We start from the raw sequence: 72089 nt of genomic DNA, 5'->3' as shown, positions 1-72089 counted from the left end.
GTTTGTCAGTGTCTTAGGGTCCCATTACGACATTTGGCGGAAGGCCATGCGACAGCTCGTTAGTGGTGATTTGCCCAACATCTGAGTCATCAGTCCGACTGATGCCTGCGGGGGGAGGATTACTTTAGACAATCTGTTACTATACCTTCACTTTTGATCTATTTACAAACTCTTAAATGAAGGAGCCAAGATTGGAAGAAGTTTGCTGATCTAAGAGCAGGATTAATGGTCTCCAGGAAATTGTACAACATTCAGGGTTAATGGTGTCCAGGAAATTGTACAACATTCATGCTCTCAGCTATTTCCTGAATCTCCACAGATATTAAGTCTAGTATCTAAAGAGGGGATGGTTCTAGGGGAGCAGCATTGGCAAAACTACTTTTGAACAATAGAAAATTAGCTGGGGCCTCTTACTCCTTACTTTCATGTCTTACAACCTTTTCTTTTTCTGTGAATATATTCTGTGTCAGTCTACAGGTGGTGGAGAATTCATTAAACAGTATAGCACTTGTCACCTACTTTAAAATGGGAACAAGTTACTTAGTATGATTACAAGCGTGCTACTCTCATGCACTGTACATTTTTTCCATGTTTTGAGGTCAGGTAAATTTTGCAATCACTGCTTCAGACGAGTGAAAGTTGCCTCAGTGAAGTTGGTTGCCTTACAAGATGTTGTCAATAGTTACTGAGACTCTTCCCACCATCTTTTTCTGAAGAACTAGAAAGTTAACATCAGGATGGATCAAACTGATCTCAATCATGGTGGCACCATTCTACACCTTTTCACAAACCCTTAATGCAGCTAACTCAATACACTCAGTCTCAGTCTTTTGTCAGGATGGCAAGACATTCAGAAAGGTAAAATAAAGAGTCAACATACAATACACACTGTCCTCTCAACAATGTTTGCTTCTTTCAAATTATCAGGGATTTCACACAACAGGAATTGGAAAACCTGTAAAATAAAAGACTCAAAGAAAAGGCTGGCAGTTTAGAAGGTACTTAAAGCAGATTTCTCTGTATCTCTCTCCTGTCACTGTCCCTTGGCATTTGTGTTTCAAATGAATACCTCACTGAAATTTAGCTCAAAGATGTGAGACTTTCAGTTGACACTCAAGCGTTAATGCATTCACATATTTGTGGGTAACATCACCAGTATAGAGACAATATCTTTAGTACAGAAAGCACACGAATGGCAGAAAATGCTATCAATACTTACTGTTTAAGAAAAGGAGGGGTTTGGCCCTATGGGAAAGAGGGTAGGTTGGGCCTTTAAGTGATACGAAAAGGGGAATTTTACCTATGCCTCTACTAGTGATTGAAGAAACAATTAATGCATGAAGAAGGGTAAACCACCATTTATTAGTTCACCAAGACACTTGATTTATGTCATTTATTTTTTGTTGAGTTATAAAACATTAAACATTTCAAGTCAGGGAGAGATCATCATCAACTTCACATTATACCATACATCATTGTTGAAGAAGAAAAAACAATATATACAATTAATGTGTGAGGAATAAACATACAATACAAATGTGCTCTCAAAAAACAAATCAAATTGAACATATCATTAAACAGTTGCCAAAGATCAGTACATAAGAACTGCGATTGACCCATAAATTGATTTCCAGGGGGTAAACCTTATTTAATACCACCCAACATTCCTGTACCAATGTTGCTAAAGTTCGATATTGTTTGACACCAGGAATGTGACGAATGCAGATGGCAAAATTTGCACAAGTAATAAATAACTAAATGCCGACGCGTTTCGAGTCCCACTGTGTTAATCACAGGACTCTCTTCAGGGCAGGATAAGTCCTATCCACAGGAACTTGCAAGACCAGGGATTTACTGGTCTTTTTAGAATGTCATCAGTTAGCGTGGGCAACCTTGAATTTATGTCGGTACATCCAAATAAAACTCGATGAGCGAGTTAAATAAACTCCCAATGCCGAATGCTCTTTGTGTATTTGTTTCAAGACGTCAGTTAGGTGGGAGGTAGTTACTTCTATCAAATGGCCAGAGACTGTATCCGTTAGTTGTAGAACTTGACGCGGCGATAGAAATTGACATCTCGTCAAGTTCCACAACTAACGGATACAGTCTCTGGCCATTCAATAGAAGTAACTACCTCCCGCCTAACTGACGTCTTGAAACAAGTATAGAAATTGACACCGCGTCAAGTTCTACAACTAACGGATACAGTCTCTGGCCATTTGATAGAAGTAACTACCTCCCACCTAACTGACGTCTTGAAACAAATACACAAAGAGCATTCGACATTGGGATTTTATTTAACTCGCTCTTCGAGTTTTATTTGGATGTACCAACATAAATTCAAGGTTGATACCCACGCTAACTGATGACATTCTAAATAGACCAGTAAATCTCTGGTCTTGCAAGTTCCTGTGGATAGGACTTATCCTGCCCTGAAGAGAGTCCTGTGATTAACACAGTGGGACTCGAAACGCATCGGCATTTAGTTATTTATTACTTGCGCAAATTTTGCCATCGGCATTCGTCACATTCCTGGCGTCAAACAATATCGAACTTTAGCAACATTGGAACAGGAATGTTGGGTGGTATATAAGGTTTACCCCCTGGAAATCAATTTATGGGTCAATTGCAGTTCTTATGTACTGTTCTTTGGCAACTGTTTAATGATATGTTCAATTTGATTTGTTTTTTGAGAGCACATTTGTATTGTATGTTTATTCCTCACACATTAATTGTATATATTGTTTTTTCTTTTTCAACAATGATGTATGGTATAATGTGAAGTTGATGAGGATCTCTCCCTGGCTTGAAATGTTTAATGTTTTATAACTCAACAAAAAGTAAATGACATAAATCAAGTGTCTGGGTGAACTAATAAATGGTGGTTTACCCTTCTTTATGCATTAATTGTTTCTTCAATCACTAGTAGAGGCATAGGTCAAATTCCCCTTTTCGTATCAATATTTACTGTGGCACTGCATGTGAATGAGGCCTTCAGATGTCCAGGAGGCGGAATAAACATTATGCGACACACTGGAGTAGGTGTACATGCAAAAACCCTGAGCAGTCTTATGCCTCTTTGATGTATACCCTTGGCTGGGCCTGACCTTGAGGGCGCGATGCATAGTGGCTCAATACATTTAATATGGCAAGATTTACATTTGTGATTAGCATAATGTCAACAACACTAGCTTGGATCATAGCCATAGGCTGATTCCTGGTATAGGCAGCCAGGGAAGACTGTGACCCTCTCATGCTCACTGCTCGTGTCCTTCAGGCTTGGGTCAAGAAGGTCTCACAGGGCCTTCTTACTTGCCTTCTGCTGCCTGCACAGCCTTCATTGTTCACCCACAGAGAGCAGAAACCAGTATGGCTCGTTCACAAACACGGTACGCGAGTGGAAGTGGCATGCGCTATCGGAATAAATGCTACCACTTTCCAACCATGAAATAAGACTATTTGCTAACAAACAAAATCATACTGTTGATTGTGTGTGTTTGCAGGTTCAGGTGACCACACATACCCACACATATGCATGTTTCTCACATGATGTCACCACCACTGTGCTCTCTGTGCCACAGCACAGAACATGCATGATCTCAGGGATATTGAATGGCAGGCACCTGCTAGGCTGCCCCAGAATGTCCTGCTGACTGGACACAATGGCATGGTTCCAAATCCATCATGACTGCATCCCCTGCATCAGGGAGATCGATGCACCCGCGTTGAGTTTGGGTGAATTGTTTGATTTATTTTATCTAGGACTGCTTGCACTTGTGAGACTTTTAAATTTCTTTTAAAATACATCTTACTGGGTACTGGAAAGGGTGCCGGAGTCTTCTTTTACCGCGCAGCAAGGACGGCTCTCCGGTCCACCGCAAACAGTACTTCAATTGTTTGATGCGGAGAGGGCCCACCCATTAGCCTTCTCAGGAGCCATTAGCGCTCTAGTAGCTGGCCTCCCAGCTATAAATCTCCTGCATTCCCAGCTGCGCAGGGGAGACAGATGCACCCGTGTTGAGTTTGGGTGAATTGTTTGATTTGTTCTATCTAGGACTGCTTGCTCTTTTGAGATTTTTTTATTTCTTTTAAAATACATAATCTTACTGGCTACTCGGAAGGGAGCCGGAGTCTTCTTTTACCGCGCAGCAAGGGCGGCTCTCCGGTCCACCCCAATCGGTACTCCGATTGTTTGATGTGGAGAGAGTCCACCCATTAGCCTTCTCAGGAGCAGTTAGAGCTCTAGTAGCCGGCCTCCCAGCTACAAATTTCCTGCATTCCCGGCCTCGCAGCAGACAGACACGTGCATCTGGCGCACCGCTGGCGTGCCGAAGGTGTGCCTAAGACAAGCATATCTGCGCCTGGATGCTGCTGGCTGCCAGGGAATGCTGCCCGCTTATACACACAGATCTCTGCTGCCCAGGCGGATCTACTCTCATGAGAGGTTGGTGGAGCTCGGGCATTTTGCACCTTGTGCAGGAGGGTTAACGAACCTCCAAGCAGCGAATGCCTTCCCGGTAGGGAGGTGTCCAGGGTGTGGGTGGGCAAGGGAAGAATGTACACCTATTTACCTTAACATCCATCATACCCCCTTCAAACCTTTGTGAAATGGGCAGGAGATGGGGAATAAGAGGGACATTGGGGATGGGTTCGAAGTGCCCTTTAAAGGGCTCTATCTCAATGTAAGATCTATCCCAAAGCATGTGGCTGAAATCTGGGACCTACTAGATGAGGCCAGGCCTGACATCTGTCTCTTCACCAAAACTTGGTTGAACAATGAAGCGACTCCTGCACTGGCAATAGCATTTCCAACTGACTATGCAGTTGTCTGTTTGGACAGATCTGGAAGGCGGGGTGGAGGTTTGGCTATCGCAACGCGTTCCCCTTATCATATAAATGCCCTAGGTTCCGTCTCCACCCCCAACCTAGAGCTATTGTTATTTAGGGTACTGCGGGGCCAAGCCATAGAGTGGTTGGGTGCCCTAGTGTACAACCCTCCTGGAGGAAACAAGAGAGAGTTTTGCTCCACCTTGCTAGAAATGCTGGCCCCGTACACGCTCCAAACTGACAGGTTCCTACTGGTTGGGGACTTTAACCATCACCTGAAAGCTCTCTCCAGAGTAGAATCTGAATGTTTGGTGGCAGCGATGGAATCTTTATATCTTTCCCCCAGAATCACTAGTCCTACACACTTGGCTGGTCATATGCTGGACACTGTCTTTACCAACATCAGTGAGGTGGTGGTAGAACCCCAGCAGAAGATGGGCTAGACAGATCACTCAGGACTCAGCTTCTCGTGGGCATGTGCGAAACCATCTTGCCCCCCACCCAGTTATAAGGACCTCCGTAGACCCTGAAAAAGGTGACTCCGGTTGCTTTTGGCCCTAGACTCTATTTTTCCATTTAAGAGGGTCAAGATTCAGGATAGGGCCACACCCGCCCCTTGGTATTCAGACAGTCTCAGAAGAGAGAAAGCCTCTTGTAGGGCCAAGGAGAGAAGATGGAGAAAATCCAAGTTGGAGCAGGATGAATCGCTCTATCGAGCGTACTTATGTAGCTGTAACTTAGCCAGGAGATCTTATTTAGGCTCCTGTATCATGGAAGCTAAAAACTTTTCCCAGGAACTTTTCACAATTTCAAAGGAGTTCACTAATCCCAGGGCTAATAATCCGCTCCCACCGCCTACTCAGACACTATGTGAAAACCTAGGGAGCCATTTTACCAACAAAATGGATGTGGTCTATTGTGCCATTGGCCCTGGAAAGGGTGCTCATGGCAAAGCTCCCCCTCAGGAAGTTCAAAGTCCATCAAGCATAGAACTCTTTCCTAATGTCACAGGGGAAGAAGTCAGTTCCCTACTAACTTGAGTGAAATCTGGCTTCCCATCAGATCTGGGGCCTCCTGCTGTTATGTCAGCGCTATCCCCTGTCCTTGCTGAGGTTCTTGCGGAAGTCTGTAACATCTCGCCTGCCACTTTCACTGTTCCTCGTAAATGGAAAAGCGTGCATAAAACCATTGATCAGAAAGCCTCTGGCTGACCCCACCGATCTTCAGAATTTTAGAACCATCTCTCTTCTCCCTTGTTGCGCAAAAATCATGGAGGCATTAGTCAGTCGGCATCTCTCCCATTATCTGGAACAGAACACCATACTGGATACCTCACAGTCGGGATTCCGTGCCTCTCACAGCACGGAGGCCACACTGTTGGAGGTTACGGATACTTTAAGGATGTCCCTGGATAGGGACATCCCCGTCATGTTGTTTCTGTTGGATCTGTTGGCGGCCTTTGACACCATCTCTCACCAGATCCTTTTGGATCAGTTGCGAGAGATTGGAGTCAGAGGTGGGCCTTCAATTGGATCCAGAGCTTTCTGGCGGGTAGAACACAATGTGTCCGGTTGGGGTCATTCGTCTCTCAAACCACCAGTGTGGATAAGGGGGTACCAAGGGGGCCGGTCTTGAACCCCACTTTAACATATACGTGTCCCCCCTAGCCTCAATCATTAGGAACTGTGGGTTTGAAACCATATCTTATGCGGATGACACCCAGGTGATAGTCCCCATTGAGAAGAGCCCTGCAGTCACCAAGCTTAAATTTAGGCACTGTATGACCAGCATAGCGAGCTGGATAAAGCAGAACTTTCTCCAGCTCAACTCGTTTAAGACAGAGATAGTGCTATTTGGTAAAGCGGAGGAGATGTGGACCCCAGATAGGTGGCCACCTGATCTAGGAGTCGCGCCCGCCCCTAGAGGATGAGCTTAGAACTTAGGCATAACAATTGATAACATTTTATCAATGGAAGAGCCGGTAAAATCGGTGGCAGGAACCTGTTTTGGAACCATGCGAATGCTCAGAAGGATCTTTCCGTGTATTCCGTTTACGGCCAGACGGACTCTTATCCGGTCGCTCTTGGTTAGTCGACTGGATTATGGCAATTCCCTGCTGGTTGGGATGAGGGAGGTTTTGGCTTCTAAACTACAAGTAGTCCAAAACACGGCAGCCCGTCTTGCCCTAAACAAGCTGGTATGGACCCCCTCTTCACCCCTCCAAAGCTAATTGCATTGGCTCCCTATCAGAAAGAGGTCCATCTTTAAACTGTTATGTCTGGTTTTTAAATGCCTTCATGGGATGGGGCCAGCCTACCTGATGAAGAAGATCAAACTGTACCATCCCACACGACTGCTGAGATCCACCAGCCGTAACCTGCTCTGTGTACAGAGAATCAGGAAGGCGAGGATGAGTGGATGGGCATTTTCGTACTTAACCCCCACTCATTGGAACAACCTGCCGGATGAGATCCGTGCTTGTACTAACTTCCGTCATTTTAACCTCCTTGGCTGCAGCGGTAATTCCGCCGCAGCGCTAGGGGGGAGGGGGGCCACGCGGCGCTGCCATGCTCGTGACGGAACCACTCCATCATGAGCTTCGGGAGCGCTGTGCTTGTGACGGAGTGGTTCCGTCACGGCCCCGCCCGCTCAATAGAACGCTCAGCGCAGGTGAGTAATTGCTGCCGCGCAGGCATGCCGGCCGGGACGTGACTGAACCACTCCATCATTAGCACAGTTCGTCTGTGGCTGGTGATGGAGTGGTTCCGTCACCAGCACAGAAGGGGTTAAAAACTACTTAAGGCCTGGCTATTCCAATGATTCCTCTGCAACAGTGTACTCCTCGCCAAGAGATCCCCCTGGGGATGATTTGTAGCGCCCTATAAATGAGTAAAAAAAATAATCAGACGTCCATCAACACTGTTCACTAAGTCACCCTCCAGTGGCTCCTCACTCTCCACTCACCAGAGTCTCGCTGACCCTCCTGTCGCCTCCATGTGCACTGTGTTGGGATGAAGGGGATGCTGCTCTTCTGGAATATTAGCTCAGCTGTGGTATCACTGGAGGAAGTATAAGGGCTCACCAGTGCCATGGGCATGGGTGACCACCCTTCTCTTGAATCAGAGGAAAGATGGCAAATCACTCATTAGCTATTGAGGGCAGAGCAATACAAAGAGGTCACATACCAGAGTAGCGAGAATCAGGCAACTAGTCCACCTAGGTGTTCAAAACAAAAACCAGCATGATCATCCCACGTCCGACTACAGTGAAGAGACCGAATGGCAGTATAACATCCAGCCATCTTTGAGTGCTTGCACTCATCCTCACTCAAGCATTTAACTGTGCATAGGATATTAAAATGCAAACATGCACCAGCTACCATTGCTGCACCATGTAATTGTGTTTCAGTGTAGCGGTCACCCTATGGGAGGGGAGTATTATATCATGATGGAGTGTTTTTCCTGTGCACACTACAGCATTATTACTTTTAAATGTGACAGTCATGCTAGGTTAGGGAAAATCTCTCAGGAAACTTAGGAATGAAAGAAGTACAAGCACCCAACTTCTATCTAATAAATTGACATAGGAGACTGCACCCAGACTTCATATACTTGAGCATAAACATATAATCATTCAGTCTCCTTATTCCTGTAAGGGCTGCCATTCTCATTTTCAAACTGTAGTGTAGTTCCTAGTTTCCCACTAGGCCCTGCGCATTGGAATAACATAAACAGTAGTATCGACGTGGAACTGCTTATATTCCAGGCCTCCACTGACTATGCTAAACTTAATTGGGTTGTGTTACCAACTAGCTCAGAGGTCACTGGAAACTTTCTTCTCTGCATAGGGAGTGATCAGCTTCCTTGGCACAGACAAGAAGGGATTCAGTTTTCCAACAACCGTGCAACATGACAACTTTGCTCCTCAGATCAAGAGTCGATCTCTAGGGTCGTGTGAAACAATAGACATAGATTTCACTCAGTCAGTCTGGTGCAGTTTACTTTCACTAGATGTAGAGAATAGAGAGACGGGCGTGTATCAATAAAGGGTTAACATTTATTGAACAGTCTTTCTTCTCGTACAAGAGAAATGTATTGCCACAATTGCAATAATTGTTATTATAAAAAGTACGTACAGTAAGATAAGTATTGCGAAATAGAACTGTAAAAGCATTGATATGGTTTCTTAGCCATACAGTGGTTTAAAAGTAATAAAACATATATACAGTCATATATACATTAGGCTAACATACTCAACTGGTGCTTCTAACTAAGCCTACCCCAGTGTGCCTGACCTAAGCCTAACACGTGAAAGGGGAGTAAGTAAGTAGCTTTAAGTTAAGTTGGTTTTGCCAAGGTTTGTTTCAAGAATTCTCATCTAAGGGTTTAGTCAACACCATACCTCTGAATAGAATGATGGAGGATTGGTATCTCCTTCAGGGGTCTCTCTCGATATCCCAGTCACCCGCGAGGGTAAACCGGAAGCGCCGTGGCTGGATTTCTCTGCACGAGAAAGGCAGCGGCTTCTCTTCAGCGCGTCGAGGAAGGAGGGGTGACAGCGTCCGCGGGCAGCTGGAATCTGCTGGATGTCTTCGCAGAGGACGGCTGTTCAGCTCCTTAAGCGTACTGCACCATAGGTCGCGCTTTAGCGGCGATAATGGTAATCAGCAGCTTCACCACCACAGGATAGCAGGCTGCAGCGACAGAGTGCTAGATTTACCAACACAGGGTCATGCAGGCAGCTGGCATCAGCAACAGGCAACGAACTCACATTGCTTAAGGCAACGTTGGTAATATTTATACCTGACAGGTGCAGGGTTTGACGCAAGTTTGCTGGACATAAGACGTCAATTAAAGATGTCACTAGGAAGTGACAGTTATGAGTTGCTCATTAGAGTTCCATTACTAATCAAAACATAGCAAGCGGGGATTTCCAGGTTTGCTAAGTTTTTATCTTGTTGAAGAACTCGGAGTGTTATCTAGGAATATCAGATAGTGACTGCTGCTCTGTCATTGCACTAATTGGTCGCAAAGGAAGTAGCAGAGAGTCATGCTGGAATGTGGCTCTGTTCGTGTGAGGCCAGAGATGACTTTTCAGAAAATCGCACTTGAACGGTTATGCCAATATAGGGAATAAATGGATTTATAGCCGAATAGGGGCATAAGGTCACAGTATCGATCAGGAACCTAGATAAGCACGCAACACCCACTCCACGTTTTCATGTCCATCAAAATTACTAAAACTAAGCAATTAGATGCATGTGTAACATTGCCCACCCCAAAATACATAAATGCATTCGAAATAGGCGTACTTGTAATACATGGAATATAGGTACTGTACGTTTTTTTTAAAGCATAGTAATCATTCAAAAAAATTATTGCATATGAAATCAATGAACGATTATGCAAAAGGAATTACACATGAAGTATCTCTGACAGAAGAAAAGCGAGATAAACCATCACATAAAAATGCATTGTAATAACATGTGTGCTAGAGGCTGGTGTTATGTTGTTATGTCTCTAGATGTGTTTAGAAATAGAAGTGTGAAGCTTCTGTTCTCTAAGAATAGTTTTTACGTTAAGCAAAGAATTGTTCGTGCCAAAAAGGGTGAATTATTAAAAATGTCCAATTTAAGAAAAAAATTTTTTTTTTTTTTTTAATGCTTGAACGGGGAAACATAGAGTTCCAAAGCTTATTGCAGTCTTTGTTGATCAAAACTGAAGGCCGAATTCAGAGTTCATGGGAACGCTGTGTGTCGGAAAGCTTCTCAAAAAGTTATTGTTTCTCTATGGGTGAGAACATCGTATCAGACAGGCTCTCAAAGAATTGGTCTACAAAATCAGGTGATAGTTCAACCAAATTAGATAGCGCTGTAACTTGGCAGGTGTGAGAATGATTGCTGTCATCGAAGGCAGGACCAGCAATGCTCACAGAACGTTGTACCTGGATGATGTTGCTTTTGTCACTCGCTCCACTGTTACCACTTGGCTGTAGTACAGGAGTCTCCACAAATGCCGTCATCAGGATTGGTAGCCGCTGGGGACAACACAATGCGTGAGCCGTTATTGGACTGAGCAAAGTATCGACGTCCATTGGTACTGCTGATGGAAGTGAAAGACAGATGTCCAACACGCATTCATCGCCGCAAAGCATACACCGTAGCACAGGTAAAATGCAATTTTGCCATATCGGTCTGAATGAAAGGAACCAGGTCATGTTTAGATCTCTCAGCCTGGCCAATCCGAGGACGTTAGTTATCCTGTCCCTGTAGCGCATTGCTAGGATTGTCTCTTCCATTCCCATGGGAGCTATGTCTGAGCCGAGGCTTGCCATAACGTAGCAGGAGGGTCAAAAATAGAATCCCTGCGACGAGTCCCAAAAATAGTGGTATGCCGCCAAAAATGGAGTGTACAAATTTAGGAAAGATTCCCAAAATTGCCTGGAAGGGTGTTAGCAGTCCCGTAAAGACTGTCTTAAATATGCCTGGGATGCTTGTAGCACTAGACATGTTAAGGAGTTGGCTGAACATTTCTACGAAATGCACGGGGCAATTTGTTGATAAAAGGTCATGGACTTCAGTAGCCGTCCTTGCGACTAGAAGATCATACGTCTCTTTAGATGACGTTATAGGCACTGTTGTCTGTAAAAGCACAGATTTCATTTTGCTTAATGTATCAATTCGTATAGAATAGAGATTCAGACGAGGCCAGAGGGGAGTCACTATGTCTGGAGGCCCGCTCGGGAACAATGCTTGCATACAACATTTGACCATGGCCACAACATCTTTGATCCGTTCTAAGAATGTAACTCCCGTTTGCGAGTTGCATAAAGAAGGGCTCTATCTGAGTTGCAGGTGTGACTAGCTGGTGGCATGAAAGGTTGTTTGAATTTCCATCACATGCTCCGTGTAAATTAATACCCTGACACAAAAGTATACCGCTTAGTGAATGTTTACAGTTGTTACCACTAAGAAATACATTTTTGTCACTGTCACTATAGCAAGAATGAGTGTATGGTAATTTCCATTCGGATTTAACATATCCCTTACCCAATTGTTCATATTGGCCAGCAGGTATGTACTCAAGGCACTTTTTAAATCGGAAAGTTGTAATCGGAATTGTGATAATTCCGTGTATTATCCATTCAATGACAGGACTCTCTGACATTGTCAATGGTAATCTCTTGAGTTTTTCGATGCTCAGGATTGTATAGTCTGCTTCTTTCTGTGCCAAACTGATCTGTTTATCAGTAAGGTTGAAACTGGAAAATAATGACGTTGTGTTGATTAAACGCCAAGGCACATAGCCTGAACGAAGATTTTGCAGCGTCCAGCCTAGTTCTATAATAGAGCGTAATTGAGACTGGCCATGTTGTAACATTAGCAAATCTCTGTCTATCACATCAAAGGCAGAGGATACAATATTGTCCAAAGAATATATTCTGGAAGACAGAGTCATTAACCCATTGTCTACTACAGAAAGTGATTTCTCCAAATTAATACGATCAATTTCTCGTATTTTTTCAGCAGTTTCAATTTGCTTTACTTTCCAAGCCTCGTTGTAAGCAGCATAGATACTGGTCGCTATGAAACGCTTTTGACGCTGTTTGCGTGGTCCAAGAATGAAATCGCGCAAATCAGCACCATCTTTTAATAAAGACAAGTGTTGCTTAATTTCAGCCAGTGTGGATGTAGTTAGCCATTCTAGGCAGAGTTTCCCTACACTGTATGTTGTTATAATCCCTGGATGTTGTCTCTGGGAATATCTAGGGTCTAATCTGGTCATTTTTAACCCCTGTGTTTTATTCAGGAACCTATCTTGACAGCTATTTGTGTCTGTAGGCCAGATCAACCACTTTTTCCAATCAGGATGTGTTCTGTTGAAATGTAAAATGTTTGACACGTCTAACTCAATATCTGCAGTTATATTTTCTGGTATTGGCTTTGGTATAGACGGTGTTTTAAGGTCTTTGATCTTAGCAAGGCCAAGACAAGATGTTTGGTGTATTGTGTCATTTAAAAACAACATTTGTTCAGGTATCATGCAGGTTCTAAATAGTGCTTCAATGCCTTGCACCTGCCAATCTTTTGTACCCCAAATTGTTTTCGTTTCAATATTATTTTTCCAATAATCAAAACCAAATGTCATCATTTTGTCATAAAATGCTTCTGAATATATCAATTTAGAATTTGTCAGCATTGTTTTCATTCCTGTTTTATCTAACAGTTTGTAATAAAACGTAATAAAACGTTTCTGCATTACTGGTGTTAAACCCTGAGAAGTATTTGAATTTTTCAAAAAATGCTTTAGAACTGCTTTTAGGTGGTGTAGCACAATGTTCCCATTGATTATACATAAAAACATTTCTAGGCTGTGCAGATTTATGCAAGTAATGATCCCCATAGTGGGTGTAACAGAATAACTGCTCATAACTAGATGAACCTTGTAAATAATCATGATCTGTGAATCTAGCTGACATTACTAAATCAGACATCATGTCATTAATACTGTTAAAGTCCCAATCATCAGAGAATGTACTAGGAGTCACAAAGTCACTTAAGGAAACCTTTAGTTGATGAGGATACTTCAGGATTTCGACCGGACCATAGATCTCATAGTCTGTTTTCTCCCATACTACCCCACCAGGTATTGGAATTGCTGTGACATTTACTGTTGACAGTTCTCTTTTCTTCACATGGGATGATCTGTGTGGTTTCAGGACTAGGTTGATGTTCTGACTTGCTGTGTCCATTGTAATATATTTTCCTTCAATGAATTTTCCCAAACACAGTACCATGATGAGCCAAAGCAGGAGGAAAAATACACCTAGACCAAACCAGAACTCTAGCCAAGGGGAAACAAGGTAGATTTCCTTCAGTTGATGAAAGAGTTCCGTTGCTTTTTCTTTAAAAGACTTTTTTGTTTCTGGCATCACTTTGGGGTCATTTAAATCTTCAGAGAAGTTGTCGAAGTTGATGAAATAACCAGAGGCAGTTCTGTCAATTGATGGGATTGTTCTTTCAACCTGTCTCTCGGTAGCACTTTCTGATGCCACATCATTGTAGACTGGTGTTGTTTCTTGACGAACTGTTTCAATCTGTGTTTCAAGAGGCACGAGTTCCATGGCATTATTGCATAGTCCTTCATTGTGCACTGCAGGCTGATCGAATGTGATTAGTCTTTCAGTTTGAACCTCTTGGATTGTTGCAAGTTTGGGTATTCTGTTGTTTCTTGGGAGCCCACTGGGCCTACTGCTGATTATAGGCCACATGCTTGTGGTTTTACCAGATCGATAGACACGACTCTGTTCTCCTTTTTACCAGCAAGGGGCGGTAGCACAACTGATCTTGTTCCGGTGACTGCCAAGACAGGTACTGCTTTTCTGTAAGAAGGCCCAAATTCCTTCTTCACCGCGATCTTTTCTCTCACTAGATCCCCAATCTTTGGAATCCAGACAGGCCTTGCTGGGGCTGTTGCGGGTGGTGCCTCGTCAGTGGTACTTGGCTGTTGCTTTAACTTTATGTTGCTTAATGATTTTCTTGTTTCATTCAGTTCTTGTAAAACAGCCAAACGGTCTTTTACATCAAAGTGCTTTGTTTCTTCTTGTACCACTGACATCTGACTATCGAGGTCCTGAACGCTCATTCTAATTCCGAACAATAGTTCGTATGGGCTGAAACCTTTTAGAGAATTTCTTGGCATGTTGTTAAGACTAGTCTGGACACTTATTAAATGTTTGACCCACCCAGCGCCTGAACCTAATACCTTCGCTGTTATAGATTGCTTTATGTCACGGTTTTTTCTTTCTACCACACTATTCCCTTCGGGGTGCGACGGACAAGAATACCGCAACCCAATTCCCATGCTGGCCATGGCCTCCTTATAGGCTCGAGAGCTGAAAGCAGGACCCTGGTCAGAATGGAACGTGGTAATTGCTTATGTGCCGATATTGACCGCAAATCTTTTATAACCGTTCTAGCGTCAGCCGAGCGCTGGAGGCCTCATTTTTAAGTGCTTTTCGTCTTAACTGTTAATAGGACGCAGGACGGGGTGTAGGCAGCGTTACGCTCTTTCTGACTGGTAGCCGGTAGCAAGGTTCGCTACTGCGATCCCTATTACAGTTTTCACAGTTGTTTGCATATATTTGGTGTTCTACACTCATTCCCGGCCACCAGAATACTGATTGTAATTCAGTCAGTGATTCCATGATCTCTCTGTGCCTTAGACCCAAACCCATGTGTGCGTCTGCTATTAAAAATATTCTCCTGTTCATGTTTGGAATTACTCTGTCCCCCACTCCAGGGATTTGAGCAAAAGGAACGGAGTTTGCATCGATTATGTATGCATAATTGAGTGGATAGTTTACGGGTAGTGCTGCACAGTCGCCTTTTACGGTCGTTTTTACTGCCAGCATTGTTTCCCCGTCTATGTACTTATCTGTACGCTTTTTTGTGGCTACGGAAGCCGGGTTAGTTGCTTCCGCTTTGGCTGTATTAGCCAATGAATTCCCTGCAACGTGAACGCCATCACGTTGAAGACTCTGTGCGTGAATCACGTGAGTCTTTTGTAGTTCTTTGTGTAAAAGAGCTACCTGTTTCCAGAGCAATTTATGCTTTATTGTGGTACCTGTGTCATCTTTGTAGTCGTTTTCGATCCAACTCTGCAGTTTATTGTTGTAAGAGTTGACGCAAAAATGAGAATCGCACACTATAAGTGCCGGGAATTCGCGTTCTGCATTTTCGAGCGCCATCTTTAAAGATCTGATTTCAGTTCTTTGAACCGAACAGTACTTTACTGATTCAGTTTTTGTTACTTTCGGTCTGAATTTACCGCACAGCCAACGACCTTTAATGATCGCACACGCTGCATTGTAGGATTTACTCTCTACGTTGAAATGCTGTACAAAGCTATCTGTATAGATTATACAGGCATATTGTGGGAGAGGCAGGATTCCGATTGGCAGAGGATATTCTTCTTCATATTCTAAATCATTCAGTTCTTCGAATTGCGGGGCGAAATAGTATTTCACGTCTTCCGCTCCTAGAGAATCTATGCACTGTATCCATTTCGGGTCCAGTGACACTGTAGGCAGGTTTACTGGGCTGAATAGCGCCTCGAAGGCGGATTCCGCTGTAAGGATATTAATCCGTTTGCCGTGTGCTAGTTCTCGTTCATTTGCTAATGCGATTTGCACTGCGTTCACAGTTCTTTCTGTGTGACTGAATGTTTTTTCTGCTTGTGTGTACAAGTGAGATTTAATTGAAATAGGTACCTTTTCTCCCTCATTAGAGGTTAGGTATGTGAATCCGCATCTTCCTGGGATGACTCGGATTACAAGATTGATCGTGTTGTCACGTGTATCTAATTTTGTTTTTGCTAACATGTCTGTTTGCAGTGATCTCAAAATTTCTGTGTGTTTTTGAGTCCAATTGATTTGTTTTAAATCAGGTTTTATTAGTTCGTAGAGAGGTTTAACCCTCTCTGCGTAATTTAGGATGTAAGTTCTTCCGAAATTCAGAAAACCTAGTATTGATTGTAAATTCTTCAGCGTTTTTGGAACTTGGAGTACAGCGCACTTCTCTAAGAAGTTGTCTGCTAGGCTTTTCCCTTCACTTGATAATTCGTACCCTAAAAATAGTACTGTCAGATGGGCAATTCGGGACTTTTTAAAGTTGAATTTGTAACCCTCTGCTGCGAACCCAAGTATAATGGTGTTCACTCTTTTCAAGTGAGTATCCAAGTCGTCGTCTGTGAGATAAATATCATCTACGTAAGATAATGCTTCATCATCATAGATTTGTAGCAACTCTGTTACCCTAGCTGAGAATAGTCCTGGGCTGTTCTTGAACCCCTGTGGGAGTCGACAGAATTTTTTCTGCGACCCAAATGCAGAGAAAGCGGTCAAATATCTGCTTTCTGGTGCAATGTTTTGACAAAAGAAACCATTAGAAATGTCTAATGTCGTTTTATATTTTTTCCTAACTATGTTATTCATTAGGGCTGCACTATGCGAGTTTTGTACTGCAAAAGTTTTGCAACATGTATTAAGATGTCTGTAGTCCAAAACTAGACGATATGAATTGTCTGGCTTGGAGACAGGAAACAAAGGATTGTTCATTTGAGAGGTGCATGTTTCAATCACCCCCTGGTACTCAAGTTGATCTAAGATCTCCCTAACTTGTTTTTTAGCTTCTTGCTTTATGGGATACTGCCGTTGGGCAGTTGGTTCACTTTTTAGTTGGATTTTGTGAGGCGGTGAATCCTCATCCCATCCTACATGATTTTTATATAATGCAGGTGCCTGGGCTACTGCCCATTTCCTTGCATATGTATATTTTTGGTGAATCGGAATGTGATTCGAGAAGGCAGGCATAATCACTTCTTCGCCACGAGGGCACTCCCTGACAAACTCTGGGGGCCAATCTTTTTCAGCTAACAGAATATCATAGCCTTTTGAGAGCTTATCCCAAAACAGACCCTTAATTTTCCTAGTCTTATCACCCTCTATACGCAATGTTATTTCGTATATTTTATGGGGCTCGCTAAGCCTGGTGTCGGCAGTTTCAACCTGAATGTATTCATTCGTGTCCACTGTCTCCAGATGACTCATCAAGATCTTGCGCGCTATACTGATTTCTGCTGCACTGTCCAACATTGTCAATGCCCACTCCCCGTTTTTCAACTGTGTCCTCAGTATTCTCGGCATGGTTGATTACTCTAATACTGGCTACCTTCTTTTTCTGAAATTGAGATTTCTTATTTTGAGCAGGTTCCTTGTCTTTGGACTTGGTGTGCTCTCCTGGGTCTGACCGTCCTCTTCTTTCCGAATTCTGTGGAAGAGATCGAGAGGGACGTGTATCAATACTTTGATATCTATCAGGTTTTTTCAGATTATCCCTATTTCTAAGGTTATATCTTTTCTCAGAGGACTCCCTCTGGGGAGACTGGCGTTCTCGAGTCGGAGTTCTTTCCCTCCGTCGAGGAGACCTTCCTCTGGACTGGAAAACTTTTTCCTTGGGAGTGGATTGTTTATTTCCATCCCAGCTCTTTTTAGGAGTATTTAAATTATTTTTAATAAATAATTTTTCAGGATTTTCGAGCAGTTGGGGCTTAACTGGTTTTCCACCCAAGCTGTCTCTACCTAATTCTTCATAGCATTTTTCTATGATTTTTGCAAGCTCAACAGGATCTTTAATATCTGTTTCCCTCAACTTCTGGCGGATCGCCACAGATGCTGCTTCTCCCTTTATGTTGGCTAATAATATAGCCGTGACCTGCTTGAAATCTTTCAGTAATTTCATACCTAGATTTAAAGCGGGCTCTGGACCGAATTCATTTTGAATCTGTTTTAGCACTTCTGGTATTACCGCCAACATCGTGTGTTTTTGTGTAAATGGAAGCAAAGACTGTACCCCAAGTGTCACAGTCCTCCACGTGTGGTGCGATTCCCATAGGAAGGCAGATGGTCAAGATTCTGTGTTTCTCAATAGGGGTAGTATCAGGAAATACTGCCTCTATTTGAGTGATTTTCTGGGCTAACCAGAAAGGAATTTGTTCCCGTTTTACGGGTGTTTTACCAAGACATGACTGTATGTTCTGTGGTGTAATTTTATTTGTGTTCCCCTGATGAGGGGTCAGCTGTGGTGTATTAACAGCTGGCTGGACTGTTGCAGTCCGCATTACATATTGGACTAATTGCCTATGTATTTTTATTAATGTGTTGAGCTGTGCTAACAGCTCTTCTCTAGACATTTTTGCAATGTCAGGATGTTGTGTGTAGCTGGCTAGAACCGGCCACGTGGCTCCTGGTCTACCTAGTGGACCGAGCCTAGTTATGTGATCATTGTGTTTTAGGGCGCCATTAAACCAGAGCAGGTGCTCTTGAAATTTAAGTGGAATTTCAATCTCCTCGAAAGGAGCGTACTCTTCCGGAGGTTTCTCTATTTTGTAATAGTGAAACTCTTGTGTTATAGCGTTTACCGCTGGAAAGTTTATCCATGAATAGAATACCTCTGTCTGCCGATATTCGTGAGCCTCTATCACGAAAATTACTGTACCACCTAGAGGTGTCAGTCCGTTTTCTATAAGTTTTAACGTTATAGATCTTCTTAACTGGACCGGGATGATAATAGCATCCGGGTCTGTGTCTAGGAGACTCGTGTCTTCCTCTATTAGTTGGGCTGCCAGTCTAACTGCTTCCCTTTCTTCTTCACTGTCTGTCATTTTAAAAATGCAGGCTTTGCAGAGTAGGTCTCCAAGGAGACAAAGATTAGGTGCACAATATTTTGGAACACTGTATCCTTCAACGTTGAATAAACCAGAGCTTTACATAGGAATCTCTTCCTACTAAGGTCGGGCGGATTTTAACCTTTCACCCACTCCAGACGTCTATTGGAGTATTTACGGGAGAAAGGGGTGTGAAATATGCACGACTGAGTTACTCTATAAGTCTTGCGTTAGTTTATCGCCTTACCAAACGTTTGGGCGCCATGTAGTGTAGTTCCTAGTTTCCCACTAGGCCCTGCGCATTGGAATAACATAAACAGTAGTATCGACGTGGAACTGCTTATATTCCAGGCCTCCACTGACTATGCTAAACTTAATTGGGTTGTGTTACCAACTAGCTCAGAGGTCACTGGAAACTTTCTTCTCTGCATAGGGAGTGATCAGCTTCCTTGGCACAGACAAGAAGGGATTCAGTTTTCCAACAACCGTGCAACATGACAACTTTGCTCCTCAGATCAAGAGTCGATCTCTAGGGTCGTGTGAAACAATAGACATAGATTTCACTCAGTCAGTCTGGTGCAGTTTACTTTCACGAGATGTAGAGAATAGAGAGACGGGCGTGTATCAATAAAGGGTTAACATTTATTGAACAGTCTTTCTTCTCGTACAAGAGAAATGTATTGCCACAATTGCAATAATTGTTATTATAAAAAGTACGTACAGTAAGATAAGTATTGCGAAATAGAACTGTAAAAGCATTGATATGGTTTCTTAGCCATACAATGGTTTAAAAGTAATAAAACATATATACAGTCATATATACATTAGGCTAACATACTCAACTGGTGCTTCTAACTAAGCCTACCCCAGTGTGCCTGACCTAAGCCTAACACGTGAAAGGGGAGTAAGTAAGTAGCTTTAAGTTAAGTTGGTTTTGTCAAGGTTTGTTTCAAGAATTCTCGTCTAAGGGTTTAGTCAACACCATACCTCTGAATAGAATGATGGAGGATTGGTATCTCCTTCAGGGGTCTCTCTCGATATCCCAGTCACCCGCGAGGGTAAACCGGAAGCGCCGTGGCTGGATTTCTCTGCACGAGAAAGGCAGCGGCTTCTCTTCAGCGCGTCGAGGAAGGAGGGGTGACAGCGTCCACGGGCAGCTGGATTCTGCTGGATGTCTTCGCAGAGGACGGCTGTTCAGCTCCTTAAGCGTACTGCACCATAGGTCGCGCTTTAGCGGCGATAATGGTAATCAGCAGCTTCACCACCACAGGATAGCAGGCTGCAGCGACAGAGTGCTAGATTTACCAACACAGGGTCATGCAGGCAGCTGGCATCAGCAACAGGCAACGAACTCACATTGCTTAAGGCAACGTTGGTAATATTTATACCTGACAGGTGCCGGGTTTGACGCAAGTTTGCTGGACATAAGACGTCAATTAAAGATGTCACTAGGAAGTGACAGTTATCAGTTGCTCATTAGAGTTCCATTACTAATCAAAACATAGCAAGCGGGGATTTCCAGGTTTGCTAAGTTTTTATCTTGTTGAAGAACTCGGAGTGTTATCTAGGAATATCAGATAGTGACTGCTGCTCTGTCATTGCACTAATTGGTCGCAAAGGAAGTAGCAGAGAGTCATGCTGGAATGTGGCTCTGTTCGTGTGAGGCCAGAGATGACTTTTCAGAAAATCGCACTTGAACGGTTATGCCAATATAGGGAATAAATGGATTTATAGCCGAATAGGGGCATAAGGTCACAGTATCGATCAGGAACCTAGATAAGCACGCAACAAAACCATTGGGCATATATCATATATATACATAAAGACCTGCATGTGTTCATAATTAATATGCAATATATCACATATCAACTTGAGAATTCAAAGATAACCAGGTAGGCACTTACCTCGATCTCGTCACCCAAAATAGTAGTGAAGTTAATACTTAGAGTTTGCCAGAAAGACCGGAGAGCTGTGTAATTCAAAAATATATGTATGTCAAAGGGACATTTTATACTGCTCTTGGACATACTGTCTATCAGTCATCTGGGAACGTTGCTAAAGTCTCTGATGTCAAATATAATCTGTGAATGGTAAAAAAGTGATTTCTTCCAAGTGGCGCAGCTTCAACTCTTTGATGTACACAGTTCATAGATATTTCTGTTGGATCTAGCTATGGAAAGCATCCCTCCCAAATCGTTTCTATTGACTTACAATTTTCCTCAACAATTTCTTTCAACATATTACACCACTTAGCCATGTCTCTCTCTAAATGGCTGGAGTTGGAGACTGTTTTCTCGAATAGTAAAGCATTTCCTTAATCATAGTCTACATTAGTTGTGGATGCTTATAACAGCAGTTGCACATATTTCTATAAGGAGAGTCTGTTTCCTCATTATTTTCCACAAAATTGTCTCAAATTGAACATCCTGCCAACGTAATTGGTATGCAAAGACATAAAACAGGACTTCGATCCATGGTCAAGCATCAGCTCAAAATATTCCAATTACTCAATGCTGAATCCCCCGATTGTTCTGCTTGTTTTAACCGAAACATAGTGAACTGATGAATCCGTCATGGATTTTTTGGCTGCAGTTACAGAAGGATACTACATTCTCCAAAGTAAAATACCCAAAGGCAAAATATGTGGAGGCGTGGAGCAATAATTAAGTAACATCTTAGTGTTACTAAACATACCTAATTTAATCTCTCAGCTGTTTACAGATCCCTAGGACATATACTCCCACAACTGCTTGCTGAGACAATCTCCCTGTTAGTTATCGACCATGCTAAAATATTGTTAATAGGTGACTTCAACTACTGGGCTAACAAGCAAACCAGAGGACAACCATGTACAGATTTAACTGAATTTCTCAGCAGCCTTAATCTTGAACAACATGTGTTTTCACGCACCCATATCAAAGCCCACACACTAGACCAGGTCTGATCCATTAATCTAGCCCTGTCTAATTTTACGGTCTCCCTGTGCATGTGGTCTGACCACTATTTTATCACATTCTTATTAATTGGCCTAGCTCGCCCTGAACCCCACCCAAGTCCTGGAATTATATCCAGAAGCTGGTCCTGAGTAGATCTTAACTCCTTTTAAGATTCACTGGCCAGAATCCTTTCCAACCATACCAAAAGTATAGACAGGCATGTTGAAGCAATCACAAAATTACTAAGAGTAGATACGCATGCCCCCCTCCATGAAGCTAACCAGGCCGGATGACATGACTCATCCAAATGTTTCTCTGAATAGTTGAAGTCCGCCAAACTTGAACTTCACCAGGCTGAATGTAAACGGAGAAATAATTTTATTGCCTGACAAAAATGACGTTTTTACAAATTGCCTCAAGGAATAGAAGAAACTTATTAAGCAAACTAAATCCACCTTTCTTCTAATGAAATACTAAACTCTGTGAACAAATCCAAGGAGATCTTTGGAATTGTTTACAAGTTGCCAAACCCAGACAAAGTGACCTTGCCCATACTACCTACTCAGAATTCATGAAACGCCCTAAACACCTTCTTCATTAATAAAATCAGGTAGATGAAAGACAGTATACCTTCTAACCTATCTCTCAATGCAACTTCTTCAGAAGATAGATACCCTATTACACTCTCCGATTTCCCCTCTATCAACAAGGATTGCCTTGTGGACCTGCTGACCAAAGTGATGTCGGGAACTTCAAATGTGTAAATGTGTGTGTGTGTGTGTAGGCATTTATATAGCGCACTGCTACCCGTAGGCGTCCTGGCGATACTTGTCCCTCTAGAACACTAAAAACAGTATTTTCTACATTCTCATATCCAGATATAGCCCTCCTTAACTCATCCATCAGCCAAAGCATTGTCCTCAGCCCCTTCAAAGAGGCCATTATGTTCCAAAAGAAATCTTGGAAGATCCACTTGTCTTAAAAAAACTACTGCCCTATTTCCTTGCTACCTTATGTAGTGATGATGCTAGAGGCACATGTTGCACGTCACCTCTGCTCCTTCCTAGTGGAATCCAATTTCCTTGACCCTCATCTGAGGGCTCACGGCAAGCCCATTCCACTGAAGTTGTCATCCTCTCTGCACTGGATGGAAAACATGCATGAAGAAGTCGACAGGGTTATTACCCAGGCGCTGGTCCTCCTTGACCTATCGGCGGCTTTCAACACAATTGAGCATGACCTCTTGGTTGATCATGTTAAAGTTGTGAGGTTACAGGGCAAAGCTCTTACGTGGTTTCTCTCCATCCTAAAAGACCACTCCCAGTTTGTTTAGTTGTCTCCCTTAAGCTCTTCCAAGGTTCAGCTGAACTGCAAAATAGCTCATGGATCCTCCCTGTCCCCTCACTGCTTCATCTGTACATCTGCCTTCTAGTACACACTCTAAAAACATGAATGTCAGAATATGCAACTACACAGACGCGATGCCGCTACGCTTCACTATCAACAACTCATCTGAATCACAGGAAGACTTTCAAAACACTAGGCAATTCAACCAGGGTTAGAGTAGCAGCAATCATCTAAAGTTAAATTCTGAAAAAATGGAGTTTGTCATAACCAGAAACAAGTGCGATTTTTTGAGTTCCTCTTTTGGGCTGCCAGCAATGGCCATTCTCCCACATCCCAAGAAATCATTAAAAAGTCTTGGGGTCCTCACTGATAAGGATCTCTCTATGAAGCCCAGCTAGGAGCAGTCACGTTTTTCTGTTTCCTGTAACTCTGAAGAATCAGGAAAATCAGTAAATTCCTTACCTTTGAGGCCTGTGTCAAAGTAGTTATTGCCCTGGTCATCTCTAGGATAGAATATGCCAACTCTTTCTACCTGGGCCTCCCAAAAGACCTCAATTGCAGACTCCAATTTGCCCAGAACCAAGCAGCCAGGTTAATCTTCCATCACCTCAGACACTGAAACATGACCCCTCTGATCAATCAATAAAACTGTACTTATAGGGCACAACTTATCACCCAATTAGATATTCAGGAGCCAGGCTGAGGGTCCCAGTAGAAGAGCCAGGCCTTGAGACTCTTCCTGAAGTCTGCCAATGAGGGTGCTGTTTGAAGGTGGAGGGGAAGAGTGTTCCAGGATTTTGAGGCGAAGTGGGAGAAGGATCAACCTCCAGGGCAGATGCGGGCAATGTACAGTGTCTGATGAGAAAATTACAAAATCTTCCTGTAGAACAAAAGACCATCTTCAAGATGGGCTGCATCAGTTTTAAATCCCTTTGCTGTAGAAACCCAGCTTTCATATCAGCCCAAATCAAAAACACATTCCTAACAATAACCTGAGATCCATCCATATGAACATTCTCACAATTTCTAAATTTAAAAAGAAGAAAATGTGAGGTTCCAGATTTTCAATTATGGCCCCCGCATCTTGAACTCTCTGCCTCCTGTGCTAAAAGCCACCTCTACCTACATGAGTTTTAGGCAATTAGAAAAAAATGGCTTTTTAAACAAGCATATGACTAAACCTGGTAAGTGGTGTGCAGAACATCTGTTATCTATGCACTAAGACACCGTCCCAGTGTACCTGCACTCAGCAAATACTATTAACATAACATAACATAGGTCTCCAGTGTTAGTACCTCATATGATAACTTGTTATAGCAAAGTCGGTCTTCAATCTTAGTATCTTATATTATTTGAGTGGCGAGTATGTGAACATTAAACCATTTGCCTTACTACAAAGCAGTCATAGCTGATTTCATTCTTTATGGTTATCTTGCTAAAAAAGTCCCATTCTTAATCTAATGTTTTTAACTGCCCAGCAGTGTAATCACAGATCAGGTAGTGCTAGTATTTAAGATTTACTCATCTTCTTCCAACACAAGCATACAGAGTGTGATGCTAATACAAAACTATTGATCTTTCCCAGAATGTTTTCGTTAGCTTCCTTACTGACGTAGAGAGGAATAGTACCAAATAGAAAGTTAAGCTCTAGGACAATTGACATGTTCAACATATTCATATTCCTTAGATAGAGAGTAGAAGGTGTACCCAAAAGTTTGATGAGAAATTAAGCTTCCTGCTTGTTGAAACCAAAGTGTTTACATCCTGAGTAGTCTGAACCCTTCAGTGTCTAATATCCCCGCATTTTTAACAGAAAGAAGTAATGTGTCCTATTTTCATTCAAACTTTATCCAGGAATTTGGCCAACCTTTTCCGTGAATTAATTAAGGCATGGAAAGGTCTGTACTGAATCTGCAGTAAATAATATTTGATTGTCTGTGAGGAGTATATTTTGTTCTCAAAGCCCATAATTCTGAAATTAATTACTTTAGGATCTACATCTAATTACTGAGCAGGGGGGGCTCAATTTACATCCAAAGAGGATTGGATAGAGTGAGCAGCCTTGTTGTTTCTCTCTTGCTATAGGTAATGTATTTGATCAATGGTAACATAAACACATATTGGAGTATGGAGTTTTATAGAAAGCTTAGATATCTGTAATTATTCTTTCTCCAAAGCCAAAATATCTAAGGGTTCCCCACTGAACGGCCAGTTTACATGGTCAATGCTTTGGCGGCATAAACGGTGTACATTGTCAAAGAGGCTTTATGACATAATGGCACTATTGTACACATTGATGTATATGTTAGGTCTCCCATTCTTCTCAATGATATAAACCCCTTTTGATTGTCATGTATTAAACACACTAAATATGTATTTAATCTCCTACCTAAAATGCTTTTAAAACTCTTGCAGTTGCTATTAGCACCTTTTTTAGCTTGTCAAATCTTTTTCTAGCATTAAGATTAGCAATTCTGCTGACTGTGCCAAGGTATCTGAAGAACACAACTGAACACTTTTGACATACTTGAAATTAAATGCTTGTGTGAGAAACTGGATTATTGTTTGACAGGGGTAAAATCCTTCTCAAGCAACAACTACAATCCTCATCAGAGTGAATCTCAAAAAGTCACTAAATGTATATGTGCTAACCATCTGGTAGTTTGGAACAAAAGCAGACAGGCTTAACTTGGAGGCAATGTGTAAAATATTTATGCAGCAATATAGTGGTAAAAAGTGTAAACACAACACAAGAAAACTACCACACCATCTAGAAAAATAGAATAAATGTAATAAGTAAAATGATATCACAACAAAAATCCAATCAGTAGAGCTGTGTATGAGCTTTGGCAAAAGTAGTGCAAAGAAGAGCAAAGCAGTGACTACTGCTCATCTCACTGGATTATCGCACACCATTTTGAATAAACAAAGTATGTGATTAAATTGCAATTTCCAAAAAAAGGGGTTTTTGTTGGTTTTCTTATACCTTTGAGCTGTGCAAAGTTTATCACACATCTAGAATACTTGAATAACTCTTTGTATTTTTACACATTAGGGAGATGCTCCAAAAATGGGCAGAATTAAAAGGACATATGCTAATAATGTTGGCGATTTGATTAACCTACATGAATTCTGGCAGTCTTTTGATATCTTACACCCATTACTAAGATCTTAAGTTTCATTAAGGGCAGAACAATTAATGGTGGAGCAAAATAGCTTTTATTTGTTAATAATCAGGCTCCATTTGATGGATCTGCACACAAGTGAAGACTTCAGAAGTGGCCTCAATGTCAGACAAGTCTGCCAAGTCACATGCATATTTAACAAACAGCACTCTGCACTCACAGCTTACAAGATGTTGAGTCCAGAGTTTACTGTGCATGGCTCAGGGCTGAGCACAAACTATTTAGTGGCTAGGAGCAGAGCCAGGCCATAGTCCAGACCCTGAGTTCTGTGCCCACTGCACATTGCAAAAGGTCATGTACTAACTGGCCTATTACCACACAACTTAGAATTGGATCAATGTTAAGCGCATGCATAACTGGCTCTTTTTGAGTTTGGTGTTGCATTAACACACCCATCAGTGAATGATTATTGTACCATTTTATGGGCAGAAGGTATGTGTTACAGCACAGAGTACTTTTAGGGATGATATGTATATAGTTGGATGTCAACAACTATTTATACAGGCACTGGTGTTTTTCCCACTCTCTGAGGAGCGAACCATGAATGGAGGATTATTGTTATCTTTGAGGATTGCGTTATAAAGGCATTTGAGATACAGAGGGTGATGTAGGAGCGAGTTTCGATAGTTTATCAGGGCTGGGATTTTTTAGTAGCGGCATCCAACATTGTAGTAGGGCGATTCGGAGTTGGCAGGGTATGCAGCTGGGTGGGGAGGTTTCTAACTGCTAATAAGTTACTTTCTGGGAGCAACCAAATAATTGTAGCAACAAAATAATTAAGACGGTGCTTTTATATTGTGTTCTTTGTTGTTTTTTGCCTGGGCTGTATTATCAGTAGTCATCAATTCTTTAGCTTAAAATTCAACAGGATCCTCCATAGTTAGAAAATTTGAGTAGCAGAGGAGTAGAGGCAATACGGTGAATTGTAGCTATGGTTAGTAACACAGTTATATACTTTTTAATCTTGTTCCTTTAGATGCTAAGTTTCAGGCAACCTCATACATAAATATACATATTGCTTGTCTTCAGCTGTGAAAAGGATATGACTGAAACCAAAATGTGACCCATAAATTTTGATATGAAAAATACCCTTCTCTAAAAGGTTTGTGGAGGTTACTTTCAGACCTTTAATTCAGGTGACATTCCTATTTGCAGAAGGAGTTGGTAACTTACAAGGTCTAATTTACCCTCTGTGGCTGAGAGGGATGTGAATACTATTCATAAAGTGTGGAAACAACGATCAGTTAATGATGTATATTTGGTACAGGAATTATAGTGTTTGATAACCTGTAAGTTTTCATTGATATAATATGTGTGGTAGGTGTGATCCACCATAAAGCGCATGGAGAATAGTTATTGCTGATCTATTGTTGGATATTCAACACACTGGTGTATCTAGGGAAATGCTTTTTTAATCACATGACATAGATCTATGGTGGTCAGTGTACTGGGGAGTATCTGCTGGCATCCTGTATCTCATTGGTTCTTCTTAGAAATCAAATACTTTGCATGATTATTTACTAACCCACATAGACAATAAAAAAATATTCCTTTTTTTATGTTTAGAACAAACTCCATATATATTTTCATATAAAAAAGGCACCGAAAGAGAGGCCCCGAAGAAGGTAGTTACGATTCTTCTAGGCCACCGAAACATGCATTGACCATTCACTGAACCCCTTGGCTAAGACAGGTGGAAGACTGACGAGGGGTCTCCTCTCTATGTCAGAATACATACAGGCAGAGAGTTAGGAGTGTCTTGAGAATGTGTGACTCTGTACGTCTCATACAAATGTGAGAATGTATTAGGGTGTGTTTTATTTAGTTTTAATCATTGCCTTTGTTCCTGACGAAAATGCCATTTTGATATACTGTGTTTTTATGCATTTTTCGAAGAAGAAATAATTCTGTATGCATGGATCAATGATGTTTCTCATCTTATTAATATGAAATAAAAATACATTTCAAAGTAACGCTGGGCTAGTAATGATGAAAGATTTATTATTTGTAAATCAAAGAAACTAACTGGTATCTTTCTTGTGTAGTTTGATGTGTTGTCTCCCATTCCCGAGCCTTAAAAGTAAACTGGGAGTACCCTTCGTGAAGTAATTCTATAATCCAGTGGTGACCTGTCTGCAGGCCTGGCCCTGCAACCATAGGTTGCTGCTCATAGCTGAGGGCCATGTATAGTTCAGTCAATGAAGCTGGGGCTAGTGCTGGGCCGTGCCTGCAAGAGGAGGGACTGGCATTACTTGAACCTACCATCCTTGGTAGGTTTGTCAAACAAGATCATTGCACTAAGAGTTTTTAAGGCTTAAGTAGTACTTTCCTTTAATTCAGCATATCCAATGCACTGCCCTATTTCTCACCATATACCTTTCTCAGCATATCTGCTACCACAACTCTCTGATTCATCTCAAACTTCTTTCTACTACTCTTTCCAATGCATTACCCTATTTCTCACCCTATACCTCTATCCATATATCCTCTACATCCACTCTCTCATTTATCCCAAGCCCTACACCACTACTATGATTCCACTATGTTATCTTGAACATTTTTGTGCTAATTTCTCACAATTATATGATTTTCATGAATAGCCAAATAAAACATATTTACAGTATAACAGATAATTGTGGTTGACTATTCAGCTGTCTGCCAGCATGCATGAAAACAATCAACAAGCTATCCTCATTGGTGAACATGACACTAAAGGAACTCTCACAGCCCAGTATCTGCCCTCCTTGCCATCTAAAATGACCTGAAGAACACAGTTGACCGCAACGGGGTTGCTGTGCTACTCCTCTTTGACCTCTCGGCTGCCTTTGACACGGTTGACCATGACACTCTGAACCAAAGACTCTACGAAGCCGACATAGAGGCGACTGCTCTAGACTGAATTGCATCCTACCTTTGAAACAGAACTAATGTCATCCATACCCCACCTTCTCCTCCAAACCGTACTCCACAAAAGAAGGGGTGCCTCAAGGCTCTATCATCTCGCCCATTCTTTTCAACATCTACATGAAGTACTGATGCTGATCAATCAGTTTCACCTCACATGCTTTAATTATGCATATGACACACAAATACTCCTTCAACTGGAATGCCCCAAAGACATTGGAAACTCTCCAATTTTCAGTTGTCTCAGAGCTGTGGATCAATGGATGACTTGGAGCCATCCCAAATTGAATGCTTCCAAAACAGAAATACTCATGTGTGGTATTGGAAACATTATGACCCACTTGCCACCTGACCTGATGAACATGGATCACCATCGAAAGTATTGAGGGAAGTAAGAAACCTCAGAATGACCATGAACTCAAAGCTATCGATGAATGTCCAAGTGGACAAACTAGCAAAATCAATATAAAAACTCTGCAATAAATCTTCCCCCATTTGGAATTTCCACACAAGGTTCAAGCTACCATCTTCCTTGTTCTGTCCAAACTCAATTACGCCAGTAGCCCTACCACAGATCACCTTTAACGACCATGAAAAGACTACAACAGATTCAGAACTCTCTGTCAGATTACTCTTGCATATCAAATCTCATACTTCAGTATATTAATTCACCACTAATCCGTTATGGGTTCCAGCGTAACACTTCAACACCTCATCAGGGGTAGCAAGCACTATATAAATTCAAACCTTTTTCCCTCTTCTATCCCTTCGCTACCCTTCTCTATCGTAATAACTGAATGACATATTCACCACTGAAATTACTTTCATATTTCACTATACTAATTTTCAACACTAATACTTTTTGGGTTCCGGAGTAGCGTGCTACTCGTCAAAAAAGTGATTCAACACCCCATCATGGGTAAAAAGCGCTATATAAATACAAACTTTTCCCCCCTCTTCTATCCTTCCCCTACCCTTCTCAATCCAAATAACTGGCTAGCATATCCACCACTCAAAATTACTTTCATATTTCAGTATAATAATTCAACACTAATCCTTTATGAGTTCTGGAGTAGCATGCTACTCACCAAAAAAGCGCTTTTACGCCTCGTCTGGGGTAGTAAGCGCTATTTAAATGCAATTACAATACAATACAATGCAATACTCATTCTAGTTATCTCTGAATAAAGGAAGCGGCGCCAGTTACCCTTGCACTTCTCCGTCGGCCTAATGTAATCCAATTGCCTCACTTGTTCTAAAGTATGTTGTTATACTCAGTTCAAGGCTGGTAGCACTTATCAGCTCTGCCAGAACGATACACTTGGGTGACATTCCTAGGTAAACACTAAACACACCAGGCAATGCTGTTTTGCCGATCCATGCTTCACTTGCAAGCATGTGAGCATAGTGGCTGCCTTACATCATTTTTATGAACGTTTAATATAGACATAACACTGTCAGCATGAGAGGTCGCACAGCTTCTACAGTTTCATGGACAACAATATTCCAGTGATTAAAGAAGTGTATGCGGCATACATTATTTATTTAGTTCAAAAGATTATTATGGAAAAGTAGAAAAGTTAAATGCTGTGATACAATCCTTAAATAGTTGAAGTATGATGGTGCATACATTTATTTAATATTTAATAAAGCGAATGAGACTTCGAATGAAAATAGCCTAGCATAAGACAAGTAAAAAGGTAAAAATAAGTAGTCAGAAAGCAATTAGGCAAAACTCCAGTGTAATGAAAAGAAAGGTGCACAGAGGTTAAAAACCAAATTACATGTTTTAAATTAGAGCCCTAGGGAGGTGGTGGTCCCGGAGCATAAAAATGCAATAGCAGGGGGGCCTGTGCGCCCCCTCCTTTATTTCTAAAATGTGTGTACCTGCCCCCGTTAACTTGCCCACCTGAGAGCTTTAGTATAAACAAGCACGGGAGACCCCTTGTATTTTGTTTTTTAATTTTTGCCATTAATTCATTGTAATTTTATGACAAAATGTTATTTTAAAAGTGCTTTTTTTGCCCAGGGCGGGTACCTCTGGGACCCCAAGACTAAGGTTTGGGGGTCGGAGTATTTCTACCCTGTCCCCTTTTATTTTTTTCAGTGTTTTCTTTAGTCCCAAGATGGCTGCCAACACTTCCTCAAGCCACCCTCTGTGTTGACTCAAAGATTGAGAAGCAAGGATCACACATGTAGAAAACTGGAATGGCTTGAAGTAGATCATAGAGTGCAGTTTAAATGCCTTTCTATGGATATAGAACATCTTAAGGATTTTGCTTGCTGTTAAAGATATATTTTCAGCACCCCCTACTTAGTGTAAATTCATAGGGCAACTTCAAACAATATTAGTGACACAAATGAATGAATTATTAGGAGAGACACAAACAAAAGTGATGAAAGCGTACAAAAAGTATTTATTGATATTAAAATATTCCTTATTCTAACAAAATTAAACAAACCACATGCACACCACATCCATTTCATCATTCAGACTAAACAATCCCAAAAATGTATATACATATATGGATATAATCAACAATTGAAGAATTCATCCAGCAAAATATTCTATGTATTTTCTGATGTTTTTATATTTTTATGACAAATATAGTTGTCTAAAACATTTTCTGTGGATATGCCTTGTATATAGGCCTTTAGAATACAGGTATGTATCTCTGTCGTGATGCGACTTCTGATTCCGGGTTGGCTTCTTTTCTCTTTTCTACGTGCGTTTCGGCATAAAAAAGCCTTCCTCAGGAAAAAAGTCACCTCAGATACAGGTACTATCAAATGAAATTGTAGCCTTTCAGGCACAACCAAATTGTATAGAACCATAAAACAGGTGTCCAGGTGAAGCGTTACTGTATATTCAAAACCTAGGTTTCAGGAGGGTTCATATATGGAAAGGTGCTGTATGGGTAGTTTTGCGATTTTCTTTTTAATTTCTCTTTTATTTTTCCAGGTTCAAAAGAATCATAGGTCGAAGATGTCAGTTCTACGGCTGTTTTACAATTCTGGTAATGGCTCCACCATGGCACGCCAAGGGCCTGGAAATACCTCGCATGCAGGATGCACAATGCGTGTGGCATCCAGTCCGGATTATTTCCAGCACCAACTTCCGTCAGAAAATTAATTAAAACTTTGCATCTCTCGGGCGACAGAGGTGTGCTCTGGAGGACATTAATTTTACCATTTTGCCCCAAAACTGGGGAACAATGTGTCCCTTGAACCAGGGTGATTGAGAACTTCTATCAGTAAGTGTTGTCTGTAGTCTGGGTTTTGTGTTCACAGTATTTGCAATAAGAACACTATAAGGCAATCATACACTATAGAAAAAAAATAAAATCACATAATTGCATCAACGTAACCAAACCTACATAGTTAAAGATGTGAAAAAGAACAAAATGATCAAATAAAATATAGTACTTTTTTCATCAACATGATCTGTGATAATGTACGCCATAATGATATGGAGGGAGGGTATAGGAAGTGAAGAGTGAGGGAGAGAGAGAAAAGTAGGAAGAAGGGAGAGGTAGGAGAGCGGGAGGGAGGCAGAGAAGAAGGAGAGACGGATGGAAAGAGGTTGAAATTATCTTAAGCCTGGGCAAAAGCCTTCATAATTCAGGCGTTTTTACCCGCCTTAGGAAAGCCTTAAGACTCTATTACATAAGCAAAATTAGACCCTTAACTTTTGTTTTAAACTTTAAATACGCTTTTGCTCATAATGTGGAAAATAATGCTTCTTTTCAGGACAGTTATGCCACCACCTACCAGTCTACCAGAGCTTCAAAGGGTGCCTCACTGTATGGTCTTCAGCTAGGACTTCAATAACCTACTTAACATTGGCTTAGTACTTTATAATATCGCTGCTTACTTTACTTACAAACAATGAAAAGGGACATTAGCCCTTCTTGCCAAACAAAAAGTCATAACACTTGAACCAGTAGGTTTCATATCTCACATTTACAACTTTTTGATATTCACCAAACCTTTTCATTGTTCCACCTGTACAGCTACATCAGATACAGGTTTCCAAACGTACTTCAGGAACTGTTTTGACAATTTGTGAATGTGTTTATGTTGGCATTTTTGATGATGTGATTATGCAAAAGTATATAATTTCACTTGCCCGGATGTCAATGCCTATTGCCAAAGGCAAAATTTAAAACACAGTTCTCCACGGGGAAAATAGCTTCTACTTCTCTCCAAAAAGTCTGGTGATGTTCTGTTCAGCTATCCACCCTGTGAAAGCGTTTATTTCTTTTACTGACAGACAAAGATCTATGGTAATTTCCAGGGTGAAGGTGTTGAACTGTTAAAGTAAAGTTTGTATATACGCTCAAATTCACAATGTTGTCGAGGTTGACATTCTTTCAAGGTGAAACACGCCTTGGAATCCCGTTCCCCTTCTCTTGCCTATGGTTTGCTCACCCATAATGTCAATATTGCACAAGATCAAAAGGATAAAAACTGCACAATCACCTTTTGTGAATCTCCTGCATTTTTAAATCCAACCACTTGTGCTTGTAAGTGATAGTTTTTCAATGTAGTCGAACGGTAGGGTGCATATAAGAGTTTAAAAGTGACTTCTCTATCAATAGCAGACGTGGCAAATGCTTGGACTCCAATGTCAATGTAAGCTTTTAAGAAACTGTGACTATAGATCATGTTGTTTCCTGAAGATTTTATGTGTAAAGGTGTGATTTTTTTTAAAGTTGTGCATTTTTATATGTGTACATGTTTTTAATTAAACAGTACACATTCTCTGAAATGCATGCCAAGAAATATGCACATTTTCAAACACAAAGAATGCCACGGTCACTATGGGTGTCAGGTAAAGCATCCTGCAGTATATATTAGCTAATGTGTTTTTCCCTTATTGTATAATATATCCAAGGACGTAATTGATTGTTCATTGACAGTAGTTGTAGGAGAGATAATAAACTGTTAAAATAACATTCTGGAGTTGATGTGGCAAATTAAAATAAAACATTCCACTAAAGAAATTGCCACAATAGTTGTTATAAAGATAACATTTCTATTTATTTGGTATGATATTTATTTATTTGTTTATTTAGAGTTTTATAGAGCGCGAACCAGACCCATGAGGGTATCAGAGCACTTTACTGGATTAACAGGTGGTATGCAAAAGACTTAGGAGGGGTGGATACAATTGGGATAAAAACAGGTAGATACATTATTCCAAAAAACAAGCAGCTTCAATCCTAGGATAGATGTGGTATAAAAACAGGTAGATACATTATACAAAAAAAAATGAAGAAGCAGTCTCAAAGTGCCGGGTAGGTATCATCCGTAAAGACTATGGATAATGCCTTAATAGTGGGTGGAACAAAGTCACTGAGGTGAATGTAATGCCAGCGTTAGGAGAGGAATTTTCCCATTGGGAAAGTTTTGGCCTCTTTTTTGAAGCGTGCCAGAGAGGGAAGTCTTCTGATGGCGGGCGGGAGTGAGTTCCAAATTCTTGGAGCCTACCTCTAATGGAGCAAAATTCTAATATGCCAACCATGACATTTCTGTCCCTTTGAAATATCAAGCCTACACTTGAATTCCGGATTCTTGTTTCAAGTCAGTGTGTGCATGGTGCTAAGAACCTGAAAACTGATGAAGTGACGTGGCTATGTTTGTTGAAGTTGAGGTTTACTCTTGCTGTTTGATTTTGAATTTGGGGTAACCCGCCAAGACGTGTTTTGGGCAGGCCACATATATCCAATCAAAGTATCCCTACAAGCCAGCACTATAAACCTGGTTAGCTCCACGCTGTTGTCGGATTCCGAGCAGTGGAACCTTGGTGAACAATGATATCTGGGGACTAGATTGATTTGACAGTATAAATCATGTGAGAAAGAGGGGGCAAATGATAGGTCTGAAATAAAAATGACACCTCGGTTCCTCACATTTGGGCTGGGTGGCCTAGTTTCTAGTTCAGAAGTTTCACGTATGAATGGTAATTCATTGTGCTCTTTTCCATTTTGCATAAATGTTATTATTGGTGATATTAAGTCAAAGAATGTTTTCTCTCATCAAGTCACAGATGTGATTCAAATTTTGTGTGATGCAGGTTTGGTATCTGGGCATGCAAGTGTTGATGTATGTACCATCCACATACGTGGACATTTTGAAGAGTAATAGAGATATGGCTGAACTTAAAGGAACGCCACCATTAAGGTTTCCTATCTGTGGACCTTATTCTGTTTCTTTTTCTGATACTACAGATAAACAATTGGCTTAATTATGAGGTGGTGCTAGTGATGTTATTCCACTTTTATAGACTTACACATTACACGCCACATATAAGTGACAGAACATTCGTGCTGCTTGGTGGTCTACATTTATGGGGACAGAAGGATCCTGTCTGAGGGTAGCTAACATTGTTTTTATTCCTGTCAGTGGTCAGAAGAATATTGAGTAACAATTGTTGCTGCATGCATCATGCTAAGTATTAGTTGTGAAGGTTATATTTGTAGGTAAAAACTGATCCCAATATAATAGGTTATAAAACATTGTCCTGAAAATTATTCCTCTTAGGTAATTTCACTTCCATGAATGAGCATCGCCCCTAATCATTCGTATTCATCACCCAATTATTTTGAGCACTGTTTTTTTTTTTGTATTCCTCATATACCAATAGTGGGTATTCTAGATAGGGAACCACCTCCTCTCCTTTAGACTCAACATTACGATGTTCCAACGTCAAGAATTTGGTTCCAAATAAGAGAAGAGAAAGGAAACCCCTCTAGACTTAGCTGTTTGCTTTATCCACTCCAAACCATTTAAACTGGGAAGCCCTTGGTTAGGTTGGACCAACAGTACCAAGCACCAACAGTACCCAGGTGAAATCATCGGAATACTCTCATCTGTTCCTCCAAGCCACTAGGGCCACCCAGATCTTATCTTGGCTAAAGCTATCACAGGCTATATCAGACTCACTAGTATGTATAATATATTTCAGGCAATCAAGAAAGGAAGGGGCATTTTCTGACTTCCAAGCCTTGCATATTTCCCGCCTAGTTAAGATCATTACGTAAAAAATGAATATGGTCCTCAGATGATGCTCTATATCCAAGCCAAAAAGAATCATCCTCGATGTAATCATAAGATGTATACCAAAACTTCTACTATAAATTCTTTATTTTAGACCAAAAGGGTATCAGTCTAGGGCACTCTACAAACATGTGCAAATCATCGGCGCCGGGAAATTTGCAACGTGGGCAACAATATTCAGGGCCCGTGATCTTTACCAATTTTTTCGGAGATATATAAACCCTATTCAAAGTGAACTAATGGTTCAGTTTTAGGGGAGCAGACTTCACTACTGTATTTAGCATATTAAAGGAATCTCCCCATAGGACCGATAAATTGTTACAATGCAGACATTCTGATCCCCCCACAGCTTATTGAGTTCTAATTCTGTAACTTCATCATTCTCATTTAAGGCCTCATACCAAAAGGAGATCTCTTTTTTTCCAGCTCCCCTTTCTCTTTATCAAGTCGAACTTAGGGTTGGATTAAGTCCCATGATATGGTGGTCCACCAGCCAGATAGCTGGTAGTATTTAAACCTGGTGAGAGTTCTATATGTCAGCCTAAAAAGGGAATCTCACCATAATAGCTGTGAGTTATCAAGCAAATCCTGCCACTGCATAATACCAGCTGTTTTAAGGGGAAGCGACAATTGATCCTTGAGACATTCTGGTGTCCCCGGGGAATCCCATATAGGGGCCTGAAGTGTGTAATACGGGATTCCTAGCTTTTTTCTTACAAATACCCATTTTCTCAGAGCCGCACCTAACACCTTTAATCTAACCTTCTTTTAAAATCTAGGGTCCCCGAATTTAAATAAGAAGAATTCATGCCCTTGGGGGATACCATGTAATAATTCCTGAAATAGACGGCCCAAAGAAGTCGTATCAGCTTTATCAGCCATTAGTCTGAAATTTTTAAAATGAAAAGAGTGGCAATAGTGAAGTATGACTGGCATAGCAAGTCCTCCTCTTTTCAGTTTTCTCCTCGGTTTTCTCAAGGAGATTCTGGGCGATTTTGAGTTCCAGATGAAAGATCCAATTTTTCCCTGTAGTTTGGCTATGTCTTTTGGATTTAATATCAGGGGTATTGAATTAAACAAGGAAGTGACTTTCGGCAAAATAACACGGACCAATGATGCAGGAGCCCACAGATGTCCTTGTAGAATCTATCCAGATTTACTTTAGATGTCTCTAAGATGTTCTGAACCAGATGTATTCCGAGGTACGCCATCCGGGGCTTCGTTTCAGGGAATAAAACCTCCTGATTCCACTGCATGATCTCCATTTTTTTCTTTATTAATTCTATATCCCGAAATCTCCCGAATGCTTCTGCTTGGTCAAAATGTCGAGGAATTGCAACCTCAGGATTGGAAATGAACATTAAAAGATCGTCCGCGTATAAAGCAAATTTTAAATCTAATTCAGTTATAGAAAAAGGTTTAATTAAAATATCAGATCTCAACTGGGTAACTAAGGGTTTTATGTATAAATTAAACAATAAGGGGGAGAGGGGGCACCCCTGCCTAGTGCCGCGTGATATTCGAACCCAATCTGTGAGTAAGCCATTAACAAGAATCTTAGCCTTAGGATTAAAGTAGAGTGCTTTTATAGATGATATAAAATTTGTTGGAATACCGAATCTAGATAATGCTTCCCACAGATACAACCAATTAACTTGGTCAAAGGCCTTGGCGGCGTCGATTGCTACAATAGTCAAAGGGAGTTTCCTATCTGTAGCAAAATCGATTGCAGCAATGGCCTGGAAAGTCAGCTCGTTCAACTGCCTACCTGGCATGAACCCCCTCTGATCCTCGTGAACTACAGACTTATTTACTTTGGCCAATCTCGCTGCCAGAACTCCTGCAAAGATTTTATAATCAGTATTCAGCAGAGAGATTGGCCTATAGGACTCAACGATCAGGGGGTCCTTATTGGGCTTAAAGACCAGTGTGACTGTGGCCTCCAACCAGGTTTGTGGAATAGGCTCCCCTGCCTGATGTATTTTGTTAAATAGGGACATAAGAACAGGAACAACAATATCCGAGCCTATTTGGTATACTTCTGCAGGGAGCCCGTCTGGGCCGGCTGCCTTTCCTTTAGCCATTCTTTTCAACTGGTTGTGGACCTCCCCTTCTTTAATGGCAGAACCCAAAAACAAACCATCCACCTCAGTTAACTGTGGAAGGCAGAGTCCCTCTAGCCAATTAGCTGCACCACCGGTTGTCTTATCATTATTCCCAGTATATAGATTCTGCATATATAATTTGACTTCTTCAGAGATCTCATCATTATCATATGATATATCCCCAGTACTCTGTACCTTTAATCCACTGATTTGATTTCTTGTTTTATCAGATCTAGCCTTCCATGCAAGAAGGCGTCCACATTTTTCTCAGTAGGAGAAATTCTGTAGTTTACTTGCATCCCACCTGTCTTTAATGATTTTATCCAGGTTGGCCTGATATTTGGCTTTTAGGCTCTCTAACTCTTTCTGTACGGCAACCAAATTAGCCTGCTTTTCTAATGAAGCCTTCTGTCATTGTTGCTCTTTTTCTTTTATCTTGAGTAAGGAATCTTCCTCTATTTTCCTCCTGGATTTATCTCTCTTTATCATTATGGTGGTAAATACTCCCCTTAAATAAGACTTGAATGCTTCCCATATAGTTTGGTCAGATGCAGTAGCACAATTATACTTAAAATACTCCACCATTTGCTTCAGCAGGTCATCTTTTACCTCTTCTTGAAGGAGTATAGATCTATCTAATCTCCACCGTCTAACTTGTGCACCCTGTGAGAGTTTGACCGTTAGTTCTACCATTGAATGGTCCGATAGTATGGCTGGAATATAAGAAGTGGACATGGTCGCAGAGAGTAGGCCTTGATCAATAAGGAAGAAATCGATACGCGAGTGATGCCTGTGTCTATGGCTATAAAATGAATAATCTCTATCTTTATGATTCTTAACCCTCCAGACATCCAATAAATTGAAATATCTCATTATATTTTTAAGCTCTCTCTTTGATTTATATAATGGCGAGGAAACAACCCTGGAGGTGCGATCCAGGCTTACATCAAATACTAAATTAAAATCGCCACCTAGAATAACATGTGTATTCAAGTAAAAAAAACTAGTTTTTAGGCTTATCAGGGCCTCTGAAGAATCTTGATTTGGCCCATAATATGTTGCACATGTCAGCAGCGTATTATTTATGACTAAAGATGCAGTCAGCCATCTGCCTGTGTGGTCAGTTTCATACTTCTCGACTCTTATCCAACTATTGACTCGAATAATTATAGCCACTCCTCTGGTGCTGCCGCTTTGTTTAGAGCAAAGGAGATCCTGTATCCACTTTTGGTTCTTAAAAGCAGCCTTTCATTCTTGCTGCTCAAGGTGGGTTTCTTCCAAAAGTAAAATATGGGCCCCTGATTTATTCAAAATTTAACAGATTCTATTAAGCTTCCTACCCTCCCTCAATCCATTAACGTTCCAACTTATTATTTTATTAGCAATATTGGTCATAATGGGAGAGAAAGGTATCTAATGAGCAATTCAACCCTAACCCTTGTATTTTCTCTATAAATAACCTGCTTCATAACTATTTCAGACTTTATGGATACATGAGGAAAAAATTGTTCTAAACCAGCTCCACCCCCCTCCACCTCCCTCCGCCCCCCTTGAGGAACCCCCTCTTTTGAACCTTGGCGATCGTATCGCCATTTGAGAGTCCTATTCCAAATCTGGATTCTGCTCCCAACAAATGTCAGCTATATAGTGCACCGCACCCCTGTTTCATAGTTATATATTTTTTTATTTTTTTTGTATATACATAGTTATCCACACACATACATACATATATATACATATGTATACACACTATTATTTATTTCCTTTTTTTTCCCCTTTATATGGTAATAGGTATTTTGAGCACTGTTAATGGAAGAGAGCTGTGGAGAAGCATTGGTCTGCCATGCACAGTTCAGAACAAGTTTGCCAATACACCTCCCAATTAATCCTCACCCCTCTTCTTCATTACTTCCAGCTGGAGTTAGCAACATAGCCTGAGCTTAGGGTATGCTAATTGGTAGAGGATAGTAATCGTTTATTGAGGGGGAGTAATTGTATTTTCATCACTAGAGCTTTGCTGGAAGGTATATTCTTTGTCTATACATTATACCTTTTTAGGTCTTGCCTGCGACAGAGCATGTGCTCCCGCTTCCCAGACATATTGTATACAACAAGGGCCATGCAGCTCAACCATTGCTTAATATTCATTGGCTTCAATATCACTTGTATTTGCTGTCTTCTAATTGCCCAACGCATACTGGCTTCACTCACTCTTCTTTTAGCTGGAGCATGGACCAAGTACTGATTGCTTCAGCTTGATTTCTGCCCATGTGCTGGTCATGCTGTGATGGAGTTACTGCATTTATTTTGCCTTCTTCCCTGTCCTCCTTGTTGAACCTTGTGCCAAATATAGCTGTGTGTTACTGTGCCACACACACACATCAAAGAAGCTCTTTTCTCCTTTGAAATGAATATTTATTGTGACAAAAGATGTTATCTGCTTTTATTGTATCAACATATGCTATCTGTGTCCAAATGTATTGTAGTGTAGTTCCTATAGTACCCTCATGCAGGACCTGCACTTTTGGATAACATACACTGTGGGTCAATTGGTAGACTGATTCTGTGCACCCCCACTGCGTATGTTAGCCGTGTTTTGCATTAACTTGCTCACAGTGCTACTAGAATCTCTTTTTATCAGAGAGATTAGTTTTTGGTTACCTCAGAACACAACAAACCCTGATTCCTCAGATTCGTGGAAACAACATACTACTTTTCACCCAGTCACTCGTGCGTGCTCATATTCTCTCAGAGAGACACACGGAAGAAACAGTAGAGCATGTTTACAATAAGAATTTATGGTACCATTGTTCTTCTCGTGTAAAATATATGCGCTGCTACAACTGTTACACAGTTGCAGAGATATAGGATCAGCAGTACAGTGAATAAAAAGGAATAGTACAGTTCTACCATTTTGCAATTGTCATCAACATTTACATGAATATAAAATGCATTTATAAAAGCTAGTGCGATGTCTGTCTAGATGTACCTAAGTGTATATAGCATGTGAGTATGTGCAAAAGAGCCTTAGCCTAAGTGCCAAGAATCCCTCTAGGATTTAATCGAACCCCATCACCTGAAATAGTGAGGGTGTGGGACTTCGTACTGGACTCGAATTGGACACCACGCAAGGGATAGTCACACCACTGTCAGCTGAAGCGATTGCATGTCGGAGCCGCAGCATCTCTGGTCAGAGTGTCGGCGTGAAGTCTCGGTCCCGCCTCCTTACTGATACCAAGAGTCCATGTGTTTTTGTTAGCTATTGTTTAGTATGAGTATGACTGTGCGGGTTGAACCTTGTGTGTGGATAGGAGAGGTGAAGTATAACCAAGGGTATCGTTCTCATAAACTATTCATATGCGCTAAGGATGAGAGGTCTTAGCAATATCGATTGGGAAGAACCCTCCCTCAGCATGGAAGTAGGTGAAAGGTTTAGTCCAAAAAAGGAGTCAGTCCTTATAAGGTGTTCAGTCCCTATGGACTTATTAGGAGTTAGAACCTTATAAGGCTCGTTCATATGAAACGAAGGGGAGATGATGAAGGGAAGGTGTACGATTTCATATTGGTACCCTAATGTAGATTAGGTGACCGATATGAAATATATCAGTATTATCATTAAGCATTAAGACATGAACATGAGCACAATTGCTTTCTTTATGTATTAGGATGGTTTGCCAAGTGTCCTATTTATATTATTTTTCCACACATGGAGAGCTTAACTGATTTGGTTAGAAACACAAGTGTGCTGTGTGGAGCCACACCAATAGGTCGCAACTTTGATACTATTGGCTTTGTTAATGCCTTATGTACATTCTGTACAGCATGGAATTGCAGACTTTGGCAATGGCTTGTAGCCATGCTGTATTGTTTATTAATTGCAGCGCAACTGCTGTGCCACATCGCTAAAAAATTATAATTTAAAAAACACTGTGATGTATCCAGGGCTAATGCACTCTTTAAAAAAGCCCATTAGCCCTAGTGGCATCATAGTGCTTCCTTAAATTAGTTTTAGCCACACTGCTGTACAGTATGGCTACAAAACATTGCCAAAGCCAATAGCTCTCATAGGTGAGACCTATTCCCTTTGCCAATGCTTGTTCTTAAATATGCTCAGCGAATTTCGAGGAACTTCTGAATGTTCTCCTGACATTTTTACTTACACCTTAATGCCATATTTTGTTTGAGCATAACCTTTACTTTCACTGATCTTATTTCGGTGGTGGCAAGACAATAATGTATGAAATAAAATATTTTTTACGAATAGTTCATTAAATAAACGCTCTTAATAAAAAATAATGTTCTGTGTTCGAATGAGAACCATTACTTTCAGTTTAAAGCACCAACATTCTGTTGCCAAGTGAAACCATTTTAATATAGTAAGGTGTTTCTGCAGAAGTTATGTTCTTATATTGCTCTACAAAAAGAACCCCTGATGTTAAAGAAAGAAATAATATTTTCTCCGAGTTCCAATGCTTTTGCTATTTGCACACCGAGACACTGTTATGAAATACCAACAAATAATAATTTATGGCGCTCTGAAAACCTACATCATTGCTATGTTTGGTCTATTGCTGCTTTTTTAATAGGAACATTAAGTGCTTCTGTTCAGGGACACAGATTGCCAGATTTCGCAGCAATTGTTCAGTGACCCAGAAGTGAATTTACAGGTTTTTTGCCTTCACTCATTTAGTCTCTCCATCGCCATCTCTCTCCCTCTCTCTCTCTTTCTCTCTCTGGCATGAATATATTTTCCAAAGCCACAGGTACCCGTTTACCTTGCTGAAGGGTTGTTAAAGGCCACACTGGAGAGCTGCACACAGCTGGGCCTGTCAGGCCTGGTCATAACAGGCAGGACACGATGTTTACACAGATCACTGTCTTCCGCTATGTTATTCCAATTATGTACTTTCTTCAGGTCTATGAAAAGGAATCTCTGCAGAATGAAAAATTGCCTTCCTGACTAATTTTTTGTGTGCGAATGTATTTTTAGATTGAGCCAGTGTTTCGAAAAGAAAAATACACAATTGTAGGTCTGGTCTGCACCTGGGAAGCAGTCTATTGTTTTCACTCATTTACAGCGCAGAAATTGGTAAATAAGCAATCATGTTTTGCCTCGGGTCAGTGACAGACCCGGGACTAACCTACCAATCCGCGCCCTGCTTTCCATTCCCGCAAAGTTTTAATTCATGTGGTGTATGTGTGTTTCGTAGGTGTAACTGTAAGTGTGTTTTGTATGTGGAGCTGAGAGGCATGGCTTCATTTAATGTCATTCAGATATTGCATTATGGATTTGGAGAACTAAATTTAAAGCTCCTACTTGATATGAAATGAATTGACAAGTCCAGTATCTGGGAATTCTGTCCAACTGGCATTAAGAGTGACTTCTGATGATTGGAACTTACCTGGTATTAAATTGATTACTTTCTCATTAATTAACAATTCGTTTAAAAAATCAGTGGCTTCCTTCATTCTACATGTACACCGATCTCGTTTCTGAAGCAATATGCAATAGCATTTAAACTTTAGAATGTGAGTTTGCTTTGATACATATGTACAGAAATCGAAAATAGGTAAGCACAGAATATGAGATGACCCAACGGTGTAGTCATACCAGTTTATTCATTTCAATTGGAATTCATTGTATTAAAATTAGGTCCCCATTACTTAAACATTAGAATTTCATGTAAATTAATAAAGTGCACAGCACTTCCAAGATGCACGTGGTGCTCTGCTGCTCCTACGCTATAACCCAGCTGAGCTGAAGAACCTTTTGTGTGCTTTGTAATGACAACTTGTATTTTTGTACTATATTTGAGTCAGTTTGCGGGAAGTAACTTACTTTCTGCAGTCAATATTTAATGGAGGATGCATATTACATGACATATTTTAGTTTGTGTGGTACATTTTAGATTAACAATCGCTTGAAAATTACACATCTTTAAAGAAAGACAAAATATACCATGTCATATGAACACATTGTTGGATGGAGTCATGCCCACAATACATTAAGCCCACTGCAACAATTACTTTTCACTTGCCTCGTTCAGTATACACTCACTTTCCCATCCGTATGTATTACTCGTTAAATGTCAGTTTATTAGCAAATTCGGAGAAATCCAACTAACTGGAGGTATCTGATCTTTGATAGGCCCAAAAGTGGTATACGTACTTTGCGCTTATTTATTCTTTACAATTACCTGTTGAAAGGTGTGCACTATTATCTTTGCTGTGGTGTTCCTGAGGCTTTTTGATATTTTAAGTCACTCACTTATCCAGTCAGAGGGAAAATTGACTCAACCAGCCTTCTCTGAGACCCCTGCTGCCTAGGCAACAACGAAACAAATCTGAGTTACCAGGCACATCCTATTCAGAAGAAGTGAAAAGGGTTCTCAGGTATGAATAGCTGCACCAAAGCTACCAGTAGTAAAGCACACGAACAGGTGTCAGGAATAACGCAGGTAGTGCACCAATAAACAAAAAGAGCTCATATGTGTTGGATTATCTACCTTAAATACTTGCTGTTGCAACTAAAAACCAGAGATCTTCATTTGTGCAAACATGCCAAGAGAGAGAGACAGAGGCAATAGAAAGAACTAGGAACAACAGATCGTCATCAAAGTGAGTGCCAAAGAAAGAATGCATCGAAGAGTAGAAGAGACTGAATAAGAGTTCTGAGAGGGTTAGAAAAAGGGGGAAACGGAGAGAGAGGAAGGTAAAAACAGCAGGGAAGACCAAGACAGCCAGATGAGAGACTACAGAGAAGGTAAGGGTTTCAGAGAGAGAACGAGAGAGGAGAGAGCAGAAAGATGAAAAAGCGGCAAAACGAGTAAAAGAGAAAAAAGACACTGCAAATAAAGAAAGAGGAAGAAAGGAGTGGACAGTAAAGAGATTCAGGGAGAAGGACAACCAGCGGCAGAAAACAGAGTCAGTTTTATTAGGAGTCAACTACATAGGACCAATCTAGGAAAATGTCTGGATAAGGTAAAAAAAAAAATAGAAGGCAGTAAAAGAAAAGGTAGGTAACCTGAAATAGACTGTGCAGGAATTCTTATTTTAAATTAGACCTGTTCTTTTATTGAATCGGGGATGATCTGCTGTGCTACTGGCTTTTCCCACATTATGCACTCTCCGATTATGTTTTGATACATCAAAGTTCATAAGTCTTGACCGCTGTAGATTGAAATTGAAGGCCCTGAGCCCAACTCTCCTTCACTGACTATTGGCGAAGGTCACTGAGACGCGTTCCATAGCATTAATACAAATTGGCAATATGTCAGCTGCCTGAGGCCCTATTGACAGTCTTTTTAAATTAAATTACACTGTTATTTAAACGGCGTATGAATGTTGGGGTCTTTAAAGGACTTTCTGAGACAATCAGTCCATATTGTGTTAAGCTTTTCAGCACAGATTCGAACAAATCTCACTCACTTTGCAGTGAACTGACATGTGATGCTAACAGCGCCTCGTCTCATTTCCTCAGAAAGAACGATGATACCCAAGAAACTGCCAAACTACAGTATGAGGCAAAGTGCTCAAAATGTGTTATTTCCCCAAAGAATGGGCATTGATACAAGAACCTCAGCATTCCACCCCATGCCGGGTATGCTTCACTGTGCACACAGACCCTTCCCGGTGACCCTTTCATGACACTCACACGATCCTATCTTCGTAATATTGACTATAGCTTATATGCATATTTCACCTGTAACCTCTTTCTGAAATACCTTTCAGCTCAGGTGACTTCATCTTACACAGATCACAAATAGTTGGACCACTGCAGCACAATTTCCGCCATCCGGCATCTTCCTTCTTCATATTGGGGATTCATTTAGAGTTTGGAAGGAACCGAAAGTATTCAATTTCCAGAGGGAACTAAATGTGAAGCAGAGTACTCTGGCAGAATTTTTTCAAGAAACTCTCAATGGTGGAGGAAATTCAAACTCTAAATGCAGAGCCTATACTCTGCATTTAGAGTTTCCTTCAGAAGTTGGAGGGTTTTTAATTAACCTCAAAACTCTAAATGAGCAGGATTCAATCTTGCGGGAAGGGGAATTGATTGCATTTGTCCTGACAGGAAGAATCATAACTATTTTAACAGTTTGGCATACAAGCAGGCAGACTTTCTAATAGGATAGTATCTATTGAACACTGCTGAGAGTTCGAGGAGGATGAGGATGGCTGATTTACCCTCATCCAATGCAATCCTAAAATTGTCTCTTACTGCTAATAAAGTTTTTTCTGTACTGTGACTTGTTCGGCACCCTGCCACATGTAGGGAAGCAAACTCAAATTACATAGTGCTATAGCTACTATTTTGGGTATCAAAGAATAGTGCAAAGATTCTCCATGGAAGGAGATTCAACACTTAACTGAGGAAACAAGAAGTTAAAGTAGGTTATTCCAAAGTGCCTTTACTCAGGCTACCCAATAAACCAAAAGAAAATAGATAAGTAAAGATAGCTTGTTTGTTTGTTTCAACTTTATTTCGGCTAATATAGCCATAAAAGCGGGAAGTACAAGAAAAAAAATACATTTACAAACAAGTATATACAATACCCTATACCAACAATAGTCACATGATCAGGATACAATAAATAGAGTGGGGCAAACAAACAATTGATCCATATCAATGATTTTACAAGTACCGCATTAAAATCAAGATCTGGCTTTATAATTTAAATAGAAGAGTTATTTTTCATGATATAAAAACCAGAATTTAAAACCTTTAAAAACCACAATTAAAAGATGAAATCAATGCATTCTATGGTAACTATGCAGGGTGGAGAAGACTACCTACCCCGTTATTACATTACAGCTTGTGGCCAAGCTGTTTTCTAATGAGGTACACGTTAAATAAAAACCTACCTATGCAAAACACTACCAGTTGTGAGGTGTTAGACTTAGTTATACGCTCTGCCTCTTTGTAGGACCTAACACCCATATTTTTACAGAGGGGTCTAATCCAACGGTTCCTAGCTGACTTATAGAGCGGACAAAAAAACATTAGATGAACATCGTCTTCTTTTGCCTTTAGAGACCAGAGGATACAAAGGCCACTATCATTTTTACCCCCCCCCACCTACAGGTATTTGCATTTGTCTGGAGCACCCCATATCTAAATTGCAAGTATAACGTTTTTGCTAATGGTGGTCCTATCTCGTCGCATTATCCTTTACAATCAGAAATTTCTGAGTCAATATGCCAATGGATGAACTATGGAGTAGCTCACCATTGACATAAGACCAGAAAGTTGATTTTAGGAGTTTTTTACACAGGGGTGTCATATTCTGAGGCTAAATATAGCACTTTTAAGACGTTCAAAATAGTTCACTCCATAGGAAACTATGGATGCATCACTTTTAGCAGAAAGTATCTGGGATGCATCAAAATTAAAGAATATACCAGGTGCAGGAGAGGTGAGGCACCGGAAAAGCAAAGCAATGAACCTGTTTCTTACTCCCAGGGGAAGTGATGTGTTGGTTCGTTACTGCCATGGGAGGTGATGCCTTGGTTCCTTACTGTCAGGAGAGGTGATGCATTGGTTCGTTACTGTGAGGAAAGGTGATGCATCGATCTCCAGACACGTGGCCTTGATTTCTCACTACTGATCAACCTCGATGAAGAACTTGGTGCCAAACTCACAATGTTGATGCGGCAGAACAGGCACTGCATTGGTTTCACAACCGCGAAGCAGGTGATGCATCAATTTTTTCAGCCGCACAGCAGGGCCCCCGTCGGAGTGTACATCACAGATGTTGGCGACCCAGTGCTTGGGACTTGGGTTGCAGCCATATGTAAGCCACATGGCAGTTGCTGTGTTGATTCTTCGGCTGCACAGCGGCGATGGATTGGTTTTTCAACTGCATCTGAGTACTCCATCGGAAAAACGAGCACTGAGAGTCGATGCATGAATTTTCATCTCAAATTTACCAGATTCCACTTCCATAGGCCCAAGAACTGGATTTTGCACCACTTGGCAAAGCAGGGCCCCCAGCAGAAGAGCCAAGTCATTGGTAGGTGAGACCTTTGATAGCCCTGAGACTTTTGAACAGGAGGCAAGCATGCACAAGCACTAAGAGAACCTGGGAAAACAGGACGCAGAAAGCAAAGTCCAGTCCTTTGACTCCCAGAACAGAAGCAGCAAGCAGCAGGCTAGCACAACAAAGCAACAAGCAGAGTTTCAGTCCCTCCTACAGCATCCATCTCTTCTTTATGGCAGAATGTCCTCTTAGTCCAGAAGTGCTCTGAAGTTATGGTATCACAGCTCCAGCACTTATACCAGTTTCTGCCTTTGACATAGGGAAACCTCAGAGGAAAGTCTTTGTAGTGCACACAACACTGCCTTTCTCTGACATGTCTCCAGACACACTACAGGGATGTGGAGACAGCTTTGTGTGAGGACAGACACAGTCCTATTCAGGTGTCAGTGACAACTCATTCCACAACTCTAGCTCAGGAAGACCCATACGTCTGGTGGTGGCCCATCAGGTTATGCAGGGAATACCTCAGCTCCCTTTGTGACTGTCTAGAGTGAATGTACAAAGACTTCTGATCCCTTCCACATTTTCCAGTTATCAATAAACGTACATGTGTCATCACACCCTATCTTCCCACCAGACAGCTGCGCTCTACCTCTGCAAATCTAGCCATTGTTCCGCAAATAAAGAAATCAAGGTCTGGAGGCCGCTCCTTCTCTTATAATATAGCCAAGAGGTGGAACGCCCTTACTCAGCATCTAAGATCTAACCCCGACATCCTCTCCTTCCGTAAACAGCTGAAAACGCTCTTGTTCACCACATAAATGGTGGAGCTGACACTTCCTTTTCCTGATCTTAACCTCAGTTGGTATTCTTAGCGCTTGGACGCCTCAGGGCAGCTATGTGCGCTCTAGAAATCCCAAAAAAAATGTGTGAGGATCTCCCCATAGAAAACATAGGATAGATGATGGTGGAGACTTACACTTGTAGATTTGTGAATTGCATTCTGCAATAAGTAAGCATGTAGTACTACTTTATGCACTGCAACATGCAGTTTGTGCATTGGCCCTAATGTGTTTAATTTTATTCTGAACATGCATGGGGAATGCTTTCATTAGAAGGGAGAGCTAATACTGGGTGCCCTCGAGGCATCATGTTGCATGGAATCATTACTGAATTTCTAAATCAATTCTGTTTACTTCAAGGGATGACCTTGTTCATCTCATATGCATCCTTTGAAGGATTAAGGGACAGCAGGTCAGTGCAGACACCAGTAAGTGATGTTGAAGCAACATCAATGCTCAGTGAAAATAGAGGGTGGCACAGAGCAATTAACCTGGAAAACATGCATGCTAGTCCTGTATTTGAGGCAAACGAATGTAAATGTGAGCATAAGTGAAGTAAGTGACTTTACTGGGATTACTCAGCACTGGCAGGAAATTTGGATGACAATGGTACTTTCTATGTGAAATTAATCGAGAAAAAACACCAGTGAAGTGGTCATGATCTGAAGGCTAGGGGCCTGCGATTAAGGATCTCTAGCTCAGAATTCTTTCAGGTACATGTAGACATTGGAGCAGGCCATGGAACTGGTGGGACCGTGGCCCATAAAATGCTAGTTTGCTAAAATGTTCATAGGTAGTGATAAAGGTGACTTCATATTCGCGGACTCAGTTGTGGTGCATGATTTTAAGCCTAATCAGTTACAGAGAAGAAGAACTGAATAATTGTTGTAAGTTTCAGATGACAGAAATAATTTGCATGATCTGCAGTAATTCCCTGTTAGGGAATTTAGTAAGGTGCACCACAAAGTGTCTAACAAAACAAAGATAATTGGTTTTGTGATGGATATAAAAGGACAGCCTTTTTGTATTGAATGAAGGATGTAATACCTTGCCTCACTAGACTGTTATTCTCATTTTATGGACATCACTGTCTTGTAGCATCTCATCCTAGGCATTCAAGTCTCTTTGAATTTTTATGACAATAGAATACCCCTCCTCAAAGTCACTTCATATGAAGATGATTCCTTACCCTTGTCCATTATCAAAGCTCTCTCAATGGAAGCTATCTCTCACCCCTACTCCACAACGTCATTGCCTCCTTCAGTCAAGGCATCTTTGCGGCTCATGCAAGAGAGAAAACCAGCACTTGTTAAAATTGTCGAAGAGGTATTTGGTCAATGGTATGATCTGTCCTTCCATGTAGTCAGAATCATCCACTCCATTAGTTGTACCTGAAATACGGGGGAAATTACAGATGTGTGTTAATTACTGAACACTAAACTGCATAAATATCAAGAATATATAACAACAGCCCTTCATTGTGGTACTCCTAGATCAGATTTGAAATGCTGCTATGCTTACTGCTGCAAATTGGTTAATCAGTTGTAAAACAAGTTAAGACCTAACCATGTCAATTCTCTATATCTTCCTTCAAGGGTTCTTTTATCGCAAAATTCAGCACCTTAGCTTATTCTTGGTGGACCATAATGATCATCTGTCTCTACTTGTCTTCAGGTCCCGCCCTGGCTCCCTACCAGGAAGCAATGTACCTTTAAACAATTGTGTTTTGCAAAAGAGCCTCAATTGGTCAAGAAAAACTTAACAGACATCTCATACTTTTTGATCTTCCACAGGAAGGCTGTTATGCATTTTCAAGATTTCCAAGTGTCGCACTAGAAACAGTCCTTTCTCTGTTTTTTACTAATAAATGCTGGAATCAGTTTCCTCTTTCATTGCTCTTTCATTGCTGGTTTAGCTCAATCACGCCGTGTGTCAAAAACAGTTGAAAATGCTCCTTCAGAGGCTCATTTGATTGTAACTCTGGGCACTGCTTCTCACATTGGTGCCAAAACACATTTAGGAGTAGCAGTGCATTCTATAAATGTATGCCATCTTCTTTTATGAAACATAAACATTAAGACCTAGCTTTTTAATTCTTAAAATGTGTGCTCAATCCTTTTCAGCTTAGCTTACCTTTTGTTTGCTCATTAGCGCCGGGAAACCTCCGGGTAGCTGCGCGCTCAATAAATGCAATTATAATAATAATAATAATAATGATCTAAAAGGAGCAATTATTATGCTCTGTATCTAGAAGGGGATCAGCAGTAAAAGTCAGCCTTTTCAAATACAGAATACTTTCTAATGGTCTAGTGACCTTTCAATGCATTTTAATGACATCATACAGGAGCATTCTTGACTACCTGAAAAATACTAGTTTCCTATCATAATAATGGAGTTCCTGGAGGTAATCATTTCCCAGCATGGCCTGTAGATGGAACAGGGGTGGGCTAGAATGGCCCTTGTAGGCTATAAGCCGAGTTTTCTATAGTGTTGCACACTTTTATTTCTAGTGCATTCTTGACTTCTCAAAGCATGTGAACCTCATTAATGGAAGATGTAAACTTTCAAATGAACCACAGCAGGAATTTCACATCAGTGCTGATTCTTTATTAACCAGATATGAGGTAGCTGTTTTTTTTAAAGATGATGATTCCCATGAAGAAATGGGTGTCGCAATATCCCTAAGAGAACCTGACAGAGGTCAATGAACTCAGAAGCATTTTTCTCATGAAAACTGAGTGCAGCTGAAAGGAAATTCACAATTTTTGACAAGGAACTGTCAATAAAGGTAGCATTTCAGGATTGGTGATGGTAGCTTTTAGGTGCTGGTCAACAAGTGATGTTTTTACTGATCACAAGAAACTAATGATTCTGAAGATAGCAATTCCTCAAGGTCACACAACCTTGAAGCAACAACTCTTTAGCTGCTATGGTTTATGTCAGAATATCATTCACAGACATATTGTCTAACAGAAATACTGTGTCCTCAATATCATTTTCAAAAATAGTGTCCCATTGGTTGTAGATTTTCTGTTATCTACCCCAATACGGGAATGTTTTTGTACATGGTATTTAGGACACAATATCAATTTCATCTGAAATTCTGACAACGATATTCTTGTACCATCCACCCGCCATCATGTGCAGCCAAGGGTCAACACAATCTAATATTAGTACTCCAACTACTGTAAAGAAGTCAGAGTAATTACAGAGACCAGCTACAACAATTGACAGACTAAGAACAGTGGAACCTTGATCACTAGCTATAGCATAGACTGCACAGCAGAGAAGCATAAAACAGTGGTAGATTTAACATTGAAACTCTACAATGAAACATATTTATTACTTGCAATTGTTAATTCTAAAGACACACATCAAAGATTTCTTGTTTGCAAGGATTGTCAGCCAAGTGCATATGTGAAACCACTGATAATGTAGAACTCTCCCTCAGCTTATCAGATTATCTGTCATATTGTGGAAATGCCGCCTTATGTGCCCAATGGGATTTAACTGAATATGTGTCTTGCTAGACTGCCTTGCAGGTTAGGTTTTGTGAAAGTACATCTCTTTTGAAGTCAGAAGTCAGAAGCTGTGGACTTGGAGATTATGCCAAGCAAGGTGTTGGACCTGTCATCCTTATGGTGGTCTTCCCTCAAACGTTTTGCCTGCTTACCTTCTCTGCTTACTGATTCCTTCTTGGCCTTAGGTCTCTGAGCACTGTACCACTGCTGACCAGTGCTAGAGTGCATATGCTTCTCCCATGAAAAATGGTCACATTGGTGTATACACAATTGACAAATGTAATTTACTTGTATGTCCCTTGTAAACTGGTATAACATATACCCATGCCCTATAAGTTAAATTCTACTAGTGGGTCTGCAGCACTGATTGTACCACCAACAGAAGTAGCCTTTCAAACCTGTCTCAGGCCTGCCACTGCAGGGTCTGTCTGTGCACTTTACTGCCACTTCAACTTGGCATTGAAACCCCTTTTTCAAGACTTCAGCTCCCCTTTTATTACATCTATATCACTCCTAAGCTGTAATTCCTAATTAGAAAGGAGAAGTGGTGTCATGCTTTATATCATTGAGATTGTAATGATAAATCTTCTTGACTAGAAAAATTGAATTTAACTCTACTATTTCAGAATGTCACTTTCAGAAAGTGCAAAAAGAAAAGATAAGAGGTGGAATGCTGAACAAATAAAACATTCACCTCCAGTCACAAATCTGGGTAAATTTCATTGTTGTTTTGCTCACCATAACATTCCAGTATGGACCCAGCCATATGCAAATTAGTCTTGACCATGCTCCCCATGGAAATAGTTCAGTCCAAACTACCAGGTCAGCTCCTCCCTGGACCAGAAACATGCACCCTGGGATTGGTTTCAGGGTATGATCGCTTATCAGTGATGCTAGCTGGAATCCTGTGGCATAGCGAGCATGGAACCCACATCTGGGCATACCCTTCCCACTCAGGAAGACAAATGTAAAAAAGAACAAATGATGGACAGAATGCTAAACAAATCAAACATTCACCTTGTCACAGATTTGGATAAAATGCATCGTTCTTTTGGTCGTCATGCCATTCCAGTTTGGACCCAGCCATATGCAAATTAGACATGTCCCTGCTCCTCATGAGAACAGTGCAGTCTGATCTGCCAGGCCGGGTCCTCCCTGGTCCTGTGCTCATCTGCCACTGGAGTCTAGCTAGCCTGGTTGAAATGGGGTTATATCCAAAAACCCGTCCCACAAATCTTGTTTCCAGTCCAGGCCAGGGTCAAGACTGATTTGCATATGGCTGGGTCCAAACTGGTGTGGCATGGTGAGCAAAAGAACAATAGATTTACCCAGATCTCCTGACTAGGGATAAGTGTTTGAAATGTTGCAGCACTCCGTCCTTCAGCCTCTTGTGTTTGCTATGTTTGCTGAAAGTGACAAAGGGTACGCCCACATGTAGGCCCTGGCTTGCTGTGCCACTGGGTTGAAGCTAGCCTGGCTAATGAGAGGTGATACCCGAAACCGGTCCGAGGATGTTTGTTTCTGGATCAGGGAGGACCTGGCTTGGCAATTCGGGCTGGACTGTTCCAATGGGGAGTAGGATCAAGACTGATTTGCTTATGGCAATCCACTCTCCCCATTCAAAATCATGTAAGTAAAATTCCCATCACAGGTTGTTTGTACCAGCCGGGTGAACTGGATTGGAAAATACTGATTCTCCATAGCTGAGAAAAGGAAGACAAATTTAAATATGTCAGGCAGGACTTAAACAAAACATAAAATAGCCACTTGGTGATTAAGGTTTATGTAACAGTCAACAGCATCTGTGGTGTGCTGCAGTGGTGCTGTACTGAGTGGTGGAGTTTTTTAGCTATGAGTTTAGCCATCATTCCAACATTCCTGTGATGGTGCTGCCTCTGTTTTAAATCAAGGTTCACCTGTCTCATGCGGGGAGGCGACATCTAAGCACCTAAGTATTCTGTACACAAAACTGTCTCTTATTCATTTTTATTGATGGTCAGAAGGTAACCTTCTCTTTTAATACCAACTCATTTTTGCACTGGTATTTTTTTACAACTAATTACTGGTGACAGATCCTACTCTTTTAATTTATCCTCCTATTTTATTTGACTATAACTAAAGAAAATGAAGTATGTTAAAAGGACATCTTTTTGGGATGAGCATTTAGACCTCCCTCTTATCTGAGCCGAAGAATGATAAACTCTCAATGAAGTCTCCTACTCTTTATGGTTTATGTCAGATGCATTTGCAGTTATTATACCTAAGATGCTGGCTTCCTCTTCAAGTAATATTTAGAAGTATAATTCAACTTTAACACTTATTAAAAAACAAAACAAAGATCCTCCCTCTGAAACAAAGTCATGCACTTCATTGTCACTGGATGTTTTTAGAGCTTCTGGAGATAACATCTCTTAAGCTCATCACTGAAGAAACGAACACATTTTTTTTATGAATGGCAGACACTTGGTTACACATTAACAAGAGGATGTCTGAAACAATCCTGAAGATGGTTTGTCAAAAATTAAGAAGTTAAGCTTACAAAACTACAATTGAAAGATCTTGAAAACAGAAACAGGACAGTTTAACTTATTTCAGAATATAGCGAAGGAGACATCATAATTTGGTTTATGGAGAAATGCCTCAAAGGATTTCTGTCTCTTAATGGTGCTAAGCTCAACCTTTGGAGAGTGTATAATTTGAAAGGAAACCTCAACAGGGTCAAATAAGTCGTAAGCCAAGAGGAATAATTGTACTTTTCGTGGACTGCACTGACTTGATGAAAGTGAGTTCATCTTCAGAAAGTATTAATCTCAAAGAGTGATGTAAAATCAGTGTTAATAGATGGAAATAGTTTTTGGACTTGAGAACTTCCCTGAAGCAAATTCATGATTCACCCTTTGCCTATTCAAGACTACTCATAATATTAACAGTGACCAAGGAAAACTGAAGGAGTATATCATACATGTTAAGAGGACATTATGAATACTTAGGGCATGATTAGGATGGCGGTAAGACCACCACCGACAGCCCTTCGGAGGCGGTCTTACTGCTGCGCTAAGCAAGTTTCCCGCCAGTCACATTAGGATGGCGGGCGGTTTGTTGGCGGTCGGAAAGACCAAACGCTGCACATCTGACGGGCTCCTGACAATCTTCGTCAGTATAATATGTGCATATGATTCTACTAATTGTTAGGTTATTTGGAAGTAAAATATAAACAGTTTATTTCAGGAATAAATGAATGATAATTTGGTATTGGGGTGATTGCAATTAGGTGTGGGCTCAGCCATTGTAGATAGGAAGCTGAGGTTTATGTTTAGGCTAAATACAATGCAGGAAATATTCTCCAAAATCCTTTTACAGAGAGGTTTGGTGGATACATAGAGGCTATGTAACCCTGATGTAAGCAAATTCTACTTTTTCTCTGGAGTTCCCAAATCGAGTTCGGGAATAGATTATTATTCTTGTTAGCACTCAGTTATGAAATAATTGTATCCATTTGGAAAAGGAACTATTGTTATATCTGGTAAAGCTCCAATTAGTTCAGTGTTTGACCTTCAGCTGATTAGAAATAAACATAATAGATACATATTCAACTCACTTTTGTTAGAAGATTTATCAAAGAATGTACTGATTTAATTAGTGAATTCTTTGGGTTTAATTATACATCAGACATTTATACTCAAATTACTTGAGATGCTTTTAACCCCTTTGCCGCGACCGCGATTTTGCGGCAGTGCGGCACCTCCGCAAAATGGGCAGGGCTGCGTCGGCCGTTGGCCGATGGTAGCACTAGCGAGGTAGTGCTCCCATCGGCCGATGGCCGACGGCAGCACACAAGGGGTAAAGCCTCTTCTAGAGATGTTATTATGAAGTTTGACTGAACAATGAAAAAAAATTAAAATAGTTACATCTATTTTTTTAAATGTTAAAAGGTTGGTGAAAAGTTTTTATTCTTCTAAATCATAAGACCCAATGAAGCTCTATTCCAGAATAAAATAAAATGTAAAAGATTTACTACAGAGAATGTAACCTTCTATTTAAAGGGAAAATAAAATAGTATGGTGGATGCAATAAAATAGAAATACTACTGTCACACTTTATGAAAGGCTGCATATTAGTTCTATTCCAGAGACTTGGGATAAAACCCATTCATTCAAACTCAGAGATTATGCCAAGTTTTAGAAATTTCTATGAACACCTGTATAACTCTGATGCTAAACCCTCTCCAAACGACTCCACAGGATTATTTTCAAGTATACAAAAAAGTTTCAATCTGGAAAGTGATTTTTCCTATCTCAAGAAATATTTGTCTATGGCAGACATTGTATGTGCCATTTCGTCCTTCAAAAATAAATTCTCTTGTCCTGGTGATTTTACCTAAGAATCCTACTCTTGTTTTCAATCTCAATTAATTTCCCTAATATTTTATTTTGTATATTAACTTTGTTAACAGTAGGAAACACAAGGGAACTTGCTTAGGAGTCATGATTTGTCTCACTTCCAAGGAGGCTGTTTGTGTGTACCAGTGAATTAATTATAGACCAATGTTTCTTCAGCTATATTAGAACCTTTTTAGAAATTAATTAGTAGAGAACAATCTGCTTTAATCAAGGGTAGGCTTTTTTATGATGATACTAGGGTTTTTTATAATATGACAAGTAAGGCTAACTTTTCAACAGCACCTATGGAGGCGGTTGATCTGCATGCAGAGAGAGCTTTTACGTGAGTAAAATGAAATTTATGTTGAAAACTCTAGAAGGGTTTCATTTTGTTCAAAGGTTTTTAGTTTTCTGTTCTATATTAAATGACTCTATGTAGAATTCCAGTATAAGAATCTTGACGTGAGCATTATATAGACTGCGAAACATTGGACATTTTGTGGAAGTTGTGCTGGTTGAGAGCTGAAGAGGTGACATTTGATCTGTGGCAGCTCTACATGAAATAAACTTCACCAGTTGTACTACACTTGTGTGTACTGATTCTACTTGAATGAGGATGCTACAGTCTACGTCCGCTAATGGCATGCCATCGACTTTTCCTTAGCTGCCTTTAGTCACAATTTTTGTTTCCTTGGCACCTCTATTATTAAGAATTAAACAGAAGTCATTATTAAGGCATTTCTAACTGGGGTTGCCTATTTGAAACTAGTAGCTTAGGCTGATCGTATTCTTTTATACATCTCTGACTCTAGTGGTTCTATTCCTGCACTATTCATGGAGTGGGCTGTTTTTTAAACTTTTCTGGGCATAAAGTGAGCATTGACAAAACTATTTTAATGCCTTTTAATATATTTTGCTTAAAAGATGTTTCTGCATTATAATCTGATTTGAGTGGTTTTCTAGTGATGCTATGGAGACCATTATGTTACATTTGGATAAAATCAAATCTAACATATAACTTTTAATAGCAAAATGATGTCCAAAATGTCTACATGTTGGGGAAGACCTTATACCATAAAGATGATATTGTCTACTGGTGTTCTTTATACCCTACCTTCATTGACATTTCAGTTTATCATGTTATTAATGGAACCTTTGAAAGCTGGTTTCTAGAGCCTCATAGGGAAATAAGAGCTAAATCATCTCTTTATGAATTGTTGTAACCAAAAAGGTGGGATTTTTTCTTCTTTGTTACTAATAGATTTGGCCCAATATAAGACTAGTGTTATGAAGCATTGGGAATGATATATGCACATTATTTGACATATTCAATTTTGTAAAAAGATCTACTTTAAAATTCACTCTGTTTCTAGGGCTACAGATACCAAAGAGATTTTGGGCCACAAGTACAAAGCATTTTTACAGTCGTAAATGGCAGTTCGTGCTTTTTTCAACCGCAAAAATGCTTTTACATACGTATAAAACACAAAGTGTGATTCCGTAACACATTACCGAATCACAATTTGTGTTTGTGATATGGTATTTGGAAGGGGGTGGTTAGGAAATTCCTTCAAAATACCGAAACTTGATGGGCAGATTTGCGACCGAATTACAGTCGCAAAACATTGATATTTACCTCAAATGAGGTGTTAACCCATTCGCAAATGGGAATGGGGTCCCTGAAGGACCATTTCCGCTTTAAGAATGAAGAACAAATGGACTACTGCCTGCTCTTTAAAAATTAAAGTGCAAAGTTTCATTTTTTTCTTTTTAAATGCATCCTGTTTTCCTTTACAGAGAATGGGCTGCAAAAAAAAGATTGCTTTATTAAAAAACAACACAGGCATGGTGGTCTGCTGAACTCAGCAGGCCACCATTCCTGTGATAGCTGCGATTCCTAACTGCAACCTACCTCATTATTATGCATGAGGTAGGTTTATTTCGACATACGAGGAATTTCTAATGAAAATCAAAAGAGTTTCGTGCATTAGGAACACCAATTTTCCAATGTCAGTACATCTGGCCCACAGTTCTTTATTTATAAAATAATATTTGCCAATCCTATTTCTATGCTTAAATGAAACTATCAGTTAAAAACAAGTAGTGATCCTGACTCCACAGACAATGGCAAAACTCTAGAATATGAGGATTATTGTTTATCATTTTTCAGAAACAAACTCCCACTCTCTTAATTTGGCACATGCAGTACAGTAGAGATGGCAGAGGTAATGTCCTCCACCTTCCTAGGCGAAAATTACTTCATCTGCCAAACTCAAAAGCAGTTACTTAGCATCACAGTTGTTTGCTGATTGGTGTGTTATCATCTCTCCATGCATATATTTGCCAGCAATGTTTGCCATAAACAGCAATGATCCGAATGTTACTGATTTGGTAGTCTCATTTTAACAATCATATAATTTACTCAATGACTAATCTCCAACCAACACATTTCTTACCAACCAAAACAGGAAAAGCCATGGCTCAAGAAAAGTGTAACAGGCAAACCCATGGCTCAGGAAAAGTATTGCAGTATGGCAATGAATCTAGGCCTCCCTTCAGGCTGACAACTTGTCAAAGCCTAACCTGCTGCATTATTATAAGAAAATGTAAAGAGCATCCTCTTCATAGACAACTAATGCATATACAAAGCCGCCACTAGTAGAACAGTGTCCACCAACATAAAATTCCACAAAACAAAGCACTCAAATTCCTACAGATGTAAACATTTAGTAAGCGATACATTTACAAACAAAAATATTAGCAGGAAACTGTGTGATCATTTTGTTATTTGAAAGACGATGTTTCAATACTCTTTTCACTAGGACTGGGATAATAAATCTTGTTACACTTATTCATGTTTGTCTTTTGCATACAACAGGCTGTAAGTACTACTTATTTCAGAAATTGACATTATTAAATGCACCAGGAGCAGTCAGGACTGACTAGCTAAACCTGCTAGATTGAAAGATTAAATGTAAAATGCTAAAAAAAGTATTGCAGAGTATCATGCTTCTTTCTACCACACGTTGCTATAAATTATTTTCTACCTGCCTGAACATGTTAATTATTGAGCTTATTTGAGCAATGCCTGCCTTTCATAACATTCACCTTCATAGTGACTATGCAATAATATTATCTCTTGCCTTGATTAGAATAATTTCAGATAAGGAATGAGTGGATATCCGTGAAAATTAGTACAATCCCAGTTTCTGCTTGTACCTTCATCAGCGAGTTCATGCCTTGCTGGAGGAAACCAGAGGCCTGAAAGGTTGTTTAAGGCCGTGAGAAATGTTTCTTTTCTGTTGTAAAAGCACTATTTAATGTGTTTGCGATATTTAGTCTGATGCTGATTGTCGGATGTGAGCTCCTCAGCTCGTGTAGTGCTGCCACTACTTCCAGCCTCTCTCCCATACATCCCACCTTCATCTTGTTTCTGAGCTTTCCTGTCTGCAGGAAGTGGTGCACTTTTTTTCTGTCTTGTCTGCTGACCAGCCCGGTGTGTGTCCCTTTTATAAACGCTCTTACGCTCACATCATATGTTAAATTGACAGCCTGCTTTCTGTGCCGTTCTTCTAACAGCTAATCAGAACAGAAAGTGCAAAAAGATATAGATTAAAAAGAGACACGAATAAGCCCCTCGAGTAAAATCTTCGACTCTGTTGTGTGTCAACATTAGGTTAGCTTTCTTTGCAACCTTCTGTGCTTTGAGTTAAACGCAGACACCAGGGAGGCTTGTATCCAAGAGCCCTGGAAATGGCATGCTGCCACAATAACACAGCAACCGAGGCAAGTAATTATAAGTTCCATTTCAAGCTTATTAATATAAACATCACTTTGAACAGGCGCTGCGACTTCCAAGTAAACAGCAATGTACATAATCTGCACAACAAGTTGGAAGTATATGTTGTTGCTCACTTGACTGACAGAAACAGTGCAGGAGAATTCTTGACTCCATTAATTATGTAGGCAATTAAAACAGATCACCTGGGGCACGTGTATCATGTTTTGGTGCTGAAGCAAATGTGCCACTGGACAAAGTCTCTCTCCATTCTCTCTAACAGAGGAAAATTAAAAGGTATCAGTGTCCCAAGGAGGCAGAGGCGCATTTCATTTTCTTGCAGCTCGATCAGCAATGGTAGTGTTTCTCTTACAGTAATTGGACCCAAGGGCATTTGTCATAGGTTTGTGCTAACTTGTGCCATCACAACCATTTTGCTGCCAGTGTTCCCTGACCACAATGAGCAAACAATTAGCTGTCACAAAGTAGAAATGATTGTGTGAGGTTTTTCAACCCAGACAATAGTATGCACACTACAGCCCCAAAAGGGAATAAAAGGTGTTACACCATTTTGGGGGTGCAGTCAGCCTAATATATTATATGACAGTGCTTGGTGCCGGGAGATGGGCCATACTATTACTTTATGAGTTGTAGGAACCTCAGACTCCTCTCACCAGTTTTACAGAGTGGTTGTAGAATTTTGTTTGACACAAATGCCAAAAACTAATTTTTGTAGTGACACACTATACCTTGGGGTTTTGCTAGTAATCAGGAACATTAGTGTATCACAGGTCTACAGACTTATACTCAAATTTCAAAAGAGCTCAGCACATACCCATATATTAGATTGTCATAACTACTGTAGTACAGTTAGTAATTCTCAAAATCAAAATCATTGTCATTCTTAGTCAAAAAAAGATAAACGCCCCAAGAAATAATTTGTTAAAGACTTCTGCTTTGAAAAATGTTCTTCTTCTTTTATTTCATATTTGATAGATGCTGTTTCATTCGGTTATTGGAGCCCATTTTCTACCCATATCACTTAGCATCAGATGTTCCATGGGCTATCATGTTCTTCCTCAGAATCTCTCATTGGCCTATTCGCTTAAGAATTGGGGGCCTCCGGGGGGCGTGGCTTGGACGCTGGTGAAATGGCGGCGTAGTTTTTGACCTCATCCAAGCAGCTACGATCTCGCGCTGCTAAGAGCTGCCTTTCCAGTCCCGTTCCGAATTCGAACGGATATACAAATGTCGGAACTTCATTCCGACTGGCCCTGAAAGTCTGGACATAATCCGATCACGGAAAATGGAGAAAACCACCCTCTGTCCCTGACCGCTGGTTCTCCGGATTCGACCGGAGCCTTAACCCGGCTAAGCCTGCGAGACCCCTCGGAGCGCCACGGAGACCCTGCATGCTTCGTTGATGTGAGACACCGGGTTCACACGGCGATGTCTCCACTTCGATTCCGCCAGACAGAGGACTCGTAAGTACAGGATGCCTGAGAAATACTTGAGGAAAGTAGTTTAATTATAAGTAAAAATGGCGCGAAAGCACTCCTCAAAATGGCGGTTTGCCGATGCTCATAAATGCGCACACGAACACCCAGCGGCCCCGCTACCATGATCCACGCTTTCAAACACAGACTTGCAGGCTGCCAGACAATGCTCCCTACTGTGTAATTTCAGCAATTTTTAAATGGGGCTCTGAACTGGATGTACGATGCCAACGAGGGAGTGCCAGACCAATGCATGCTATCTAACGTTTTTACGCCAATGAGTGGCTGGGTCCTATTTGCCTACAGATAGTGAGAACTGAGTTGGCGGCTTGAAGTGGCGATTCCCCAGCGCGCCTGACGTCTCGCTGACATCGTAACTGGGTCATCCTGCTGCTAGATCACCCTGCCGCTCTGTTCAGTGTCTGGGTCTGTACCTATGTGTTTGGCTGTGAGGAGTGGTGCAAAGCGCCTAAAATGTCTCATACAGCGCATCTGTACAGTAAAGCTGCGAGTAACATGCGATAGAGGGCAGGAACTAATTGCACTGCGGACAGTCATAAAAATGATTTAGGTGCTTGTCAACTGCTTGTCAACTGCTGTAATCACCCCCAGTGCCTGCCCTGTGCTTGCTGTATTTGAAATCAGAGCAGATTTAAAATCATTAAAAATCAGGTGAACTGGGAGCATCTACATGTGGACAAACCTACAACAAACCTACAGCATGGTGTGCTATACTGACTGATCCCTTACAACAACTTAATATAATCAGTAGTTACAAGGAGTGATATTAACATTGTAAAGTGGTGACACCTACTGACGAGTGTTTATGGAAGGGAATGCAGCTTATAGGTTATTATTATTATTGCATACATCACTTCCTATTGAATAAAGTACTTTAGCTAAGGGAGAAGTGTCTAATCAGTTGGCCTGCATTGTCACAACATAGATTGGTCTCAGCGTTGTACGCCTGGGGGGCATCAAGGTATTTTCACAACCCATCGCTACACACGACTAAAGAATGGGAGACAAGGATAATGGTGCAGCTTCTAAACGCCTGAAATCTAACCCACCGACACCGGTCAAAGGGAACAAATTAATGGCGGAAACCATGGAAACAATTTTGAGCAGGCTAGAAGAAGTTAGAGACTTGGCCAAATCCACCAAAGATGAGGTTGTTGCTGTTCGCCAGGATATCAAAGACATCAATTCAAGACTAACGGAGTCCGAGAGCAGGATAAGCAAATTAGAAGACTTTGAAAATAAAGCATGTGGAGCTATCAAGAACCTCTCCTTATGTTCCGACCATCTCGTGAGGAAAGTTGCGGATTTGGAAGACAGAAACAGAAGGGGGAACCTAAGAATTTTTGGTATGCCGGAAAAATCAGAGGAATCTCATGACTCATGCATACCCTTCCTCGAGGAGTGGTTCACGCAGGCCACAAATCTAACCTTCACTCAGCCACTGGAGTTCGATAGAGCACATAGAGTACCGGGACGAATTTCTAAGGATCAGAAAGGTCCAAGAGCGATTGTGTGCAAACCACTTAGGTACCAGCACGCAGAGCAGATACTTACCTTCGCTCGCAAACATAACCATGTGCTATGGAAAGGTCACAAAATCTTCATCTCACAAGACTTCAGTCAGGAAACTATGGAAATTAGGAAAGCCTTCCTTGCATTGAGGCCCCAACTGAAGTCACTTGGTCACATGTATGGCTTTATTGGTCCGACAAAGTTTAGAGTAACTATAAAAGGTGTAACTCATGTGATCTCGGACCCGCGAAAATTGAGACAGCTCCTGTTCGATCACGGAGATGGCTCAATGGAAGTCTCCCCTTCAGCTCAGCAAGGAGCCTCTCCATCTGGCTTAGGATAAGTTTTGGTTTGGGGATTTGGTACTATTACTCTCATGTTCCTATTACTCTCATGTTCCTGAATCCTCGTAGAAGTGCCTATCTGACCTGGAACCGACATGAGGGTCTCTTGCCCTGATTTTGTTACAAGGTTGATGACCACGACTGGATTTGGACGGTGTCCGATTAGGGCCCACTCACCTGGGGATGGTTTTGGTCGGTCTTGGCCTGTTCTTCTTATTGAAACGGTGCTCTTCTGTGTACCTTTGGACTCTCTGCCAGAGATCCTCTGGTCTCTTGAATCCTTAACTCAAAAGCTGTATCATAAAAGTTATATCTATGCTACCATGATATTGCTTGTATCCCTCTTGGACCTCACCTAGGTGCTATGTTGTGGTGTTGTTTTGTAGCACTCCTCCTTGCTGTTAAGTGCACCCACGATTATTCCTCGACAATTACTGTTGTGCTTGGTTCACGATACTGAAGTCAATGCAGTGACTTCCTGTGTTCACTTTTATGGCACCATTGTTGTTTATTGTTGCCTACATACTTGGCTATTTTTCTCTAGATAGGGGTTGCAGCCCAAAAGATCAATAGTGATGAGTAAGCTGCTTGGAGGCGGCCCCGTGGTCATCCTTCCCGAGTCGCCATGTTCTGTTGTTTCTACTACTGGGGAGGGAGGGGTGGGCTGGGGGTGAGGGATGAGGGTGGAGGGAGGTTGGAAGGGAGGATGGGGGGGATTGTTTTCGCATTTTGCTTATTGTTTTGTTTAGTTTTGTCCATCTTGCATCCTAACTTGCATCCATTGTACCACATTACGTTCCGAAGCTTATACTCTGTCCTTCTATTTCCTGCATATTGTACTAGCCCTGCATTCTACGTGAGAAATGGCACTGCTGGTTTTGTCAAGGGTATGAGACTCTTTTCACGACCCAATACTTATGCACACACATGTGTTGTGAGACGATATCACTGGTTGTATAATTGATGGCTCCTGTTATAGATACTCCAATAGGGACAACAACTATAGCTAACCTTAGAATATTATCGTTGAACGTGAAAGGCCTTAACCAGACGATTAAACGCCAGAAGATACTTGACTATCTACGCAGGCAGCGTGGAGATATAGCCTTACTGCAGGAAACAAAACTCGAAGCGAAGCACTTCCACAGCCTGCGCAATAAATACTATACCGAAGTGATAGGCTCTGAAGCAGTCTCAAAAAAGAATGGGGTGCTAGTGGCCAAGAATGCAAATGTGGAAGTAATCTCTAGTACAACAGACACAAAAGGTAGATGGGTATCAGCGAAACTACTCAAAGATGACACTGAATTCTTTATCACGACTATCTATGCCCCAAATGCACGCGATCCGTCTTTCTGGGTAGGCCTAACGAAGCAGATCATTTCCATCCCCCACACAGCAGTCCATATTTTGGCGGGCGACTTCAATCTCCCATACGACCCTATACTAGATAGAGACTCTAAATGCGTCTTTCGCCCAGGCAGAGCCCATAAGGCGTTCATGAAACTATGCAATAGATTTCATATGGTAGACACGTGGCGCTTGCTGCATCCTGATGGTAGAGACTACTCCTTCTACTCCCCACCACATGACTCGTTTTTGAGAATCGACTACATACTCATATCTAAAAACGCGGTGGCAAGAGTTGAGGACGCGGACATTGCTCCCAGGTTAGTCTCTGATCATTCCTGCGTCTCCCTCACACTAACTAATATTAAGCCAACTACCCGTCAGTCTATGTGGCGATTCAATGATACTATTATTAATGACACGAAACACAAAGAAACCCTTGACACTGCCATTAAAGATTTCTTACTGTTAAACAAGAGAGGGGACACCTCAGACACCATCCGGTGGGAGGCACTGAAATCCACTATAAGGGGACTTATTATAAAAATATCCTCTGCAATTAATAAGAACCGCACTGCAGCCTTGTTGAAACTAGAGGAGGACATTTCAAAACTCCAGCGCACATACCTGAGGAGTAGAAACCCTGAAGTCCTAACTGAACTGTCCAATCAAAAATACGCCTATAATAAACTTATCAGTGAAAAGGCAGGAATTTGGCTGGACAGGAGGAAGCGTTTCAAAATCTGTGACTCGAACAAAGCGGGGAAGGGGCTAGCGGCCTATCTTAAATTTAAAATTCAGAAGAACACCATTACTTCCTTACTCGATGGAAAGGGTACTCCTAACTCTGATCCCACTAAGATTGCGAATATCTTCAAAGACTTTTATGAGAAACTTTATGCTAAGAACGTGCACGTTGATAGTGAAAAAATGAAGAAATACCTCTCCAGTTGCACACTACCAACGCCTACGACCGCGGAAAGGGACTCCTTGAATGAACCAATCTCTGAATTGGAGGTTATTAACGCGATCAAATCCCTCAAAAAGGGGAAAGCCCCTGGCCCTGACGGCTATACAGCACAATTTTATAAGACCTTTGCCCATGTTCTTGCAACTCCTCTTTTAGAGGTTTTTCATGAAATTAGCACTACAGGAGAAGTTAAGGGAACTATGGCTGAGGCTGTAATTGCTGTAATACCCAAGGAAGGCAAAGACCACAAACTCCCCAAAAACTACAGGCCTATCTCACTGATAAATTTAGATTGTAAGCTCCTGGCTTCGATTTGAGCGAGACGCATCCAGAAGGTCCTGCCGTCCCTAATACATCCCTCGCAAGCGGGTTTCCTGAAGAACAGGCTCTCAAGCTCATGTTATTGAAAAAGCGAAATTCTTATCCACACCCACCATTGCAATTACACTAGACGCTGAGAAAGCGTTCGACAAAGTAGACTGGACTTATTTAAATGCTGTACTACACAAATTCGACCTGGGTCCCCTATTCACTAAATTAGTCATGTCCCTCTATGCCTGTCCCTCTGCTAGAGTACGAGCTGGTGGCGCTTTTTCCTCCCCCTTTAATCTAGAGCAGGGCACTAGGCAGGGCTGTCCATTGTCCCCGTCCTTATTCCTCCTGGCAATTGAGCCCTTTCTGTACTATATAAGGGAAAATCCTGACATTGCTGGAATTCATGAGTAAAAAAGCTGATAAGGCTATCCCGGCGCTACTATCCACAATACTAGAATTCTCAAGTGTATCTGGATACTCCTTGAACAAGGATAAAACGGAGGTGAAATCATTAAATAACCTATGTGATAAAAACATCCTGGGTGACTCCGGGCTTACCTGGCAGCCGAAGAGTTTTAAATATTTAGGATTGGAATTTGAAAAGGATTTGATATCCACCTTAAAAATTAATGAAGAGCTGCTTTATAAAAAAATACAAAAACTGTTAGATGGCTGGTCTCCAAAATTCCTCTCGTGGTGGGGTAGGGCGGAGACACTAAAAATGATGATCAGTCCCTTGGTAAATTACATGGCATGTATGCTCCCCATGACCTTCACGGAGGACTTTCTACATAAAGTTGACAAATCGCTCACGGATTTTCTGTGGAAAGGGAAAAAAACGAGAATTGCCATGAAGAAACTGCAACTTCCAAAGCTTAAAGGGGGTTTAGGCTTACCAAATTTCAGAAACTACCAAACCGCCTTTCTCTGTAAACAGGGAGCCTCCTGGTTTACCGAAGACCCTATTTATACGCCCTTATGGATCGATATTGAGAAATACATTATAGGCAAGGCCCCGCTCTCTGCTGTCCTAACAATGGACCTCTCACACCTTACGAATTCTAAATACATCATGCTCAATATCAAGAGAGCACTTTTGCGGATAGATCGCGTTCACATCACTGGTCTGAAAATCCACAATTCATCTTCTGCATCTTTATGGCGCAACCCGTCAATTAAAATTGGCGGACCGCCCATCATATGGGACCACTGGTCTGATAAAGGTATTAATGTGGTTGCTGATCTCCACGAAAATAATATGCCACTGCCATTCTCGACTCTGCAGGCTAGACACTCCCTACTACTGATTGACTTTTACGCTTTCCTGAAGCTAAAGTCAGCCATATCCACTAGAACATTCAAGCTAGTGACGCCTTGGCTAAAATCTATGCTCCCTCACTTTCCCTCCTCTGGACATTTTGTCTCAAAAATATATAAACTACTTGCGCCAACACCCAACAAATCGATGAGGCGCAATGAGGTCAAATGGGAATCAGAACCAAACAACACTGGCATAAGTATAGACTGGGTCAGGATACATGCATCTGCACTCACACACAAGGTCTCGCCGATATTATCACAGATCAAGTATATGATTATTAACAGGGCATTCTGGACCCCACAGCGACTATTTAAGGTTGGCCTGCGAGATGCACCGAATTGCTGGAACTGCTCCTCCGGCATTGGTGACCTTCCACACATGTTATTGGATTGCCCCACGCTTCACACCTTTTGGGCAAAAATCTTTGACTACATTGGGCACACATTTGACATACACCCTGCAAGGCAATTCATCTACATTCTCCTAGGAGCCTTAGACCCATTTTTAAAGGGGGACCATGACCGCCAGCTCCTGGATCTTCTGCTAACATTAGCATGCAAGGTGGTCCTATGCAATTGGAAATCAACGGGTGAGGTCTCCTTCAATGCCTGGAGGGAATGGCTGTCCTGCATTAGGGGCACTGATAATCCCGCTCTACACTCATCACCATGGCAGGTTACCAACAAAAAATTATGGTCTTCCTTAGATCAGGCCGCCTTCACCTTCGACCCTCCTTGAAGAACTAACTGATGAGGTCTATACTTAGTAAATTGTGGGGTGCACGCTGCAGGAACTGTACTGGCTATACCCTGTGCCCATGGGCTTGACAATCTTAGACACACTGTGCAGGGACGACAAAGTATAAATGGTATTATATGGCTAGATTCGGACGGAGGGCTCTACGGAACTGTATACAACTGTAAGAATGCAATGTTGGTATTTTATTGTGTTTAGTCACTCATTCATTCATCTAATCTCTTTTACAGATCCGGACTGATGTTTAATTTCTTGTCTTCAATATACTTTATTTTCCTTTACTGTATGTATGTATTGTTTTATATGTAATGATCCATGTTTGATTGCGGCAACTTTACAATACGATTGTAATTCTACTGATGCCTCCTGGCCGTTATCATTTTTGTTATTACCTAATAAAAAAGATTTGAACAAAAAAAAAAAAAAAAAGAATTGGGGGCCTCCTTTATGAGGCCCCTTGCCTCACCAGAACGTCACTTTTTGGGACATTCCGTGGCGCAGGATCCCCCTCCATATTTACGCAGCAGCACTAAGCCACTTTTTTGGCTTAATGCTGCCTCATAAATATCATCCCCTTTAGCACAGTTTTCTGAGTTAAAGAGGTGTGCTGTGGATGTTGCTGGGGGCCTACCCAGGAACATCCATGGCTTTTTGACACTGCCCCAGATTTATGAGAAATCGTAAATCTGAGGCAGCACCAAAAACTCCTCACCAGGAGCGGTGTAGGGAGGCACAACGCGGAGAAATAACTATATTTCTCCTCATATTTCCTATTTCTATGTGTGCAGCATTCTGCAGCACACATACAAATAGGACAAAGCCTCTTGTGATTTTTTTTGCACAAGAAGGTTTTCCTTTCTGCACAAAAATAATCATCCTTGCAATGCAGGACCCTTTCACCCTGGTGCAAAGGTGCCTTCGTTGGTGCATGGCAGCCTATAGTGTGCCAGCGCAAGGTAAAAGGACAGGCATGTGCCCTATCTGAGAGATATGGTGCATTTCTGCCCTTTTCTTTTGTCATAGGGCAGCGCAGCAGGAAGGCCTGCAGACCTACCCTTTGGCAATATCTCATAAATGAGGCCCTGGGTTTTGATCAGCGTGACTGGTCTGTTATGATTTCTACTGTTTGAAGAGGGGGCTCTTTTTGCTTCAGAACTTCCCAATCGTAAATGGCATCACCATTCTTTTCCTGTTTTGTGTCCCTGGTTTCAGTTCTGAGTCACTTTTGGAAGTTGAATTAGAAATGTATGTCCTAAGATCGAATTTTAATATGTCACACCAGTACTTTTTTCCACTCTACTCTGCCACAATAAAGGCTGCTCGTGCCACCTCCTTGTTTGTTTTGGACTATTCTGAGTATCCAGACATTTGCATGTATCTACATACCTTGGATTCATACTACAATGTTGTTTTCTAGAATCTTTTCAGTTTTCTTTGACTATGGAAAATCCTGTTTCTTGGCCTCTTATTATTCTGGGATTCTAACTGCAGAAAAGAAGCAGCCACCCCTATGTTTATCACCTGGAAATGAATGGAGATTGACAGCCAAAAGGTGACAATTATAATAATTTTTGAGACACTTCAAATTGCAGATGTACACCTTTGAAGGTACCCTTAAACATGGCTTTTAAGTGGCTTCTTTCTTAATGCACTGATGTTCATGCAGCTTTTACACAAGCATCTACTGGTTACATAGAGCCATCAGTTTTTGGTTAGATTAACACATGAACAAAAGGATATTTCATTGCAAATAAATATATATATATGTATATATATTTTATTGTCAATGACAGCACCCATAGCTCTATGATCGAGTCGCTCCTTTTGTACACAGTTTTCCCATTAACAGTAGCAATGAAATGAGATAAAGATGGGTTTTCCCTTATTCACATTTATTTTCTGTCCTTCTGCCATCGTTACTGGGGATGGGGACCGCCCACCTATAATTCAGCCATCCCACAGGTGGGATTACAATTTGTCCGCCACCCCCTGGCAGCACGTGCCCTTTTTTAACTTGCAGCGGGTGCTGCTCACTTCCGCCCCCGCAATGTAAACAAAGCACTTTATGCATTTCCCTGCACCTTGTGGCAGGCACCATGTGGTGCCTGCCAAATAGTGCGGGGTAAGGTAGGTGCAAAACTGGTGTGCCCCTGCTTAAGGCGGACCCGCTACGTCCATCCCCGCAAGATTTTCCGTGGCCGGTGAACTGCCATGGAAAGGCTGGCGGGGATGGGCCATCCTAATCCCTAGAGCTGTGTCTGGTCGGCACCACCAACATTCTGGGAATGCAGAGCAGTCCAACAAGCAATCAGAATGATTGCTATTGTCAGATCTGTGGCGGTCGGGCTTACTGCCCACCAGCACACCGCCCACCATCAAAATCTAGCGGGCAGGAAATGGCTTCTCGATGCCGGGGAGCTTGCCACCAACAGCCTGTTGGTGGCGGGTTCACCTCCATTGTAATGACCCCCTTGGTGATTATGGGGCTATATCATGAAGATGTTCTACTTCAGTACTTAGCTCAGAACAAGTCCATGCACATTTTTTTTTCAAACTGCCTGCAGTGCATAGTAGTACCCACAGAGGAGTGTTTGCCTCTTCATGTTTGTGAGCTGTACTGTCAACACCACATATGCCTGTCGCAGATTTCATGAGTTAAAGTATGCACTGTTGGCAGGACAGTTTCTACAAAATGATCACATTGCATTGTTTGCTCACTGATTCCTGCAGTTATTTCTCCCATTCCAACTTCTGTTTCCTGTGGACATTTCAATAGGTTTCCTGCTACAACATGCACAGAAAGAAGGCAAAAAGGGTCAGTTATCCTTCAACACTTGTAACTCTCATTTAGTAACAAACTCCTTTTTGCACTCAAAAGACAATTTGGCATTCAGATTAACACCCAGGACAGAC

The sequence above is a fragment of the Lissotriton vulgaris genome, chromosome 3_1 (genome assembly GCF_964263255.1).
Source record: "Lissotriton vulgaris chromosome 3_1, aLisVul1.2, whole genome shotgun sequence".
Lineage (NCBI taxonomy): Eukaryota > Metazoa > Chordata > Amphibia > Caudata > Salamandridae > Lissotriton > Lissotriton vulgaris.
This window is presented reverse-complemented; position numbering follows the sequence as displayed.